Source organism: Oreochromis aureus, linkage group 11 (genome assembly GCF_013358895.1).
Source record: "Oreochromis aureus strain Israel breed Guangdong linkage group 11, ZZ_aureus, whole genome shotgun sequence".
In the NCBI taxonomy this organism is placed as follows: Eukaryota; Metazoa; Chordata; class Actinopteri; order Cichliformes; family Cichlidae; genus Oreochromis; species Oreochromis aureus.
In genome coordinates this window covers 10,642,086-10,703,033 of record NC_052952.1, presented here as the reverse complement: position 1 = coordinate 10,703,033, position 60,948 = coordinate 10,642,086, and the positions used below count along the sequence as shown (strand labels likewise).

Sequence of the window (60,948 nt, the reverse complement as noted above, 5' to 3'; positions counted from 1 at the left end):
CATGTGAACTTCTGACCACAACTGTGTGGGGATTGCTCTTTCATTTTATTTTGTAGCGCCGGTTGTCAGCATATATCATTTTAGGGCACTTGTAGAAAAATATGATTTTACAACTCCGACGCGCTAAATAATAATAATAATAATGATAATAATAATAATCATCATAATAATAATAATAATAATAAAAACTTCAACTGGAACTTCTAGAGCAGAAATGGATCGGATTCTCAGCCTTTGTTTCTACACGGACAGGAAAACTGGCGTATCGTCACCGGAAACGTCCGTCGCCGAGCACTTTCCTTCCTTTTTCCGCGTGGAGCGCAACATAGATGGCATCGCGTAAGGAGTCCACCTCAGTATCCAGCACAGCGATGGCTTCTACTGGCGGCACTTTGGACTCTCCGGTAAAGCAGATCCAGATTGAGGGACTGGTAAGTGTTAGTGTGGGTCTGTGTTGCCAGCTTATAACGAGCGGCAGAGAAACCGGTTGTTAGCAGATGTGTGCGTTACAGTGTGAGCATCATCATGGCGGAGAGATAGTACGAGGCCCTTTCTGGTTCTGTTTAAAGGGATAAAACGTGCATGGAGCCTTGTTATTCAGTTTTTGGTTAAAAAAAAAAGAAAAAAAATCTGTTTAGAGATTCCGAACTTACTAGCAGACTAATAACAGGCTAATAGTAATCGTCTTTTTGTGAGCCGGTGTGTAGGTTTCATTAAGCAACAGGGGTGTTTGTTTTTAGCACCAGGACTTCCTCGAGTATCAGCATCGTGTTATTGCCGGTGCTTTTTTTTTTTTTTTTTTTTTTTTCAGTTTTTACGATGAAAAGTGTTTTAAAGTTTGCATTTGTTAGCTGTGTTTATTGTGGCAGACAACAGTACCTTCACTGGCAAATCTGACCTTTGTTATAGATCCACAGAAGGCCTGAGTGCCTTCCAACAGATCCTATTGTCTTGATTAAATTAGGCCCTTGTTAAATAAGTCTTCTGAAGCTGAATTTGCTTTAGATAATGTTAAATCTCTTGTGGCTAGGTTAACAAAACACAGTAAATAAATTCATTTTCCCACTATTCTGCCTCTGCAGCACAAAAGCTAAGTTACTGTTCTGCCTTTCCTGTTGGGACTTGGTGATACTATTGTTCCTGAGTCTCTCTTTACATACACAGCTAGAGGCCTTTGTTTCAGATTTGTTCAGACCTAGGGTTCTTGGGCACATGTATTGTAACAGTGTGCTGGTTTGTGTGGCTATTGTGTGTACTTTGGACACAAAATTTACTTCCTCGCTGACTTGTTAGTAAGCTCTTACTACTGTTCATTAACAGGTAAATAGTGGAACATGTTCAAACTGGACTTGAAACAATCCATGGCCCCTTTCCTGTCCTGTAGTACCTCTGCAGAAACAGCAGAGGACAAACTTGCTTCGCTTACGTTCTCCCTCCCTCCTGCCCTGAGCTGCACTGGACACAAAGCAGCTTTTTTTTTAAATTCTTTTTTTCCCAGTGTTCCTGAACGCAGTAGCAAGACTTAAACTTGCCAGCTGCTGCCTTCCTTTTATCTTGCTCATTAAAGGTGCCCCAGAGTCCTAGGCTCTAATTTCAAATCTGAATATTTCACCTCCATGTGTATTATTTAGACCCTGAATGAGATTTTCTTAATTCCTTTTCTCGGCCTTATCAGCCAAACATTTTAATCGCAACACTTAAATTAAAAACAGTCAGGAAGAGCTTAGTGTGCAGCCTCATTTGAATGGAGACTGCTGAAGGAAGGGTGTCTATTTCAGGTGGCGTTATGAAATGCGCTTCACCTGAATACATTGATATGCAGCTGTTGCTGCCGTGTTGCGTCATGACCCGTCTGTCAGAGGTTTAGCTGGAGGCTTGCCCGTAGACAGCATCACCGCTGTTGTGTAGTAGAACTGAATTGTTTCCTTGCTTTTGAAGAGGTTTCAGTCACTGATGTTGCCACAGAAGTGGAGAGCAGCACTGCAGTGGGTTCCATTAAACACCTACTGAGATCACACAATTGCCTCTGTTGAGAAGAAGACTCGATGCACGTCAGACACGCGTCTTATTCTTGTACCACGAATTAAGGAAAAGTCAGAGCGCTTTGTGCAGGATATTTTGGCACTGTGATTTGAAAGTCTCACAGACTTAATAGGCAGGGGAAAAACAAAGTAAGTTTAATCTTAACATTTCATGTAACAGTCATTTTCCACTCTCAGCAAGAACAGTCCCCTTCTGCCCCCCTGGGGTTTTTAGATAAGCCTCAGGTTCTTGAGCCTGGGCTTGTCAGGGAGGTGTCATATAATAATGCAGCACAGATCTGCCGCCATGCACACAGGAGATGACTTGCTATCCAATACAGAATGCAGAATCATAGCTTTACATATGTTCTTCTACATAGCACAGAAGCTATACGTCATGTTTACATGCTATTTATTTTAACTTGACATTCAGAGTTACTTGATACACTTGCTGAAGCACTCACTGAGCAGGTACTTGAGCAAAAATAAAGCACGACTGCATCCTGTGCAGCTGCTCAGGTCAAACAAACTTGTATTGTTGAAATGTGAAGTAAAAAAAAGAAGAGTTGGTCAAAAAATAATCAGATTTCAAGCTGCTCACTGTTCCACAGTTGAGTTGGTTACCTTGCTGAGAGGTCGGAGGAGTGCAGCCTTTTGCCGAGCACTATTGGTCACTGTGGCTACTGCTTGTTGTTCAGTCACATCTTTAAAAAACATTAGTCCAGCCATGTTTCACCAACTAGTGCTTTAGATGTGCAAAGGGAGAGAAAAGGATGAGTTTGAAATATGAATAAAACCCTAAACAGGGAGGCTAATATCAATAAAATAGTAATAGATAACAGTGATACTCCCGTTTGTGGCAGTAGGTGGCTGTGCACACATGGGTGTGTGTGAAAAGAGGCACATCTATACCTAAAATAGTAAATATTTTAATATAAACTTTATCCACTGCTAATTAGTAGCAGGATCCCTTTGTGACAAATAACTAACAGACCGGTAATTAGCTGCCTCTCCAATGAGTCTCTTACCCCGCTGTTGGATGCCAACTAAACCATCCTGGGGAGCAGCTGGCTGTGGTGGTCCCTGTTCTGCTCCGCAGCCTTGATGGAGCAGCACATGAACCAGTTCTAAACCGGCTGCAGGTTCTGGTTAGAGTGGCCTTCCAGCTCGCAGCAGATCTTCAGAGCAGAACAAGGACTATTGTTGCCAGCGACAGTCCAAGATGGCAAAGCTGGACTCAGTCCGACCGTGGGATGAGAGACTCTGAGAGCCGTGAGAGCGACTGGTGAGCCTGCCAGGAAGGAAACACAAGATGGGAAGGGGAGTAGCTGTTTAGCAGCCACCGAACTTTCAAAATAAGACTGAGGAAATTGCTCATTAGGAAATTGCTAGTGGATTGCGTCATTCTTTTGGACAGGGAAAAGAAAATGGTGAAATGGGTAGCCAGCCAGATATTATTGGGGCGGGACCTCTGTGGGGAAACCCTGGATAAGCAGTTAATCATATGTTTTGCTGGAAATGCTGTGAATTGCTCAATCATGGCAGATTATTCTCCTAGCAATGAAAATACTACATGTCAAGGGAATTAAGTGTTAGACTTTGATCTTAAATGAGATTTTAAAAAGATTAATTAAAAATGACTAAAATAAGGCATTCTTAAGGTGTATTAAGGTTTCAGATGAGGTGTCTCAAACTTGAAACTGCACTCTGTTTGGTTTAGACCAGGCTGCTGTCTGGATAGATTGTGCAGCAGGCAGGACACATGATATGCATAGATATCCTCACTATAAATTACCTGTATTGCTCTGACCTCTGTCCTTTCCTTTTAGTTAATTTTTTGGATTATTTGTCTCCCCACATTGCTGCAACTGCTCCCATTGGTCGTTGCCAGAGTCAGTGGCTGCTATACATCAGTCTTGGACTACTTCACATTACACGCCAGACTTGGCCTAGCAAAATCAAACATGTTTGAGAAAGATCTCACCACGCCAGCAGGCGAAAGCTGGCAGATGAAGTGGGAATCTGCCGTGGTCTTCATCCGTGGCTTAACCCAACAGACGACTCCTGCCACACAAAAGTGTTTTCTCTGTCAAATATTTTGCAGCCGGCGTTGAGTTTAGAGTTCGTTCACACTTCAGCAACGCAAAAAAGAAAAAAAGGGTAAAAAAAAACCTCATTACGCGATCGTCTCTCTTGCTGTACTTTCTCATAACTTGAGCCCCGTTGTGGCAGGAATATAAGCCCCTTTGTGTGAGCGAGGCAGAAGATTTATGATAAGAATTAAAGGCAGCCAACAGGGGATTTGGACCGCAATTGATTTTGCACAATTCAATTTTAAGCTTGTTGATTTATAATGCACTGTCCACATATCAATCTTGGGCCTCTCCACATGAGGTGAGATCACTGGGCTAGCTGCCGGTGTACTGGATCAATAAAATTATACGTGAGTTTGTGTGTGTGTGTGTGTGTATCTGAGAGAGCGTGAGTAGTAGGGAGGGATGGTACTGGAGGGAGAGTTGGCATGTCTTTGTGGGCATGTAGGTTTGCACAGACGTTAAGCTTTCCAGGCTTTGCTTACAATACCTGATGGCATTTACTGAGCACCAGGAAGCCGGTACTACAAATCCACTGAAACCTCCAGGCTTCCTTCCTTCCCTTTCTTGTAGTGCAGATGCCTCTTTGCTTCCTGTCTTTAAAGCATTTCTGTGGATTCAGGATTTCTTTCCCCCCCCCTTTTTTTTCTCTTTCTTTTTTTTTTAACCCCCCTCGTGTTTAGCCCTATTTGTTTGACCTTATTGGAGTTGTTTTTGGCCGACTGTCCATCTCTCGCCTCCTCCCTTTTCCAGACAGATGCTGTTTAAGTGTGCGATGAGCAGATCGCCAAGAGCTAGATAGCTGAAAGCATTGTGTATCTGTTGCTATCTGCTCTCACTGATGGAGGGAGACTAGAAAAGCTATTTGCTGGCAGAAAAAGGAGCCAAAGCTCAAAGGGGACCGGGAGGGGGCTGTAAAGCAGCCAATGCCACTGTTCCTGGAGACTTCGACTGTAGCCCTCCTCTCCCCTGCCGGATTCCTTCTTATTCTTCCTCGCTGTCTTTGCTACACCTCACCTCCTGCCCCACTGCTTTCTTTTTGTCATCCGTTCCTTCATCCACCTGCTTCTTCGTTTCACATTTGCACTATTGCATTTCCTCGCTACCCAGCTCCGCCACCATGCTCCCCTCCATCGCGCTCCCACTCAGTTATTTTGCTGTTTCTCCCTCCCTTTCCCCCCATGTCTCTCCTCACCGACCTATTGCTCAGACCTTCCTGCCCTCTCAGTCAAAAATGCCAAGGCAGGCAGGCAGGGAATGAGATTTGTTTTTCTCTCCACTCCAACCCATTTGGTTTTTCTTCTCCCGCCTCTAGCTCTTTTTACTTGTTGCATGACAGAGCCAGCGCTCTATTGAAATAAATCATCTCCCCGGACAAGCACGCATGTGTGTGTATGTTTACGCGCGTACGAGCAGCTGCCCGAGACCAGTGAGGGCTCCCTTATGGTGGTGTTGGCTCTTTTGTTGTGAGCATGGCTTTAGGACTGCCACCCTGCTCCTGTGTGTGAATGTGTATGTGTGTATTATTAATGCCTCTGGCTGTGACCTGCCCACACTGTTATCAGCGTGATTTATGCTCTCCCCCTCCACACAGCGCTTTTCAGCTTTTTGTCCTGTTCCTGTTCATTTAGACGCTTTGCCTTATTCTCTGCTCTCTGCCATTGCTTTTCAGGTTTTTTTTTTTTCTTTTTTTGCTTGTCAGTATGCCTGCCACATGTTTGTATTGTGCATGTGCGATAGTTTTTCCTCCGCCGTCCTTGGTGTCAGTATCACAGCATTAGAGCTTAAACCCACTCCTGAATCATTCGGAGGCTTTGTCCTATCGGCCCATTTTTATCTGGCATTAAAAATTAAATGCATACGATGATGCATGGACACTCTGTCCAGATGAAGCACGATTATGTGGGATATCGGAGTACGAGTCCAAATATACCCTCCCACTGTACAAGGATGGCATTTTTCTTGAAAATTTTATGTGTGCCGCCTCTTCGCTCTCCAGTGTAAATTGCTAAGCTGCACTGAATACTAACTGCCCTTTTGTACACACTCAAGATCAGTGATGCACCAGTGTTAGAGCCTGCAGGTGGTGCTTACCACAGCGGGCTCCAGCACTCAGCCACAGTCAGTGATTGCCTTAGTAACTTGTCCCAGTATTTCTCCTAACATAACAATGGTTATTTTTTGACAATTTTGTGGTTTTTATGTAAGAGCTTAGTGGCCAGTGAAGAGTGCAGAATGCTTCATTATGCAATCTGTTACCAAAGTAAGTGGTGTTTTTGTTGTGATGTGGGGGTCCCTAGACTGGTTGCAAGTTGATCATTGGGTTACATTTGATTTAGAATCATTAATTAACTTACATGCACATCTGTGGAGTGTGGGAGGAGACTAAAGCACCAGAGGAAACCCACACAGGCACAGGGACAATAAGAAAACTGCTCTGAGGCAACAGACCTAACCTCGGCTGTCTATTGGGAGAGCTCTTATAAATTTACCAGAATTTGTTTAAAAATGTTCTAGTTTTAGTATTAGAAGAGTTATCTTTTTTTTTTTTTTTACACAATTTCACATAGTGCTGGGAATCACCAGAAAGCCTGTTGATATCAAAATACGTCACCTATTACTGTTATCTCAGTATAGTGGTGCATGAGATAAGCCCTCTTTTTCATAGTACTCTCAGAGTATTTTAAGTTTTTAAACAAAATATCAATATTTAGTGTCCCTGTGTCAGTATCATTCAGCATTGTCACACACAATATCCTGATACTTTGCTGTATTGTCTTTTTTTGTTTGTTTGTTTGTTTGTTTGTTTGTTTGTTTTTAACTCCTAGTTTCGCAATATTGTAGCTGCATTAGGGGATTAGTATGGATTGTTGATATGATCAAGGTTTTAGGCCCCTCCTACCAGAGTAATGAGCCAATGTCATGCAGATTCACCCCTCACCCCACCCCTAAAAAAGTAGACTTCTCTGTGTCTTTATCAGGAGAACTACAGACCTTATTCTATGCTACAGATGGGGCTGATAACGAGGAGCTGTGCCCGTCACCACCCAGTTAAACTGTATTGAACCTGAGCTGTGCACCTGTCAGTGCAACAACATGATTTTTCAACTTGTAATAGTTTTTCCAGAGGGAAGGTGGGTAATAGCTACGGGGGGCTTAACCATATCAAGCATCAGCACCTCGAACGTTACACAAGCAGACGACAACCGCTTGTTTCTACCAAAAAAATGGAACTGTTTCCAGAGCAGTGTGACATTATTTATGTCACATCTACACATCCATTTCATCCTTGTGATCCATCACAACTGAATACAGGCCCTAGATCATTATTCTTTGAGCTGCAGGGTGCACACAGCTGTCTGGATGTATGTGTGACACTCATTATAGAACAGGATTTATCTTTGGTGTTATCATTTAGTGTCTGTTTGGAGTCCCCACAGCAAAATGTGCATAATAAAAATCACAAAGAGAAAAAATAATTGCTTTTATACTGAAGTGTTTCCTGCTCACTCTTAATGTATTGAAGTTTGAAAACGATAAGGATTAGCGTGGTTTAGCCAGGTGCAGCAGTTTCACATGGAGAACTATGGAGAATTGTAACATGAGCATATGACTAATTTGGAGATTAGCACAGAATATTATAATGCTTCATGCTAAACACTGCTGCACCTGTTTTTAATCTTTTCCAAGTTAAAAAAAAAGACCATGGACGTTTACACCACAAATTTGGTGTCTGTTTCAGAGCTGTTAAACCTCTGGTTACTATTTATATTTACGTTGTTGTAATTCTTTTGTGTAATGAGTAATGCTTACACTTTAGTTTGTGTATACAAGCAGAGAAAACTCTAGTGATGCATGAAATCTCATTGTTTTTGGGTGGTCTTTGTTTGTTTTTTCTCTTGATGTCACTTTGGGTGTTGGTGAAATCAGAAGCCTTGTGTTGGTTGTTTTTGGTGGGGAACTGATGAGAAACGTGTCATATGTGCTCTGCTGGAACAATATTCTCAGCCACAAAGTGACTAGAGTTGTACAATCAACCTAAAGTATATTAACTACACGTTACAATCATAACAGCATAAATTCTTTAACTGGAAGTTCCTTTTTTCACATCTCCTATTTAGGTGTAAATCACAGGCCTTTATCATGTCGTTATTTGCATTCTTTTACTAAATCAAACCACTTTTGATAATAAGAAAATTGTTCAGTGTGTTTGTACTGTGATTAAAAAATAATGTGCCAAAGACTGAATTTGGTACCATAAATCAAACAATAACAAGAAATTACATAAATGCCATAAAAGACAAGATGGATAAAATATTATCAATTCAGAAAATGAAATCAATTTTCAGTAACTGCCACTGAAAGCAGGATAAAGAATCATCAACCTCCCTTTCTGCCTGCTTTTCTACTGCAGCACTAATGTTGCTCTTTTTTTTTTTTTCCTTTTCACAGGTGGTGCTGAAGATTATCAAGCACTACCAAGAAGAGGGCCAGGGCAGTGAGGTGGTTCAGGGCGTCCTGCTGGGCCTGGTAGTCGACGACCGACTTGAGATCACCAACTGCTTCCCTTTCCCCCAGCACACAGAGGATGATGCCGACTTTGATGAAGGTAACTAAAAGCAGTGTGCCTGCTTTCTGTTTGTTCCATCGATCTTCTCCTACAGCTGTAAAAACGCGCGCACACTTATCACATCACGACAGAGTGTGAAATAAATACCCGTTAAGCACCGAGTGCAAGTAAAACCGTAAAATGATGGTGTCTCCGGTGACTGCGGCCGCTCAATTTATGACATGATGATATTAAGAAATCTTCAGCAACATGGGAGCTGTGGTATATGCTTATTGTGAAATTTTGAAACTCCACTGCAGATAAGAGCTGCTTTGTCATTTAAATTCTGCTGCGTGACATTATGAATTGCAAATTTGGATGATTAAGTTTTTAATTAACACAGTGTTCTTGAGTTGATATACCAGATGGCTGTGAAAACATTGACTTGAAACATTTCCGTGGAAAACGTATATTGTTTTTGGCAGGACAAAAGGTGGTGTTGTTTCTCATTACTTTATTTTGGCATGACTGACATGTGAGCCAAATGTTATATCAGATATTGCATCAAACTAATTTGTTTTAAAAAATTTACAAGGGTGGACAAAGTTTTTGAATTTTTTGGGGAGCTACTTTTTAGATTTCTTTCGATGTCTCATTAAAATTGACCCTGTGTGTTAGCTTATCTAACAGCATGGAGGTGGGGTGGGGGGAAGAGAATGTGACCAGACAGAATTTTACTTGGTGGTGCGCATCTCCCTCAGAGGTGATGGGGTTACACAGGTCCCGTGTTGCTGGCTGATTTAGCTTTAACTCATCTGCAGAGTTGCGACCGTTCTAGGAAGGACCGGCTTCGCCCGTGATGTGGAGTCAGTCGGTGCATGCCGTGTTTGGTTTTAGAAGAATTACCGCTTGCTGGGACGCCTTTGTTTGCATGCTAACAGGCTGTCATCAACTCAAGTAACGCTGTCGTCTTTTTCTCCCCGTCTCTCTTCTGTTGCCGCGCTCGCTGCCTTGTTCCGCCCCTCCGCCCCTTCACACGCACACGGTGACAGCCGCAGACTGAAGTGACAGCAGAGGGTACAAATTATGAGAGAATCTAACATGCCAATAAGTTCACAATAGAATCACTGTGTGCTGAAATGAAAAGAGGGCACCAAATTTGACTAAATAAAGTAAATTCAAGGTTATTATTATAATTATTAGTCATATTTATATTTTTCGTTTTTTGGCTTCTTGTAACTGATTTTCTGAGATGATGCCACAGTAAACTTGTATCAAGAGCGAACTGAATGTCTGTTTTCTTGAAAGTTTGCGTAAGATATCCTCCGGCATCATGTTAAGGTCAATGCTGACTTCTAACTAAGCTAACTAGGTGCTGGGTGTCCTACCCTGTCAGTGCCAAGGGTTGATGCGCAGTCCAAGGATGGAGCGCTCTAGCTTCTGGCGTTACAGGTGGGCGGTGCGAACGTGCACGGGTTTTGATTTGGTCTTTATCCGCACATGTTTTCCTTTCCCCTGCTGCTTTCTGTCAGCATTGTTATCAAAGAGTGTCATGCCCTCTGACTTCTGCCCTTCCCCTATCACACCTTATTGTTACTCTCTCCTTGTTAGCACAAAAAAATCCACTGCATCAGACTGAGGGGTGGGAGGAACGTGAGGTGCTCCCGAGAACAGAGGAAAGGGAGAAATCCTGGTCTGTGAGGCTTCAGCTGCTAACGAGCAATAGTCAAAAATTCAGCGGCATATGCAAGCGCCAATGGTGGCTTAAGGTTGTTAGTGTCAGGAGCAGCTCACTGTGTGTGTGTGTGTGTGTGTGTGTGTGTGTGTGTGTGTGTGTGTGTGTGTGTGTGTGTGTGTGTGTGTGTGTGTGTGTCGGTGATGGCTTGTTGTGTTGTAAACACTGGAAGCGCTGGATTTTCCATCTGTCATTCCCTTTAACTTAACAAGGGCTTCAGCGAGTAGCGTCTTGCCGTGAACTCTGGGAAATTTACAGAGCTACAATAGAACTCTGCTCAGTGGGGATTTTGATCCAGCTGTAAAAGGTGACAGGCTTCAGGTTTTCTGTCAGTATGGAACAAAATTCAAAAATGGAGATGGAAATGGGATTCATTCATGTTCTCCGTGCTTGCGACCTCTTAAACGGCAACAGCACATCATAAAGCAGACAGTTCTGTAGCTACAGAGCGCTCCCATCTCCGCTCTCCAAGCTGACAGAAAGTTTATGCTACGCACTTATGCTACTACACTTAGAAATAAAATTGAAAAGCGGATTAAATGCCTGTACATTTGATCATTTTGGTCTCATACTCAAGCTTGAAATGTCTACACACTCAGGCCACCCTTTTCTCTCTGTCTCGTCGCCCCTGTAGCAATTGTTAGTGTTTCATCTGTGCTGATGCTGGGGCGGGTTACCTCGACCAACTGTAGAAGCAGCAGAGCAACAGAGTTTTATTGAAGATTGAATCAGACTTTTAACCATGCTGAATGTTTCTGCAAATAGAGTAACTTTGCTGCAGAGCAGTAGCTTGGATAATGACTCAGAGGTAGTTGCTCACACTTGAGTTGGTGATGCTTTAATTGTGTATGAACTAATCGGATAGTGATTTTAATAAGCTTGGAAATTTTCTTATGATGTGGATGTAGTTGCCCAGATTGAGCAATTTTTTTTTTTTTTCCACATATAGCTCTGCAAGCTAATGTCAAAAACATTTCAGAGCTGCAGTGTATGTGTGAAAACAGCTATGGAATAAAGGAAATTAACTGAATGGATTGGCCTCATGCATCAGCCAGCTGTCACAGATGCACGATACAGCCACTTGAGTCCGTGTCAGACCGATATGCGATATGAGTATCGCATTGCTCCATCGCTACTTTCAATCAGTGCTCCATTAATCTGTACCTTGCTCTTTTTTTCTTTTTCTTTTTTCTGTAAGTGGGCAGAAGCAACACGCACTCATTCAGACACACACTGTTATGCTGTAGGCTCATGTACTCTAGAGGCACATGGGTAACGCTGTCCAAAATCTGAACATTTTTATCAATTTTTGATGACTTTTACAGCGTTTGCTTCAGACCCATACCTTTTATTTCAATGCAGCCTTATCTCTGACCATTATAATGAGACTCTGATACATATCAGTTAACCAATACTCTCTGAGATAAAGCTGGAGATTTGGGCCTTCACAGACTGAGCTGAGAAGCGTGTACTCTCTTCACCTCCAATCAGCCACCCTCAATACATTTTGCCTCCAAGGTCTGCATATGTGGATAGATTGGTGTGTGTGCCTTGTGTTTTAGTGATCTGTGTCTGTGTACACCTAAATCATCTTACAGTGACCCATTGCCTGCTGGAGGCCCCTCAGATTAGAATTACTCCTCCAATCTATCTCTAAATGAACAATGGCCAGGATTGGCAGCTACGTGACTCTTTTTTTTTTTCTTTTTTTCCCCTCCCTTCCCGTGTTTCTGTGTGTGTGTGTGTGTGTGTGTGTGTGTGTGTGTGTGTGCGCACGTGTATATGCTATGCTATGCTATGCTTTCATCAACAGGTGCCAGTATAGAGCTGTAGTTACAGGACAGTCAGTGGCAGCAAATGTGACCAAAATGAGTGAGGAATGAGATAAAGAGTAATTGAGCACGCACAGCAGAATCGGCCTCAGATTAAAAGAAGAAGAAGAAGAAAAAATGGGAAAAGCAAAAAGAAATGACCTTGGCTGAACCCCAGCCCTCCTATCTTCCAGTGTCCTTGCACACACGCTTTCCTTGCATCATTGACAAAATGTATTGAGAGAAATGTGTGGAACTGCAGGCACTTATTCTCTTGGCATTTTGTGCAGTAGAGGCACTCAAATAGCATGTTAATGATGTGCATTGGTAGGACTCTTTTGTTGTGATATCAGCAATATTACAAAGCAGAGGTATTTTAGTACAGAGGGACTATCACAGGGTTTTCACTGGTGTATTGGAAATCCACCAGCTAACTGGACTGAACTCATCATCTGGGGGTTGACTTGATAGTGAGCGGGATCGAATCACGCACTGTAAAGGCAGTGAATCTGTGCATTTCTAGATATTTTAGACCAGGCAAACAAAACTGTTTATTCTGCTTCAGTAAATTACTGAAACTGGTGGAAAAACAATCTTTAGCAGGTGGTATTTTTCCCTTAGTGCTGGCTAAAATTTCGCTTTGGGTGCCAAATATTCCTAAAACCAGAAAAAACGTTGAATGTGTCATATTAGCATACTGTCCCTATTGAAAAACAGCTTGAAAGAGTTATTAGTAGTAGAAAAAGAGTAAAAGAATCAAGTAAATGTTATCATTTGATACTCTTGAGGGCTTGAAATGAAAGCAACTGGACTTCTTCTTTTTGGTAAAAAATGTTTCATCTTGTAGCAAGCTCTTCTTCGGGAGAGCTAGCTCCTATGTTACATAAAAGAGGCAGCTCAGCAGGACGACACTGCTGTACATTTGCACTTAAAGGAGAAAGGACATTCTTTTGATGATGCTCATTTTCACATTTTGGACTGAGAAGCCTGACGCTTTGAAAGAGGACTAAAGGAGGCCATCTACATCGACTTTGAACGGCCATTGTACAAAAGAAGTAGCGGCCTACGATACCACCTACAGTGCGGCCTTGAGAGCTCCTCCCAGGCGATTCAGCCCCCCACTCACACCTAGACTCATGTGACCTGAAGAGCTCATTTGATGGCAATTTCCAAGGCAATTTCTCACAAGCATTTCAGACCACGGCCCCTGTGATGATAATCACCAGTGCCTTGTTTCACACCTTCGGTCATGTAATGACTCGCATAATTAACATTGGTTTATACGACCTTCAGGACCACCTCCCAGGTTTTAGAACTGAAGAAGCATCTTGGATGGGAGGTGAGGGCCGTCACAAACCAACAAAGAAATCTAGTTGGCTTCTTTACAAGCCCTCAATACTACTATGACCTAAATGATTGAGAGGCTACATTCATATAATCTGAAACCCTTTAGTTGTTTAGCTAACAGTATTACACCTATGTTCACTAGTTAAGCCTCGATTATATCCCATTAGGCTGGAGACCTGACGACCAAGTACTAATTCCTGTTATACTCCTTTGAAGTCCGCCTGCAGCCTACTGCCTGGGGTGCATATGAGCATATGTAATGTTAATGCTCCACAGACAAGTCCGCACGGGGTGGAGGAAAAAAAAGGCAGGACCCTTGCGTTCACCATCTGATGCCGAAATTTAAATTGCCCACACCCAGTGGGACAAAGCGGACTCAATAGATGCAAACCAGTGTAATCAAAGCTTTACAGTAAGCCAATTCATTGTTGGATCACAGTACACTGAAGATCTCCCACTGGTATTGCCTTCATTACTTACCCTTCATGCTGGAAGTGGTTAATAACCTCTCCTCTCAGTAGTAGCAATGTGTTTGCACAGAAGAAGTAATGAGAGGTGCACTTCATGCAGTTTCACTGTTCAGTCTGTGCCGCGCAATATGGCGGGTGGATAAAGCTCCGTTGACACTGCAACTTTCAGCTCTTTGTGTCAGTGTGCCATGTTTCTCATTATGGTTCTGTATAACCTCTGCACTCTCGCGTATTGTAGTCTTTATTGAGATCTCACTGCATTTTGAAGTGTGTGTGTGTGTGTGTGTGTGTGTTTTGTTTTGTTTTTTTTTTCTTTTGCCCTTTTTTCTTCCATCTTTGCATATTCTGCCGTGCAGTTGTCTATTTGCATACAGGTTCACGAAGATCTTTCTCATTTTTTAAAAATTTTAAACAATCATTGAGCAAAAACTTTGCGCAGCTACTCCTTTTCGAAATCTTATTGAATAATCACAACTACATCACGATACCAGGAACTGATTTGCGTTTTGCTGAATAAAATCACTTCTTTTAATCACAAAGTATGATTAGTGATGTATATATTTGTTTGAATATATGAATCTGTTTAGATCTGAAATCTATAGATGTGGCAGCCAATCCTGTGGGATATCTGAGATGATGAAGACATGCTTTATTGGATTGCTGTGGGCTATAATGAAGCTGCTCTAAATCCAGTTCTCTTTTTTTTTTTTTCTTCTTTTTTTTTTTTTTTTTTTTAACCTGTCCCGTTTGGTTCTTTTGCCATCAGAATTATTGTCTAAAGGCGAAGAAAGATGCCCAACGGATTTACTTTACCAAATTGACCATCTAAATCCAGTTCTTTGTTTGTTGTTTTTTACTCGCCTATGCTCTGTGTTTTGTCCACCTCTGCTTGGTAGTCTTGTTGCCCTTTTTCCCTTAATAACAGTCGAGCTCTACACTGTAAGCATTTCCCTGCGTGTGATAGTGAAAATTACAGCACGGGAGTGTGAAAAATTATTTGGACACACTGGTGATTGACTTCTTCTGACCCTTGGATTGGCAAAATTTGCTAAACCACTTAGCTCACCAAAACAGTTATTTCTCCTCTATCACATTAGATAAATATACGGCAGGGAGGGGTGTTTGGAAGCAGTTTCTCTTAGCTTGCACACAGCACCGAATGTTGTTTTAACTGTTTAAAATGATGCCATATCGTAGAAGCTGGGTTGGTATTGCATTCTGATCTGGACTGCTTCAGTATTTCAAAAGATGGTGAGAAATACCTCCTCACCTCCATGCAATTGATGTTATAAAAAGTGGCCTTTATTGCATGAGTTTCAATCTTTTAATGAACCTTTTTTTTTCTTACTCGTTAAATAGTTTAAGCTGATCAGCTCAGTAGATTTGAACCCGGGCCTTTGGTATTTTGATTAAGTAGCTTTTGTCAAATTTAATAGGCTACAGCTGTTATTTCCATGTGGCAGATACATGTTTAATTCTCATGGGGTAAATATTTATTGGATCAGGCTCAGATACACAAAATGAAAAGATTTGGATCAGTATCGGGCCCCCCCCCCAAAAAAAAATGGGGTTGGGGTGGGGGGAATCTCGACTGAGAGACCCCTTGTGAACACAAGCACTAAAACCTTCAGCAAACTGTTAATATTTGTTGGGAACTGTGGCTTAATGAATTTCACAGGATTACAAAGCATAATTGGGTAGCGGATTTTTTTTTTTTGGCTTGTAAGAAGGGACTGTATCAAACAAACCGTTGCTCAGTACCACTTTCGGTGTTTGATATTCAACCCACGCCGCTAGACTTCGGCAGCAGGAGGAGGTATCCTGAAGGTAGAACAAAATTAGTCACTTTCCTTCCACTCTCCACTACTTCTCCTTCTTTTCCCCTCCCTTTTTTTTCCCAGACTCACCACAGGTAAGCACTACCTTTAGCCTTTCTTTCCACCATTTTCTTCTTTCCTGCAATCATTGATTGTTTCCTTCCTTTTAGTATTTCATTCTTCATTCCTTCTTTTATCATCAAATTTCTTTTCCTCCCCCCCCTCCCTCCTGTTTGTCCCCACCTGCACCCAGTAGCCCCAAGTCTTCCTTCCATTCCCGCTACAACAATGGGAAGATTACTAAATATGCTATTTTAAAAAGAGAGGATGAAAGCGCCCAACAAATGTCCTGTTGGGGTAATTATTTCCCACAAATGGAGCATTTTTTTTTCTGAACAACTGTACTAAGCCAGCAATGGGTTTTGGTTTTTTCTTCTCTTAGAAAAGAAGCTGCATTGATGCCAGCGCCAAGAAAATTGAATAACTGGAGTAATTATTGTGCTCCTGATTTGCAGTACAGTGCCTGCCGTCATAGGCGCATTAACATCAGCAAATGCAGATATAACAGTGGAAGTTGATTGATGTTATGCAAACTAGAGACATTATTATGATTTCCAAGTTCATGATGATAGTTAATGGTCACCTCATTTGTGGTTGTGCTGTGACATCATTGCAGCACTGCAGTCTTCTCCTGAACCACAGGTGTTGCCACTCCGAGAAAAATCTCTCTATCAGGGCTGATAGAGGGGAAAAAAGTGATCAGTGTCTCGTTTTTTTGGTAGTGTATTGTATGGTAATAGACATATATCACAATGCATTTATGTGTTGCTTGTATGTATCTGTGGAGTCTTTCTCCATTGAATGCATTCCCGCAGCCTTTCCTTCTGACTAGCTTGCTGCCCCAAGCTGCTAGCGCTCTGCCCGACGCAGGTTGCATTGGCTGCAAGGCCTCTGGCCTCATGTCATGTTTCCCATTGGCCCTGAGGATGGGAGCTGTTGTCAGCCTTGTGAAACAAACAAGTTTTAAGGGGGCTTGTTTTGCAGTTTGAGTTCCCTGATTCGGTAATTAGATGTGTTTTTGTGGATAGCCCCCTTAGACAAAACATGATGGCCACTTCTCAGCCAAGGAGCATTTCACTTGTACATTTGACATGTCAGCATATAACAGGCTGTTGCTACTTAAGTCTTAACAAGACACTTAATTAAAAGGCACATTGAAAGCTGCCCTTGATGTATAAACAACCTGTAATCATTAATGAGGTTGATTTTTGCTGATTGGCACCCTCTTTTCAGTTTATTTGTTGTTTATGTCACTCCTGCTGCCTTTGTTTGAATTACTCAGCAAACTAATTAGCCACATAGCTTTAGATTGTAGTGAATATGATTGGGCTGCAGGGTAAAGAAATACCTCCTTACAAGGGAAATCTGGCTGCTTAGACTACAGATTTAAAACTCAGTGGTCAATTGTAACTTTATTCTACCCAATGGAAATTGATGTGGAGCATGTCCACACATAAAACAACACATACATGCACACAAAAAAAGAAAGGGGGAAAAAACAGCCCAAGTTTTATCAGTAGCATTAACAAAGTACACTGTGCATCCTGTGTTTCCTGAACTCAGTGACCATTTCTTTAGTTTTCAAAGTGTTTATCTTTAAAAATGACTAATCACACCAAGAAACAAACACAACAGGCCCATGGGAATACTCTTCACCATGAAGGAGGCTTAAAATGACTGTATCATCCGCATATTTAATAAAATGCCTGTTATAAAGGAGAGAGGGACAACATCCCTGTGGTGAACCAGTAGAAGAATTCGGCTGATTGGAAAAACAGCCATTTACTCTCACGCACTGAGATCTGTTAGTTAAAAAGTCTAAAATCCAACCAAACTGGTTAAGAAGCTTATCAGCTACAAGATGTGGCTGGATGGTATTAAAAGCTGAAGAAAAGTCAATAAATAGGAGCCGAGCATGGGCTTTGGCCCCATCCAGTTGGCGATATAGAAATTTAATAAAGTGACCCCAGCACTGTAAACGCTCCTACAAGGCCTGTATGCAAATTGCAGTGGATCAATAAGCTTTTCTACCTGCAGCAGAACCTCCTTGCTGATGAGCTTTTCCAAGGATTTCATCACTAGAGATGTTAAAGCAAAAGGCCTAAAATCATTCAGTGATGTAGGTTTTATAGTTTTTGCAACTGGAGCAATAATTGACTTTTTCCATACCTTTGGAAGCTTCTGTTGCTGGAATGATAAGAGAAAGATGTAAGAAAGATGCTGCATAATTGCTCAGCACAAATTATCCAAGAGAAAAGAGAAAGTCCTTCCAAAATGTCCCTGTTCTTCTTCTTCATGGACATTTTAATAAGTGTTCTGGCTTCAGACACGAATCCTCTTTGTGGTTGCATCAGGAAGGGCATCGAGAGCGAAACGCTGCCAAGTCAGGGACATGGAGCTACCTGCTGCGGCGACCCCTTGTGGCGAGGGAGTAGCCGAAAGTATTTTCTTCACTGGCACTCACAGATGCAGTCAAAGTCATCTGTTAAATACTGTGTGCGTGTTCTTGAAGAATCACAAGGGCACCAAAATGTGTCGGTGTAAATTCGCTGCACACCTCTGTTACATCCCCGCTGGTGTTTGGACTTACTTGCTTAATTAGACCTGTTGTCTGGACTGTGTGTGGGTTTGTGTAAATGCTGCTCGATCATCCTCTCCCAGACTCTCAGGTTCGTTTTTTTTGCATCTTTTAGGGTGTTGCAAGACTAATTGCATTTTAGGCATTTAAATTACCATACGTGTCAAAGTGACCTCATGTCGTGACCTCACGCATATGCGATTGTGATTGACTTCTTAAACATGGTATTTGAAAGACCGCTGTATTGCAAACACAACTCGGTGCATTACAATTGGATGTCCAATATTAATCACAGACTGCAAAGATTTGTAAACTTCTTTAAACACAATATTTAATTGATGACATATTTAATGTGGTAACTGCTTTTAAGCTTCTAACCTTTGTTTTATAAAGATTGCAGTGAACTCTCTGAAGTCAGAAATCTAATCTCTGTGGAGATTAGATTTCTGTGTGTCGCTGTTATCCTTGAAATCTTTTTTTCACCTCTTTCAGTAAGGCACATTGTGTTCTTGATTTTCCTTTTTGTTGTAGACAATGTGTCTTACTGTGGATTGATTACCACCAAGGTCTTTAGAAATGTTTTTGAAGCCGTGTCCGGCTTTGTACCTCTAGAAAACCTCTTCCTAGGTTCTTTGAGAGTTGTTGTGATCTGGGAATTGTTTACACAATAGGATAGGAACATAGTTTTTCAGCAACCAGAGTGTATGTAATTTCTTTATAAGGAGGAACAGCTCTACAACCCACACTTCCAATTTCATTTCTGCAGTAGGAACCCTGACTCCAGTTTTGGAGGCATTGTTAGCGTTTCGTGAGTAATCCTGGTGATTCCAATGTTTTTGTTGCAACTGTAACAACGTCTTCTGCTCTGCTTTGACTGACGGGCAGGGAAGCTGCAGAGTCTGACTCACATTTTGTTGGCTCTTCTCCATCCATCATTGTCCATCCAATGGTCCCTGGCACCTCGGCAGCGTGAATATTCTCCTTCACTTGAAATGTTAGATAATTAGACTCTCCTTGCCTTTTCTCTACACTCCATTCCCTTCATTTTCTTATAGCCCCTTTGGTCTGCCGCAGATGTGTCTATTATTTATAAGCTAGCTACCTTGCTCTTTGTAATATTAAAGAAACCAGATTTGAAATGGACCCAAAGCCAGACTGAACTTTTCTCTGCTGACTCCTGCCCAAACATTCGGTATCAGCTGCATGGATAGTTCACAGCTGCTCGCTGGTTTTACATAGGCAGATTTTCTTTTAAGCAATGGTTCATCTTCATCATGAGGGGTGATTTAATAAACACCTTGGAGGGAAGCTTCTCTGATTGAAATTTTGTCTTAAGGGGAATTGTAAAGACACCATGAAATCAAATTAAAGTGAATACTGTGTTGTTTATACACCAACGATAGGGGAAAATCATTTTGTGGGTACTTTTATTTATTTATTCATTCATTTATTTATTTATAATAGGTTGCTGTTTCGTAGAAAATGCCAAGGAAATGTTAATGAATCATCTTTCCCCTGGAGGCGTATACTGATGATGTGGTAGGTGGTGCCTGCTCAGCCCTTGGGAGCAGACCAGTAAGAGCGGACGAGGCTTTTAGAAGGAGAGCATCCTCTCTGGCTCCTCATATTTATAGGAAACACAGTGATAATGCTGAAGCACATACCACTGTGCTAGCAATTTTATTGGAACTCAAAACCTTGCAGAATACAAAAAAAACAGCTAATTGGGACATGTTAGATCAGCTTTTTCTTCCTGCAGGGTTTGTAAGTTTTCTAAACTTTGTCATTCGTGGCAGTCACGATGATGTGGGTTAATTGAAGTCACCAGGATTAAAAATGCCTTTGTCATGATTTCTGCTCTTTGCTTATGTACATATATATAATATTCAGCCTGTGTGTATTGGGTAAAAAATGGTCCACTTCTATTCTGATAAGGTCTACCTTGGAGTTAGCCCTTCAATAGATCAGTCTACCTGCCCCAAATGGGAAATTGATTTCCTCCATTTTTCCTTACTCTCCCTCAGCAAGGCTAATTAGAAATCACTTGGCAGCCCACCTTTAAGGGAAATACATAAACATAAAAGCTAATATGTGGACTGTTATGTATTAGGAGTTTTCAAGGGCACATTGGCCTTTTACTGAAGCTTTAATAATAAAAAAAAGAAAAAGAAATCACTCATTCCCTTTCCCATTGTCTCCATACTAATATTTCTTCTTTCTTCATCTTCATCCCTCTACCTGAGTTTTGTGTCTCTCTCACTTTAGTGTAGATCTAAGACTGGCTGTTAGCAGCGAGCTGGGTCTGTATCTGTGTTTGAATGCTCACCTGGCGTTATAAATCAAGAATGTGAGTCCCCCGGGTGCCGTCACCATTGCCATCAGTTCCACTGTTTTATTCATCCGCTCCTTTGTCTCTTCACGATTCTGCCCCACATTAAATTTTGTGCATCTGTGTGTGTGGAGGGGGGTCAGAATGCATTACTGCAGACTGCAGGATAATCCAGGTGTGCTGTAGGGACTAGTGGGAGGGTGAAAGGTAAGCAGGAGAGAGGGATGTGACAAGGATTTGAGAAATGAGGTGGGGATGCTGAACATGACACGGGAAGGACATTTGCCTTTTGGTTTAAAGCATTAAAGGCATTAATTTTTAAAGATACTGATTTTGTAAGCGCAGCATCGTACCGGCAAAATCACCACGCACACAAGATAAAGACAACAGCTGCGCTGGCATTTCGGCTATATTTGTGTGTAAAATTATCATTTGACAAGAATGTTAGAAGCAACAGAATGTCTCTCTTATTTTTTCCTGTCACACAGTGCACAGCCGCTGTGAGGGTGACAAATCACAAGGAAAACACTGTGCATGTGCTAACGATTCATTCCGCTCCGCTCGGCTTCTCTGACCACAGGATTTTAAAAAAACAAAACAACAACAAAAAAGAAACGTAGAGGAATATTAAAAAGTCACTAAATCTAAGTATAAAAGTTGAGGTGAACTAAGTATCTGCAGTGACTGCTAACACGTAGACCATGAATTTGACGTGGTTGACATTTCCACATTGAGACAGCATTTTTTTTTTTCCAGAGTCACCTTACGTTTTATAAGCAGAAGCCAATGAAGACTCTTACTTCCAGACACCTGAATATCCAAACTTTCTCGTCTTCCTTTGCAGCTCTGCTGGGCTGTTTTAGTCACAGATGGGCAAGCACTTACTCATGCGAGTCTGATAGTTGTGAATTTTTTATTATTAGTTTTTTTTTAAACACAGGTGAAGCCACTTGGGGTTTAGTTTGAAACAAATGATGTGGGTGGTGCTGAAATTAATTCTCTCTGCAAAGATACTTAGTTCATGTAGTCACAGGTGTAGATACTCCAGCTTCTCTTACACAGGACTGAGTGCACTTTCAAAGCCTGTTTGCAGCCATTAGCAACACGAGGGGTACCTCGTATTGTTTATGTGAGGCTTAAAACATAATATAAAAAAATAGGTATTTAAAATGTTTTTACATTTAATGTTTGCTCGAGTGCAAATATGTTTTTTTGTCATGAGAATTATTCATTTATAGGAAGAAGCATGTGCATGACTGAAAAATGGGTATGTGGACGCCTGTGTTGAACTGTGTATCCCCTTCATCGCTTGGACCTCACAAACACTCAAATGTGAAATGAATACAAGTTGAATGTGGTTTTCTGCAAACTGAAAATATGAGATTTTTGCTTTGTCAAAGGATTATGTTGGTATGTTATGTTTGGTCAGCTGTTAGCAAGCTATTGTAGCTTGTTAAGGTAGTTGCTCAGCATTCTGTGGGAAGGACCCATCAGCTCTTTTGCTAGGACTCATCATTCAAGGGAAACAGCATGTAACATTACCTATTCTAATACTCTTGTGGGCTTTTGTGACCTCACAAATGATATCTTACTCCCCTGTGCCTTCATGATGTCACCAAATCGGCCACCATAGTTAATAAATAAACCTCCACTAGCTATGACATTTACCTTTGTTGATGCTAACACCTGTATGACAGTGAGCGCCCAATTTTCTTCCTTTTTGTCACATTTGAGAAGATAAACGAGTGTGCGAATAGATGTGAGCAAACGAGCGCGCACACCCGATTTCCCCTTCCCCATTCCCACTGTAAAAACAAAGCCCTGACAAGCAGCGTTGTCAAATGTGCATACGGTGAACTCGTCAGTGTGTTATGCACACAAAGCAGCTGCTTCAGTATGCTCGCCCTCCCTCTTGTGCATCACTGCATCACTGAGGGGGTTTGTGTGCCTGATTGTGGCACAGTGTGCGCGTTTGTATGTACATGTGCGTGTAACGGAGGCAGCTCTCCGCAGGGCTTGCTTAACTAAGATTAATTGCACCTAATCCACTGTGCCAGGTGGAACATAGACCGTGGTGGGTGCACTCACACAAACACGCAGAGACACTCACAAATAGGCACACACATCCCATTATAGCCTTGCTGCTGAAAATTAGCCCCGCGCCTCTCCTGACACCCCGGACCAGACCACAACTCGATACCACCATTTACTTCCCGACAAGTTGCACATTTATCACTGCTCCCGTCTTCCGACAGATGAATGCACGGACGGACAGAATGCCATGACGGAGCTATCTGCTCTCTCACATCCACACCAGCTGACCTTGACAATGCATAGAAAGAATGCGTTTGTCATCTTTCCTCTTTAGAGAAGAGGACGACACGCTGCCTGGACTTAATGTCTTTGAAAGTCGTTTTTAACGTATAACAGTAGGAACAAGTGCACCGTGGAGTTTCACTGAAATAATGGGAAAGAGAGTGTCCCAAGGTCAGCGATATATTTACTGTACTGTCTAGCAGGGCGAAGTTGATGATTGGCTACAGAAATTAATGACGACAATGATTAATATATTGTTAATAAACTCATCTGTAGAGTGAATTGCTTGTAAATGAAAGCCTGCACATTACCATGCTGTTGAGAAATGCTGATTGGTCTGTCAGGTTACACCTGTCCTGGTTGGCAGTGTCATTAAAATGTGTTCACGGTCAGTGTGCTGGAAATGGTGGTTTGAAAATGAAATCCAGTCTAGAGAGAACTCGGGCGTCATACTTCAACAGTAAAGTTGATTTTAATTTTTTGCTTTTTTCAGGTGAACTTTGAGTAAAATGAGGTTATTACTTCATTTATTATTTTAGGTTCAAATTCATGATTTAATTTCTCAGGTGCGCACACACACCCAGGAGATGCATCAAACTATCTTTTTCCAGTTGTGATTGAATACCACTATAGAGGATTTATTGAAACCAGTGTTAAATTAATAGGTTAATTCCTGGTTTCTTTTTTAGAGTAAGGAACACCGTTAGGGAATTGGTATTCATTAGTAAAATAATACATGGCAACAGGCGCAACAGGTTACTGTGTACTCCTGTAATTTACAGTCACAATAGTTTCCTCTATTCCCTTACAAAATAAAGCTATTTACGAAGCAGGTGTGAAATGACTCCAAACTACATGGACTTTGCTTTTAGCTTCCTCCTTGGCTATGTTAGCTCTTATCACCCCATAATCATGTGGCATTCCACAAGGATCTGGGTTCAGTCTCGTGTTATTTTTGTGGTATATTATCCCATTATGTCATATTATTAGTAGTAGTTTGAAAACCGTATTTTTTTTTTTTTATCATCTGTATGCTGACAACATTGAACTTACCTCTCCTTTATATCTCAGTACATATAAATTAACCATTTTATTTTGTCTTACTGCAATTGGTGGCTGGATCCCTTCATCTCCTCCGGCTTGATCTTTTGTAATGCACTAAAACTCATCTATTCAGAACGTTTGTATGTTCTGTGTTGTTTTACCTGGTTTGCTTTTACCTTGTATTAGCTGTTAAAAAAGAAAAACAAAATTAAATACCCCTGTAACACTTTGTGACTGGTTTCTTGTCTTGAAGTGTGTTATATAAATAAATTTTAGCTAGTTGCTTTTCCACCAGCAACCAGGTCACTAACATAGAACTGAATTGAGTGGATTGCCACATAGCTCTGCTTGTTGTTATCAATCACCGACCAAGCTTTCTGAGTCCAGATTGGACCTATATGCAGGTAAAATATTAAACTGGTGCATCCCCAACAGACACGTGCAGATTGACTTTTTTTTTTTTTTTTGATGAAAGACAGGCAGTCACCTTCTTTCTCTTCCCTCTGCCTATCACACTTTCTCCTTTCCTACCCTTTGTCTCCTCCCTTCACTTTTCCCCTCTGCACCTCTCGGTTACTGTCATCATGTATGTCATAATGATGGGGAGCAGTGGCCTTCATTTATCTTGTGCCCGTGTTGTGCTGCAGATAATGTATCTACGCCTCTGCTTCCCAGCCTTTTTTCCGCACCCTCTCAGCCCTGTCAGATGAAGTAGACTACTCTTTCATCCACACCACCCCTGATTTTTCAACCCATTATTTATCTCTTCATACTTGTACTTCATACACCATTTATCCAAAATGTTTTTGTTTTGGGTTTTTTTTTTTGTAATTATTTGTTAATCTTGTCATTTGTAGATTTCATGTTCTTTTTGCTAAATGTGCATTATTTTGATGTCACAGCAAATATAGGTCGGGGAACTCACAGAAAGGAAAGAGAAAAGGAAAGTTTAGTATACATGGTTACGTTACTGACCTCTTACCTTCAGTTGTTCTTACACCTGCATTAAGCAGTGGTTGTGAAGGACCATCATGCACGCTTAAGGACGTCTGCTATGTCAACCCTGGCTAAAGGCATCTCCTGTACCTGCATGCGTCTGTGTAGTGTGCATGTGCGTGCACACGTCTGGGTGTACTTGTGTTTGGATATCGCTGCCTGGAAGTGTAGATTGTTTGCCTAAGACAGACAGGAGTGGAGATTGATTTATTCCATTTGTTTTCAATCTAAGGCTTATGTAGGTAGCACATGTGTTTGCTTAGGGCAGCGCTTGTTAGCTCAAAGCCTAATTGGCATATTGTGTTGTGCCAGTGGGAGAAAAGGAGTGTGGCCCTAATGAATTAGACTTTAGACAAAACCTAGCTATTGTCTTTAGTGGCTGTTAATTAAAGAAACTATATTTGCAGGAACTTGTGCTTTTGCATTTGTCATGTTAAAGGTCCCATGTTGTTAAATTTGACTGGGCTTTACAGAATCAGAGGTGTGAAAAGTATTAACTGCTTACATTCCTCCATCCTTATATTGCTTCCACTTTTGCAGGAATAATTTTTTAGCCAGTACTCCAGCAGAATTGAAATCAACCAATAGTTGTTGAACTATAACAAATCACAGACTGACAACTAAATGGGGTTTCTGTCATTGTAGAGATGTGAACTGGGGCAAATTAATGTTATGTGGACTATGAAGGAGGAATTGACAGTTTTGTAGAGAAACCCTGAGTTTGTTGAAGAAAGGATGTCTAAGTTGGGTGTCTTCTGGAAGAAGAAAACTCAAACTTTCCACTCAGAGTTCTCACTAAATCTGCCTTTTAGAACGTGACCCCAATGTTAAACTATATGTATTACTGTGTGACTGTTGTTGTTTGGTTAATCTGGTAGTAAAGGGTCAGCTGTAAAGCTGTAAGCACAGGTGTGTAGAAGCAGTGTTGAAGGAACAAGCTGATTGGTATTGTGAGCTTAAAATGCTAAAGAAAGCCTGCGAACCTGGGAGATGGTGAATAACTCAGAAAAAAGGGCTACAGCCTTTAAATTTGAGTTACACATGGGCTTTGTGGGCTGGGAATGAATGGATAGCACTATGGATTTTGTCTCAGTTGCATCTCATGGGTACAGTATATAGACATGCACTGCATTTGATGATGGCTAATCTTATTTGTCCTTGAGAGTATCAGCTTGTCCATCGTTTCTTTGTTTTATTGTGGCGACATTATGGTCATTTTTCATTGTTTTCCCAAATCTGGACAGGGTATGAGTGAAGAGTTTTTGGACTCTGCAGATCACCTGGAATTTTTAACAGATTTGGAGAAGAAGAAAAGTACAAACATTACTGAGTCTGTAGCAAGGTTAGATGAGGGGTTTGGCAAACAGGACAGCAGCATTGCAACAACAAAGGAGAGATGGAAGTCAGTCTCAAAGCCTAAAAACATTCAGATTATCTTTGTTCTCTGAAGTAGACGTAGTAGTAGATGCAGCGTTGTTTAGTTGCATATGGGGTAAAGTCAAGCCTGGAGTATTTATAGAATGCTTAGTGCTTGTCAGAGAGGCTTTTAAAGAGAACTGCAAAATAAATGTGTAAACACAGAGATGGTAAGAACCACTCTGTTTTTACCTTCCAAAACAGCTTGGCATCCTTGTCGCAAAGTAAATGACTGTCAGAATGGAGTGCAGAGTAAAAGTGGGTTGTCAGCTGTGTTGAATGAATGGGTCAAGAGTGTGGACTTGTTCAATTAGGGTTTGTGCTCCGGGGCCCTGAGGGTAAGATGAGGGGGGGTGGAGGAGGAGAGAAAAAAAAAAAAAAATGAAGCTGCTGTGGAACAACAGCCTTCTTCACTCAGCAGAATGCTGGTAGAATACGATGTCTTTAAATTGTAATGCAGCTAAACATTTGTTTTGTTTTCCTCGTGGCTCTAAAGTATTTATGAAATGCCAAAAAGAGTGTGGTTTGCTGTCACTGTGGAGAACATATGTGGAAATAGTGGTTTTCAGTCTGTTCAGTACAATCAAAAGTGTTACATTTCATGCATGAACCGAATCTTTTTTGTGTGTGTTTTTCAAATTTCAGCTTGAGAAGGTGTTAATACAAATTGAAAATGCATTATATATGCATAGCTTGAATAAGGTAGGAAACCAGCCGGCGTCTCTCAAGATATTTCTTAAACTATTCTTTCCTTCTCTTTAACTTTCCTTGATAAATGCACCATCTGAAAGTCATAATTTTAATTTCATTGCAGCTTCCAAATGGATTTTTTTCCCCCTATAACGAAAATGTATTTTTGATGGAGGTCTGATTGGCCCATTTATCCTTATTTTAAACTATTAAAATGTTCTATTCGCCAAATTCGGTAAGTAGTGGGAGGAAACTGAGGGTAAAGAAATGTCGCTCTCCCAAGCTTCAAACACTTGGCACCATTGTCTGCTACTCACCTGCTTAACTTGTCGCTGGTGGATGTAAACTTTGCGTGTGTGTGTGTGTGTGTGTGTGTGTGTTAAACCGCAACAGACTTTCCAGGCAAGGCCCTGTCAGCCTGTCAAGGTGGTGATTAGAATGTGTTGTGACACGCAGATACGTGCAGCCTCACATTCAGAGACCCACACACACTCACACACATCTTGCTGCCCGCACAGAGATGTTGTGGCCTGCAGCAGCATGCAAGGTCCAACGCAGTTCACCTCTTGTGTCATTGAGTATTAGAGTATGGACTATCTGTCTGGTTCATGGCAGAGCGACACGCACACCCACACGTATAAACACACACATGGTAGTGCGTTGTTGATTATGACTCTGAATGTTGCTCCCCAAGGTAAGAAGTTTTGCTCCCTACTGATAAACACTTCCAGTCTATCATACATACATACGGCATGTCCATCCTCAAGCTTCACATGTCTCACGCTTTCCTTTTCCAGACACACACACACACACACACCTGCTCACACACAAAAACTTTCCTTTCCAGATCTCACACTTTTACTCTCTGCATCACATCCTATTTCCTTCTCAATTTTCTGTTGAACTCACAGTTCCTCACATACTCCTTTAAACACACTTTCACTTTGTCTCTTGTCTAAATACACACATACACACAATCAAGCAGCACTAAGGGAATGGACAGACTCATTCCCCGTCTGGCCTCACACCCAGATTGATTGATAGGAGAGGCGGCAGGGCAGCAGAAATGAGTGAGGAATAGCAAATGGTGGGGCACGCTCCCACCTCCACGCCTTGATGATATTGTTAAATTGGCTGTTCTTGGGCTAATGCTGCTGTTATGTCCACAGAATATTACTAGCTTCCCTAGTAAAGCAACAGGGGGGAGCAAGAAGTCCTCTTTCTGTCTCTCTTTCAAAAAGTCCATATTAACTGGAGTAGCTCTCCAGCTCCATTCCAGTGAAGTAGAATTTTTGTTGTTCCTTAGCACGACTAAATGTAGTCTCACCCATGGTGGATAAAGAAAGGAAGGAGAAGAAAGAGCACGATCATCTATTATGTGTGTGCACCCTCAAGATAATTAATCCACGTGATACTTGTGAGCCTGTAGATGATGCACGCTGCCTCTTTCATTTTGCGGGGCATCTATAGTAAGCACTATATTGAAGGTAAAAGTAAAGTAGGCGCAGTGGTAGTTGAAAGAACAGAGAACATTATTCATGTCAGATTACTCTAGCCTTTTTTTTTCTTCCTGTTTTGACATTCGGGAAGTACAAAAGCTTCTCTTTGTTGCGTGTGAACCTCGAGTCGCTTGATGTGTTTGTAGCTTTGACTTCTTATCACTTTATGGCTCATTTTTAGGTATAAAACAATATGTCAATCAGTGCGTTGATCAAAAATAGGCACCGGATAATCAATTGGCCACTCAGAGTAAAATGTTCTTTCATTATTTATTTTTTTGGGGGGAGGGTGTGTCAGTGTTTTCCAAGCATGTACCAATCTGTCTTGCTTGTTGACTGATATTGACTATTGGCAAATAAGATGGCATTTACAGGTGTCAGCAAATGATATTTATCTGTGCTGTCACGTCAATTTTGCCCTTAGTAAAGGTTCAGAGAAAGTGTGATGAAGAATACTTGTGTCATAATAGAGAAAAATACAAAAATAGGGAAGATAAATGGGTATCAGCGGATATAGATAGATAAATAAATATAGATGGATGTAGAGAGAGATTTGTTTTGGTATCGGTATCAGTCGATACAAACGAACACAGAATTTCACTGTAAGTGCATACACACTATTTTTTTCTCATCAATAAGTGTTAATTTGTTACTGGTGATTATATAACTATAAAAATAATTGTTTTTAGCACCTACCTTACCAGGCAGATTGAAAGATCTCCAGAGGTTTATGACTTCCAATCAGTGTTGAGTCGACACAGCTGAGATGCCACGCAGTTTGTTTTGCTGTTTGTTGTTCTTTTTTTTTTTTTCCCACAGTTGTAATTTAGGGTTTATGAACAAACAAGGTAGTGATCCTGTGGCATTACAAGACTCTTGTATTTTCTATTAGATGTTTGTAGTGGATGCCTCTGCAGGCCTGCCACTGGCTGGCTGTCTCTCTCGCCCCCGAATCTCACTTTAGCTCTCAGACTAAGAGACAGTTGATTTTCTTCATGTGTCTTCTGTCCTTGTTTCTTCGTTTTTTCCTTTCTGACCTGAGTACAGCCGGTAGGAGTTTGTTTGCAAGGCGGCCTGTCTGCTTGAGTTTCGTGTGGAAGCTGAGTGTCATCCAGTTGAGTGGAGTACACGTCAGTCAGTGTGAAGTTGGTGTAAACTTCGATTAGTTTGAATGCACGGCAGTCTTATTCACATTCACATGGTGTCATTTTAATATTAAGAGTATTCAAACACACAGACTTAATGACATGCCGGCATAATCTGCTGGAATAAATATATTTTTATTTTTCCTCACTATCACTTGCAGTGGTGCATGTTTTATTTAAGTATGTATTTTCAAATTATGGAAATGTAACAAACACAAAGGAAACTCATTCAAATTGTACAAAATAGAAGAAAAAAACATCCCCAAAAAGTTCAAATTAAAATTAAAGAAGGCCAATAAAAAAATATCCGCTGAATACTAATGTCAGTCAGATTCAGTAACGCTATATCACGTTTTATTTCTGCAGCATTTTTATTATTTGACTTTCACCTTTTGTGATTTGGGTTTTTTGGTTGGTTTTTTTTTTTTTGCCCATGCCTCACATTGTTGAAGTTTTAGTGGGAATAATTCATATTGTTCCAGAACTTTTAAAAATGACAATATTCTTGAAGGAAGTCAGTATATCAATCCAAATATGAATAATAATTCTGAGGAATCAGAACCACAAACCCAGTGGGTTAAAGCATTTTTACAGAGTCTCATATATGGTTGTCCCTTTGTTTCTCTGTGCCCCATTGCCTCTTTGCTGCTCAGTTTGTCCTACAAGCTACGGGGGGAAAGACACTATTGAGACGGCGATTCTTTCTTTATGGAGGCTGCTCCACTCTTTTGAAATTCTGAGTACTTCAGATATGATTTCTTAACCTTCTAAAGATCAGTGACTTTTCACTTGAGTCTTAGATTTCTGCTCCTCTGTTAAAAAGAACCTCCCTGTAAATGCTTTTCAAGGATACTTAGACTTTTGACCAACCTTTTCATTTTAAAGAAAACGCTGACATCCACCCTTGAATCTAAACTGTAATATCGACTGCAGAAAGACCCACGGACTTTGAAGTTGTCCTGAATGCCTTATAGATCAACTCGTTTGACAGAAATCCAAGACGAGTGATTGATAGTGACACGTTTTAACATTCAGCAAGGCACAATGGTGTAAAGTCACGCTTTGAACAACGGGGCGTTTTAAGTGGTGTTGCGCCAACACGTTCAGCTCTCGCTTGCAGCTTTTGATCTTCTTAAACCATCACTTAAGGAGATCATCACCACTTGTTGTTTAAATCTGCAAAACGGTCAGAATGAACGGAAATATGTGCTGAAAGCAAAGTCCGATTGAGCTGGACACCAACGAAGATTAGAGTTCCGAACTAGGAATGAAGGTGCGGTTGAGTTAGGGAGGAGGGATGGCCAATTGGTTTTCCTGCCTCTGTTGTCAATCACCCAGCCTTTACCTTTTGCATCAGAGACAGATCGCTTTGTGCACAATTTCCCTGCTAATGATAGGGTGGCGGGCTGGTGCATGCCTCAGTGGCGCCTAAAAGGTAAGTACCCACACTGATGGGTATAGAAGTGCACAGACAGATACTGTATTTAGGTGGCAGGCTGCCTTGAGCTCTGTGTGTCTTGGAGTCTGCTACTAGCCAGCCCCCGAGCAGAGCCACTCTCCAACAGACTTATTATCCGTCCATCACCATCACTCCCTCCTTTCCTCACGCTCTCTTTTTTTTTTGCTTCTCCTGTTACCCTTTTCTCCCACTCTGTTTTAATTCTCACCTACTTCTTATTTGTCACCATTGAGTCAGAATTAAAAACTTGAATGTAAAAGACACACATTTTAGAAACACACAAACACACTTGCAGATGCTACCTGAAACCCCCACCACCTCCTATGATGTGTACCAGAATTGCTACAGTCTCCCAATTTCTCTCTCAATCTTCATATACTGCATCTTCCTCTATTTCTCTCCTGCTTTCTCATCCTCCTCCCCCTGTTTTACTCTGCTTCCTTCTGTCTCACTGACCATGTCAATCACTAAATAAAAGGGAAGACTTGAAGGATAGACTGTTACATCCAGTTCATCCTTGCTGTATGGGGCCATGAAAAGGGTCTGTTCCCATCCACTGCTCCAATCCAAATGTTAAAATCCAGTTCAAGGAGAATATTTGATTGATTATTTTCTTTGTTTTGCAAGAATCGGGTTTGTGGGAGGTTTGCTTCAAGAAAACTTGAGATTAATGCAAATCAGATGGGGTCCCTTGCATTGCTTTGGATTTTAGTGATTCTGAAACCTCAGTGTTTTTAACACTCCATGAACTCTTGGAGGTCAGCTAATTACAACCAAATGAAATGTTAATATATTTTGATTTTGGCTGATCTCTGCTTTACATAACCTCACCTGCCAGGGGTCAAATTCTGACCATAAGGCAGAAGAAAAAAAAAAGAACTTCACCCATTTAAAGAAAAAAGAAGAGGTTTTTTTCCCTCTCTTCCCTGCCTTTTTTTTCTTCGTGTGTTCCCTCTCATCCCACTTCCCCTCTTTAACACGTTCCCTCCATTTCAAGTGTCCTTCATTTTTCCCAGCTTTGCTCTATTTTTTTCCCTCTCTGCTTTTCACCCATGCCTCTTTTCAAACCTCTCCAGTTTGTTCTTGTTAACAGCCCCAGTAGGAGAAGGATGTGCTCTACAGACTGGGGTCTAGGGGGCCACAGCTGCCCAATCACAAACTGATTTATCAACCTCCTCCAGCCAGCCTGCATAGAGATACTGTTTTGCTTGCTTGCTTTGGTTGTTACTTACAGCCGGCGAGGCAGGTTGTTTGTATTTGTGGCTGTGCGTCCTTAGGATGTGCCTGCCATAATGAAATGGCTCTCCCCGAAATGCATCTAGCCTTCTCTCTGGTAGCTTAAGCCTGTCTGTGTCTCTGTCCTGCCGTTCTCTCCCTAGTAGAATGTATTAACTGACATAAGTAATGAAAGGCTGACTGGTGAACCCAGCTGATGTTTGTTTTAAAAATCTCCACCACAGCCACTTGATAACAGAAGATGAAGCTTTGGTTTTTCCTCAGTTTCATTGCATTTGTCCTTCACATCCTGGTTGCTCTTTTGCTTCACCATATTTATCATTTTTCTCACATCTCCTCTCTCCCATTGCTCCCTCCCCTTGTTCATACGCCATGTAGAGTTCCAGATGGAGAACAGATATTCACAGTTTCAAAAAAAAAAGCTGATTTCAGTGAACTGATTTTTTTTTTCCTTCTTCTTTGTCCCATTTCCCTGACTTTCCCCTCCCTTCCTCTCTATTTCTTCCTCTTTCTCTGCCTCTAGTCCAGTACCAGATGGAGATGATGCGTTCTCTGCGTCACGTCAACATTGACCATCTGCATGTGGGCTGGTACCAGTCCACCTACTATGGCTCCTTTGTCAGCCGAGCGCTGCTCGACTCTCAGTTCAGCTACCAGCACGCCATTGAGGAGTCAGTAGTACTCATATATGGTGAGTAGTCCCGTACAGAACACTGCGTAAAGACTGTTTTTTTAAAATCATTTTGTTTACTTTTGTTTGCAAGTTAAGACCAGAAATTGGCAAAACATCAAATATATTTTACTATAGATGAACAGACAGAACATTACAAAGAATTTGAATATAAATAAAAAAGATTCATGGTATAGATGTTAAATTAGGAATTCATCAATTTAAGTATAATTTACTTATTATACTTTTTCTTATATTCTTTCATACTTACACTTTTACAACGGTGGATGATCATATTAAATTTGCATAAACATTTAAAGAATAAGGGCAGCTGAGCCTAAAGCTCAGACTGTTCAAAACACTTGATATCTGATGTTTTGTTTCCTTTTGCTCCGTATGATGTCAGTGAGAGTGGGTATCTCTAATATGTCAGGTCCACAGCTGTGACTGAGTGTAAAAGCCCCCATGAGAAGAAATCTGCCTTAAAGTAGGGGAATGAAAGCTGAAATGGCTTATTTCGCACAGTGGATAAGCCAAATTATTTTGAACCTTTAATAATGTAAAGCTGCCCTAGTGGGGTTCAAGAATGAATATAATTGGAAATTTGCATAATAGGTCCCCTTCAAGTTTATGTTGTGTGTGTTTTTAAGAGCCAGAATGGGTTCATCGGGGTAAAGGTCTGATGGGTTCATATAAATCTTGGGCTGTCTGTTGCTGTCACTTCAAAAAAAAAAAAAAAAAAAAAAAAAAAGTTGTATTGATAATCTGATATCAAGCCAAAATGAGAGAAGGGATCCACTGCTGTATTTGTCACATGTCCTAAAGCCATTCAAGCCTTTCACAGGCCACCAGTAATGAAAGAGACTCATGCTGGTGGAAAGTCATTCTAGTAAAGTTAGCTCCACAAAGTACTGCTGAGTCCTCATGAAATAAAGTAAACACAGCAACATCAAAACACTCACCCTAGGCCTGAAAGCAGAAACGCTTGCTTAGTTTCAGTAAACATGGTCATTATCCGTTTTCTTTCTCTTGGACCAAAATGGTGCCTCTACAAGAGAGTTGATTACAGTCATTTATGCTTCATTGTCACTCAGGTTTCTGCCATGATTAAACAACCACATGTCAAATTTAGTCTCTTTAATCAATAGGTATCCAAGAATAGGACTGCCACTGAGAAGTCTTAAGATATTTTGCTGCGGTTCACTTTTAGAAACTCAGCAATAAATCAGTCTGACAGATGTAGGAACAGATTAGTGGAGGTAAGCACAGATGTTTAAAAAACAATCTAATTCTAAGCGTCATGTGCCTGGAATTAGATTTTTGTTTCAAGATGGATTTCTGCAAGTTCTGCATTGTCATCAAGTCTATATCATCAAGGAGACTGACGATTATTTATAGAGAGTTTTTATTTTTGTGCACATCTGCAATAGTGCCATCTTACAGATTTAGATGGAAATGACTTTTGGCTTTTGACCTTACAATAAATTCTGCTGATGCCGTGGTCTGGAACTCTTGTGAGGGAAGGGTGGGCTCGCAGAAGACTGGATTAACTATGTAGCCTGTAGCTGCTAACATGACACCAACAGCCATTATGTGGGTTCACCTGCTTCACAGTAAAAGCCTCTAAATGCTCCCCGGAAATGCTGTACCACCCCAGATGGTGTAAGGATTTAAATGACAGCAAAACATGACAGAAAATGAAAACCTGTCACTACTTAGTGAAGTGTTAACTTCTTAGTGTCTAAATAAATGGAAATTTATTGCCACACCAAGTTCAGAGGGAGCATATTAATACATTACATGGATAAGTGGACAATGAAATGGATGATAATGGCGATCGTTTCGTCGTTCCTGTCAGAGTGCTGCTGTTTTCTTTTATCCATCCATCCATTATCTTTCACTTATCTGAAGTCAGGCTGTGAATGCAGCAGGTTACGCAGCGTATTCAAGAAATCTTTCTCCCCAGCCATGTTCCCCAGTTCTCATGGGGGATCCCAAGGCATTCCCAGGCTAGATAAGAAATCCAGTCACTTGAGCAGGTTCTGGGTTTACACTGGGGTGTGCGCACAGTCAGGCGTGCCCAGTCGTCATCCAAACTAGATGTCTGAACCACCTCAGCTGGCTCCTTTCGACATGCCCTTGACAAATTGCCAGGGCGTGTCATTTGTGCGTCCATGTGATCCAGGTAAGTGTGTTGTCCAGGGCAGTAACCCGTGATAGGCTCCCCTAAGGCCTTTGTCACAGGGGTGGGACCGGACAGTGAGCAATTTAGAACACTCTAAAGAAACCGATTGTTTAGAGGTGATTAACCTCACCAGCGAGCATCTGATGGCCAGGCCTGCCTCCATGAAGCTTGAAAACTAACATGGATCTGCTACCCTGTGGGGCTACCTTTTGCAGAGGCAGGCATTGGTGCGAGCTGCAGATTGAGCTGGCCGGTAGGCAAAGGCAGGGGTGTAGATGTGTGGACCCTAGGCATTACAGACTAGTTTTTAGGACATGGACCTCACTCTCGCTTTTGTATTCTTTTTTTTTTTTTTTTAATATGTTTTTAAGCCTTAAAAACACTTTAAACTTTTCTAAGCTGAAGAATCAAATATAGACACTGTCAATATGCCACACTGTGTCAAGATAGTATTTTCTGTCTGTATTGCTCACTCTGTAATATACAGAGTTTTTCTCCCTCAGGTTTATGAACCGAAAAATAAAAGTAAAGCCAGGGTGACACAAAAAGACTCACAAGCTCACTGAACTTAATGCAGTCTTTCATTAAAACTGTTCACAGTTTATCCAGTTACTTCAAGTCTAGAGTCGGACAATAAAGATGAGATGAGATGAGATGAGATGAGATGGCCTTGATTTGTCAGTTATTCTTTCATCGATAATTCTTTCTTCTGTATATCGTATATATCACGAGTATTCTTGCCCACAACCGAGATGACAGACCTTGCCGACCGTATGAACATACAATACAAACATCACATTGGGGAGACAGGTCAGGCCAGGTAGCGAGAGTAAAAAACATCCCTTCAGGTCCCAAATATGTAACACTGAGAGTTAAAAAGGATAATACAGGAATGCACAGATATCAACACACCATAACACAATAAACACAGACAAGCAACATGGGAAAGTGTTCCAGATTTTTGTGTACATCTGATCTGGGACCGCTGCAATCAAGTTTCGATATGCGCCTCCAACTGACCCGATGTCCACATCAGAGTTGGGATGAACGTGGCGTTGGAGGTGGCGTGGTGGGACAAATGCAATTGGAGGGTGATGCGTCAGTGAGTGCTTATCAGTATCAGTATATCATATGTGTGTGCGTGTCCATAGTTCAGCTGGAGACAGTGTCCTTCAGTATCACCCCTGCCAGGCTAAGTAAACAGTCTTCCAGCCAACCCAGGTGGCCTTGTATGGAATGGGAAGGAACAGTCTCAACACAGTCGTTATCAGGGAGTTTTGTTCAGCTCCAGCCTTGAGCCCACAGCTGGCGCGCGGAGGGGGTAGCCGCATTATGATGGTGATGATTTTTCATAGTTTTGCAAACAACTCATGAGAATTTCAAGCTGCTTTTAACACTCCGACACTGGTCTCTCAGTCTCCTGTTGGATAGCTGCGAGTTTCTCCATGATGTTATTTGCAAACGTGGAGGACTGTAGTTTTAACAAACTGGTCTCTCAATCTTTTTTGCAGATTTAGGAAAATAAATGTATTCTGTGCAGGGAAATTGCTAATGAAAACAACTTGAATTTCAAGGTTTAAGTAATGCTGACTGTCGAGGAGCGCTCCCTGCCCTGTTCTGTCTCTTTAGCATTACTCCTGGGTTGTATTGTTTTTAGACTGTAGAGACCCAGTATTGACAAAGATTAAATTTGACCATTTTAAACATGTAACCCTCTGATCCAGTCATCCCAGAAAGCCATTTAGCCAAGTGGTGAGCGTCCTCTCATTCCAAAGGAGTGCGCTGTTAATGTCAGTCAATAATGCAGCGCTTAACAGATCACAGTGCCTCAAAGGAATTGACATTATCTCTGTTTAAAGTCAAAGGGAAAGAAAATTGATTTTTTTTTTTTGTTCTGTTTTTCATTAGCTCACCGGTCATTTTACGTCGATGAAGGAATCAATCCAGTGGCCAACTGGCGGGGTTAATAGCTTCTGTCCAGTGACAGCACAGAGTTAAAGCTGGTTGTTAAACCAGTTGTTTGAATGTGTTCAGTGCAGTGACGGTCTTACATGAGGTGAAAAATTGAAGAGGTTAAGATGGACCAACGCAGAGCTAAGCAGCAGCAGCTCTGTGCAGTTTCCTTCTCTGCATTTGCAGAAATAAAGACAAAAGTCTAACAGTTTACTGCATATTGACCAACAGAACTGATGTATAATGTCATGTGTGTACCACTTGGTACAGAAAAGATAAAGGTTCTGTGTCCAAATTCACGAGGCTCCTGGGGCTTCAGGCTTGATCATGCAAAATGTTAATTAAGCCAACAGGCTTCCTGTGAGTATAGGATGGTTATCTTTAGTGAACTGTTGCTATTAACAACCACTCTCAGTGGAGATGACCACATGAACTGTCAGTCTTTTATAAAACTGGCTAAGCTGTAGGCAAAAAGGTGGATGTAGTTAAGACCCATTTTCTGCAGGTAGTATGAACAGGAAGTGAACTTTGTTTTTGTTTTGTTTTTTCTTATTTGCTACTTTTACTTGATTTTAGTGTGTTGAATTGATTTTTATAACAGAAGCAATTTTGTAAGTGCTCCTCTTTTTCCTACTTAGTATGCCAGTACAAGAATAAAGTTTTCCATCCCCAAAATTGGGGAGAGGACATACTGACAGAATCTGAAAATTCCCTGAGTCATTGTTATAATGGCTTATCTGCAGATGAGACGCTTTTAACAGGACCTTTTTGTTCCTCATATTTTCACTTTGGGGACATAAACTGAGCCAAAAAAAAAAGTGTAACTGTATTAATCTGTAAACTGTGGCTTTTCTTTGTAGAGCTGTAAAAAGGAGTCTGCTGGAAACCACATTTCATAGTTATTAAGGAGAATATTGTGCATTATGATTAAGCTACTGTGGCCTATGATGATGGCGGTCACAGTGCAGAGACACACCACTCTTTTCCATGCATGGAAAGGAAGCTAATTATTATTGTTGACATGTCATGCTAAGTTGCTTTTGCAAATATAGTGCTTAACTTTGGCTTTGGCTTAATAGCAAGGCAAGCCTGTCAGTTCTCTGAAAATTAATCATTAGGCTTTTTCATTTATGAAAATTGTAAAATTTAGGGGTTTTATGCTTCTCAGTGCTGAAAAATTGGATATCATCCTAGATTATTGTCCATGTTGTACATTTTGAAACATCACTGTTTTATCACTGTATTCAGGGTGAACACTTCACGTCTTTAAGGGGGGAAAAAATCAAAAAGAAAATAAAAACAATCCCTCTCTCAGGATTCCACATATAAAAATATGAGTCGTGAAAGGAATCTATGTTTGCTAATGACTATGCTGCTTACGCGGTACAGATTTTTCTGGGATCAACTATCCAGACGTCAAAACTGTGTCCAATAAATAGATCATGAAACTACAAAAATGAGTCCAAAATTGCAATGTTTTATTTATTGATTTACTTATTTGAAATGGGCAAAGTGAAAACCATGAGTTTGTTTTCTGCAACCCATATGATTTAAGATGGTTAGTGCAGTTTTTTTTTCTTCTTTTTTTAAATCAAGCTCTCACCTCTGTCTCATTCTAGATCCCATAAAGACGGCTCAAGGCTCCCTGTCTCTCAAAGCCTACAGGCTTACCCCAAAACTCATGGAGATCTGCAAAGAGAAAGATTTCACACCTGAGGGGTGAGTAATTCAGGACCAGAACACACAGCAGGATACTACTGCTTTTACTTTGTTGACCATATGCACACAGAAATGCAGATATTCACAGATAACTATATGTATACACATGAGCTGCTATTGCTTATAGGAATTGAGAATTATTATTATTATTATTGTTTTTCACAGTTCTAATTCTGTTTATTCAATGGATGCAAATATGGCCTTTGCATCCACAGGGGAGGCATTTAGTAGCAGTTGGAGATGGATGCTGATGATGATGATTTATCATCTCGCCCTTGCCCGTCAAACAAATGTACCATGTTTACACTTTTTCTGACCCCAAGGCTTTTCGTAATTGCTTTTAAATTGCTGCTAAAAACGTCCGTAATGAGGGGGACTATTTTTCTGGCAGTTCAGGGTTGTCCTGGTGCACCAGCTCCCGCATGCATAAACGCACGCACGAGGGCGCAAACGCTCGGACAAATGCGAGCGTAACGGCCCAGTGGAGAAACACCGCAGGCTGTCTGTTAAAAATCTTTAGATATACACTTTGAAATCCACTAAAAGCAAGCGTATTTGCAGGCAGTACGGCAATTTAACTGCATCATTTCATTTCCCCCTCTCCCAATTTCCTCTGTATTTCGCCACCTGTGAGTGTCTGCCAGCCACTCTGTTATTGACCCACTGTGTTTGGCCCAGAGTCAGGATCCTTCTCATTTCTGCAGCTTTTCATTAGTTCCTATGATTTATTATAGCCCCAATCTGTAGCTATCAGTGTTCCCAATAAGTCCGTGATTGAAAGAGGGCAGCTCAGGGCAGGAAAGGACAATATCGCCACATTACAACAATCTTGTCTCTATCCTATTATTTCCAAAATAGACTAGAAATCTGAATATCAATAACATTTTTTACCCCCCTCCAAAGATGCAAAACTTCAAAAGTGTTTCATTTTTCCCCCTCTGCTACAATGTGCAGTAAAAAATCAGCCTCTTTCATGTTGCTGTATTTGATGTTACATAAGCTTGCATATATTGTGCACCTTTTTTTGAAATGAAAGGCAAGGATAGATGACTGTTGAATAGGCTCATCCCTTTGAACTGCCCTCCAAGTCTGTCGGGCTATGAAGGCAGTGGTCAATAGCGTCCACTTCAACGCGAAATCTGAAGCTTCAAATTAGTCTGCCTGTGGAGTCAACCTTTTGGCTTTGTCCAGCGGGGCCCGACTTGGAAAGAGCGTGGCATTAAGTGTGCCAGAGTCTAGTATGGTTGAACAATTTGTCCTGCCTAGAATGTGCTGTCCTTCTGTTTCCTCATAGCCACCTTTTTATATCACTCTGGCGGCATTTGAAAAGGTCATCGAATGCAGGAAATGTTTTAAAGCACTCTAGATTGATAATTGTGCCAAATCTTTAGCAAACAGTGTTTATATCATTATGGATTTCCTTATAGACTGCTGTTACCCATACTGATTCGGAGCCCGAGGCAGCATTGTCCTCTTGCTTTTGCCTCCGAGTCCCCTCTTAAAGTTTGCCTGAGGCGCTGCTCTACTTAGAATATAAAACAATGTCTTTCAAAATAACTTAAAATCAGTGATGCTCCACATCCCTATTTATCACACAGACACGAATTATACAGCCCAAACATCTCTGTTTCTGGTACATTGCACACGGCAGATTAATGCAGTGAGTGTATTGATCTCATAACAAGCACAATGCATCTAACAAGGCAACATTAGACACATACAGACATTAGTTTTTAGCCAGTCCACTGTGTGCGAGTGACAGGCTGAGCCGAGGCAGTCAGTCAGGGTTATTAGATTTATGTGAGACATTAAGCAAAGATTGAAGTTCCATTTTGTGTTAACAGACCCCTGTTAGAAAGAGGGAGAGAGAGGTGCGGCTTTCAGCTCCCGAGGAGTTGATCAGGAATTAGTCGGTGCCTTGTGTGCTTGGCATAATAGCCCTCCCGCAAAGTTCATACTGGTTACTGTGGCTAACATTGCTATTGGGAGGCAATATGAACTGTTGAATCAATGACAGCATTTTCACATGTCAACATGTAACATGCATTACAATATTTTTCAATATTGTACAATACTGAAATGCAGCTTTTGTTTTAATAAGGGGAAACACATGCTAACGAACACTACAATTTGGAAAGAAGCCAGAAGCAGTAGCAGAGGAACAGACTAGAAAAACTGATTTCAACACTTGAATGCAAATGAGTCCCAGCAGAACAACTATTAACCCCAAACCACCGTCTGTTCACTTAAAAATGTATTCGCAATTGCTATAGATCAGCTAAGGCCAGGTTTGTTTTTTCTTTCTTTCAGGGTCTAACAGTTGTTTATTTTCCACTCTGATTCACTCTCTTTTGTGTCAAGGTAGCCGTCCCTTTAAAACAACTTAATGTTTCTAATAGAAAAAAAATTCCTCTAGTTAGTATAAACCTGTGACTGTGATTCAGCACAACAAAAAGAACAGTGGTTGTCACACAGGGCCAGGCACTGAAGTCCATGAGGATTCCCTTAGAAATCATATCAGATGTTTAAACCCCCACCACTTTTTTTGGCATCAGGGGTATTATCATTAATTTTCAGCCACATCATTGGGTCCATCACACTTCGAGTGAGTTTAAAGTAGAAAGATGGTCGAAATCCACACGAGAAATGTGAAGTGTTTATGAGAAATGTGATTTCACCTTTACCTCCTGTCTCCCCCCCCCCTCTTTTCTTCTCTTTCTCTTTCTCTCTTTAGTTTGAAGAAGGCCAACATTGGCTTTGAACAAATGTTTGAGGAGGTGCCCATCGTCATCAAAAACTCCCATCTTATCAATGTACTAATGTGGGAGCTGGAGGACAAGTCCACGGTCGCCGACAAGCACGAACTGCTAAACCTCTCAAGCAGGTCAGACATGAGCTCATGCAGCCATTTACCACAAGGGCCCAAGGCCAGACACCTCGGTTGTAAAAAGGCAAATAAGATATTGGTGGACTACACGTTTTTCTCAAGAGGGGAAGTTTTTCTGCATGTTTTTTTGAAGGGTTATCAACATATGTTTCCTAACCTTTAGTACGGCTTTACTTTTATTATCTATTCTCATGCCTGCATTGCAGTGTGAGTGCTTTGGTTTTCTTCCTGATGTTGTATATAGACATTTTTTTTTTTTAATTCCCCAGATTTAAAACCCTGTGTTATGGTTTCTTTTCAAGTTTCAAGGCTCCTGTTTGCAAAGCCGACAAATAGCTAATCTTACAATGCAAATGAAAAGATCTGTAGGACATCATAACTGCAGGACGTTTTTCAATATTTCACCTTAATGGCTCAATAAGGTCATCTGCAATTCGTACCATCTCTTTTCAAGCTTTGTGTAAAATCTACAGTCAAACAGAGGAAAAGTGGTTATTGATGGAAATTCTTTCAGCCCATACAATCCAGCTCTGAGCAAAGTGTCACCTTAGTTTGATTTCTTTGTACATAGTCACCATAGTACACTGAGTACTTATCTACTAAAGAATGCAGGCAGTTCTTAAAATCATCTTACAAGCTTTGAAGCCATATTGAGGGTATCTCTTTAAGCTTGCAGGCTGCTTCTACAGACATGACTTAAGGCTACTTCTAAATTAAAATTGATTTGACATTAGCGAACTCTTGGGCATTAATCTGTGTCTTCTCAACTGTTCCAAAAGCTGCTAGATTGAAAGAAAGAATAAGCAGTTTATTGATGCATTCTGCCTTTTGCGTACCCTCCCCAGGGCCACCATACTGGATCTCCCTACATCCACTTCCATCTCCTATACTTGGGTTTAGTACTAGTTGAGAAACTTTACTTGGTGTAATAATATAGATTTATGTGTTATTGATATTATACATATCAATATTATTACATTTTTATTATTGCATTGCAGTGTTTAGGTCAGATGGCTCTGACATGGTTGAACATGCAGATGATTCATTCGTGAGGAAAGGGTCAGATACATTGAGGTGGATGCGCAGTGTCTACAGTCCCTATTCCAAATGTTGGGAAAAATGTAAATAAAAGCATAAAGGAATGAATTGCTAATTTTAGGTAGTAACACCATTTCAGGTAACACGAATGGACATAAACAAAAGAGCTTGTTAGAGTTTCACAGAAGTAAAGATGTACACCAAACTCTAAAAAACTGCATCTATAAAGATGTGGAACAAATTCACAATAATGTTCCTCAATGTAAAAGTGTGAAAACTTTGAATAGTTCATCTTCTTCAATATGTAATCTCACCAAATGATTTAAAGAATCTGGAGAAGTTTGTGTGCAAGGGACAGGGATGGAAATGCTGGATGCTCATGAGCTTCAGGTCTTTGGGCAACACTGCATTTAAAAACAGGTGGGATTTTGTCATGGAAGTCATCACATTGGTTCAGAAACACTTCCAGAAATCACTCAAGTTCAATCTCAATGATCCAAAGATGAAGCCATATATGAGCATAATCCAGAAACACTGCCTTCTTCTGTGACCCTAAACCATTTAAAATGGACCTGGACAAATCCAAATTTCAAATTAATTTTGTAAACATGCCTCGCCCTCTGCACTGAAGAGCAGAGGGAGCGTCCAGCTTTTTATCAGCACTCAGTTCATCGTGCCTGTGAAATTGGCAGCTCGGCACCATCCGTGCTTAAAGGTGTATACAGGTTTTAGAGTAACATATGCTCCCATCAAGTTTGTAGGGAAGGTCCTGCATATTTCACCAAGAACATGCTTGACTGCACACTAAAGCTATGATAACAGCATGGCTTCATAGTAGAAGAGTCCAGATGCTAATATGGCCTGGCTGCGATCCAGACCTTTCACCATCTGAAAACATTTGGCACATTATGAAATGAGCAACATGGCAAATAAGGCCAAGGACTGTTGAGCTGCTAGAGCAAGAATAATCAGACAGACAAGAATGGGACAATATTCCTCTGCTAAAAGTCCAGCAGCTGGTGTCCTCAGTTCCCAGACTGTTGTTGAAAGAAAAGTGGGTGTTACACACTGGTAAACATGGCCCTGTCCCAGCTTTTTTGGGATGTGTTGCTGCTGTTAAATCCAAAATGGCCTTATTTATTTATTTATTTTTCTGAAAATAGTATATTTTCTCAGTTTAAACATTGCATTTGTGTTTTATTTACATTTCAAAACTTTTTTTTGAAATTGGGGTTGTAAGCTGGAAGACAAACTACACCAGCAGCCTTAATAGCATAAACAACTGTGTCCCTTTCCACCCTTAATAGCCTTTTGGAAATAATGGGGTTTTATGTTGTGCTGGCAAAAGTTACGAGAGATGACTTTTAAATAGGATTATTTTCTTCTTTTTATTTTATTTGGTGTGAAGAATATATATTTAAAAAAAAGAAGGAACAAGAAATCAAACCAATTCCTTTAAACTTTATTTTAAAATAACTGGATCGTACCAGATAGTAGGTGCTACTTTTTTGGGGGAGGTTTTGTAAATTGTTCCAGTCATTGCCCACAAATGCATTCCAGGGCACGTTTGACCACTTATCCGATTTCCCAATCCTGTACCTTTTAGGATGGAATCGGATGTTTGATAGAGAGATCCACTCTAAAACCTGGTCCGGTAAATGCCACATTTTAAATGTCACAGCCTATTTATTCCAAAATGTCTTCAAAAGCAGGACCTGCCATCAAACTTTGCCTACCATCACTAATGAGCACAATATGAACAAATATCACCCCACCATATCAACTCACAGCCTGGCTCTTTAAGTCTCGCATTTATATCTCAGAGGCACTCAGCATCAGTCTCAGGAGAATTTATCAGCAATCATTTATGGAGATAAATCGCTGCAAGTGGAGCAACAGCTGTGAAGCTGCTAATCAAAAAGCTTCCCAGGGGCAGGTGTGAGAAATTAGCACAATAACGACTCAAAGTGCTGATTTACACACTGGCAGCGCGCGAAACACTGTGCTCACTTGCACACTGCGGCGAGGCACATCGGGAGTTGTTGTTATTCTCCTCAACTGTGTCCTTAAACGCAAGTATGCCATGACTTAAATGAGGCCTCATGTAGGCAGACATGGAGGTTCCATGAGCATGGCCAACAGAGGCAGGCAGAAACCCCAGCAATTTTCTTCCAAATTACTAAATAGAGTGAAGGAGAATGGCTCACTATTCTTGCATATTGTTCCATTTTCCAAGTGATTACTCTGAAGTTGAAGCATAGCTTTTGATATCGCCCGAAACGGAGCAGAAGCAGAAGGGCCCTCCCCCGTAGGTTTTTCGACACAACCGCCGATGGGATGTCTGGCAAGATGAAATTGTTTCCCCGAAGTTGTCAGATTGCTGCACAGCTCTGCCCTCGTATTGGATTGTAGCGCCCCATCTCTCTACATCTTCTGCTGACAGCCCCACCCTCTTCTCCTCATTTCCACCCCTTCAAAAAAAAAAAGGGGGAAAAAAAGAAGAAAAAGTAAACGATAATGGGTTTTATTTAATGTTTTTCCTTTTGTCTCATTTTCCAATCTGCGGTCCCATTTGTCAATGTCATCTATGTCTAACGCTGAGAGAGTGCAGTTTCACTCCAGCAAACAGGGTTCTTCTTACCACAGATGATGATGTTGATCGTGGTGATGGATTGCATGAATGTAAATTCATCTATGTAGCCTTTCAACCGCCAGAACCCTCTTGAAATACCCATGTTTGCAGTGTTATTAACACTAAACTACATTTTGGGCTTTTTACAAGGTCTTCACTCATGTGTAAATTTCCCATTTAGTTCATTACCCCCAGTATCTGTCTGATTAGTGTATTTGGCCTCCTGCCTGGACTCTTTTACTGTTGGACAGGTGAAAAATATGTAAACATATTTTCTCTGATATTAAATTACCCTGATAAGTTTTCAGTGAGTGGGGGGAGAACTTTTAAGGCTCTGTGTGCTATAGCTGCTGATGCAGGTGAAGAGAAATAACTGGAAATAGGGTCATGAGGCAGGTGTTGACAGAAGTGTCTGTGTGAATGAAATGATCTGCAGAAAAATATGACCCTTGACACACAAACTTGATCCATCGAGATGGACTTTAAGAAGAGGTATTTTTGAACAAAAGCCAATAATAGATCCTTCTCTCGAAAGGAGACGGAACTGAAATAATGATAATGGTCAGGAAGCAGTGAGGGATGGAGAAGGGTATTCAGTCACATAAGGTTTTAAAATTTGTGCCAAAGCTAACATTCATCTTTTTCTTTCTTTTTTTTTTTTTATATAACTGAGACAATGCTGTACACGTACGTTGGGAAAAACCTTTTTAGATTTATTTCGAGTCCTCTTTAAAACAAATTATTCCGCTGGCGGCGCAAGGCAGCAATCCACATTGTACTAGAGTCCATCAGTTAAAAAGACTCCATCAGAATAAAACGCTCATTCTAAGAGTGTAAGTCATTTCCTTGGCAGCTTTGTTAAACAACTCCCCTCTGAACTTTCAATTTTAGTGAATGTCAGCCAACTTTTGCTCACACAACAATGCAGGTTTGTCCTCTTTTGTCCTGGGCGAATATAACCTTGTAGACACAGGCACTCCTACTGTACACTGTACAGGCTTCCATTGAACTTGACAGAATCGGCGATGGTGTGAAATCCCTAGATGGACTTTGATTTCTAATTCAGGATTGATTGCAAAGCTTGCTGATGCCTCTGAATAATTTAACCCTGTGGAGTTTATGGCCAGACGCCGTGGAGTGTGGGATACATTATTCAGCGTGCAGTTGTAGCAACTCTCTGTAACTGGTAACATTCAGTTTTCGAGTGTTTGGAGAAGACACGGAGCAGTTATGCGTTTTTTTCTTGTATGGTCAGGGTTTTGAAAACAGAATAACAAACTGAACATGCTCCAGTGCACTAAACTAGTTATCAGACACATGAGACACTGATGCAGTTGGAAGCTCAAAGCTCAGTAAAGGAAGTCTGTGGACTGGGAGTGAAGTTTTTTTAGTCTTTGATAAAATAGTCCTTTTAATTTTTACTTGTCAGTTTCTCATTTTTTTTATTTGTTACATAAGCTCTCCAAAAATCTTACAAATGCACAATCAGGGACAAAAGACATACAAACTGATAAGAAATCCCAGTAAATTGCAAGTCACTCTTACTCACCACAGGCACACAGTAAAGCTCACAAACACACACTCAGTCCAGCTCAGGCGTTTGACACTTACATAAACGGCAGATGTTTTGAAGGATCCTAGATGGATTCTTTCGCATATATTATTCATGCGCACCACACAAATTAGCCACCATATTGCTTGATGAAATAGTTTTAAATGGGCTCTCGTCAGCGAGAATCAATTCTGACACAGTCAGAGGGACGCAGTAGGGAAGTGTTATGCTGAGAGTTGGTCCTGGGCCATCAGTTTGCATGTTTACAATGGAGGGTTGACAAACTGATCACGCAACAGTCCTCACAGGCAAACACTACTGTACTGGAAATGGTTCAGGCAGTCCAGATTATGGAAATGACTTTGAAGTTAGTGGAAATTGTACATGTTTTGCATGATGGCTTTAAGTAGTTTAATCTTTCTGAAACTTGTTCAGCCTTTTCTGACTAAAAGTCTGAAATAAAGGGCAGTATTCAAGTATTTAAGTAGATTATTTTATCACTTATATTAACGCATGCCTCATGCAGATGCAACAGTGTAATACGGATAGTGTCACAGATAGTTAAGGCATGTGAGAACAGCACTATAAATCATCGTCAGCACTGTTCATATAATTATCGGCATGCCTGTGGTTAGTTGCATTAATTTTCTCTCAGTGTGTGCATATTTTCATGTAAATGTAATTAAGGTGTTTGCAGTTAATGGAAGGTGATGTTAAACCAAGATGATCACGATGAGTCTTTAGAATGTGCATAAATTTCCAAAATGTATTACTGCTTAACTTTATGCAAATGCTTATTGTCCTGTAGTTTCTGTTCTGGTGTGCACTGTAGCTGCAGACCTGATATATTGTTCTGTATATTGCTCATGCTTTAATATAAAACCTAAAAACGGAGCTTGCATGCAGCAGTAAAACTGTAAATGTTCAAACATGAGAACTACAGTATTTTTAGTGTTGGACTGTAATTTTATGTCATCTGTTGCTTGCAGAGTTTCTAGGCAAAGCAGCGCCGTGACAGGAGAAACTTTTCCTCAGTATGCAATTACTCCAAAATTCAAAACCACTTTATGCACATTTATTGCTTTATGTAAGCCATATAGCCCCTCTTTAAAAACAGAGTTTACAAAGTGCTTTGGCAAACAAGCCAAATAATACTCAGAAGGTAAAATCAGACGGCCAAACATTAGAGCCAGAGGAAATGGATATAATTAAGTTAAAGCTTTGCTAAAATTAAAATTGCAAGAATAAAGATGCAAAATGCATAACAGATGATGAGAATGAATGATAAATACAAGTGGAAGATTAAAGTCAAAGGAAACACAAATGACTAAATAAAACAAGGTGGTAGCCAGTAATGGACTGTGAAAGACATCACCTAACGACATCACATAAATGCAAGTTTATAAATATGTTTTTAAGAAGTGAGGAGATTATTATGGATTTTGCAAACCATGTGTCCTCAGGCAGGTCGCGACCGAGAGGGCCTGCCGCAATCACGGTAACCTTTAGAATTACGTGTTGACTTTTGGAACAACGAAAGGTATCTAGGACTGCAAATTCAGGTCAAATGTACTTTGAGGCCAGAACCAGACTTGCTTTAAGAGCAGTCAATAAAATAAAAACAATCTATTATGAAAATGTACCGGAATCCATTGGAGCGAAGCCTCGATTGGGGAGATGTTATGTGATGATCCCTCTACTAAAGCCATCAAGAGGCTTTAGCTTCTGCAAATGGTTCGAGGGGTTTTTATGTGCTCACCAAAAATGGCGGAGTTGTATTGCAGACGAGGGGCTGCCATAAAAACATCTCTGTAATAAGAGAGTCACAATTCACAGTACGTGTCACGACAAGCCATTAAGTCTAACTCTCTGCAGATGCCCAACCAGACACGGATCAAGGCAACAGTATAAAACCATTTATAAATTTTTAAGTGTTGCTTAGAGCACGGTGACCTCTGTAATTGTGAACCTAGCAGTACTCCTAATATCACCTGGTGGTTTCCAAACTGAGTTACCGAGTCAGTCAGTCCTTGGTCAAAGGGGTGACCAAAACCCAGCAGCCACAACAGCTAGTTTAGAAATCCTTTGGCGAAATGGGAAAGCCTGCTAAAAGGACAGCCCATTCAGCAACCCTCAATGTAGACCTCTGTGCTAGAGTAGGTAGATGGAGACCAACTGAGTAAAAGGCACAAGACAGCCTTGTTGGAGTTGGTCAAACTGCATTTAAAGAACTCTGAGAAGTCGAGGAAAAAGATTCTCTGACCTGAAAAGTCAAAATCTGAAATAACTGGGCAGAACTCCAAACAAGTCTAAAAGAAAACACCGGGTATTTTATAAACTGCACAAGTAAAGGGATCAGAATACTCCGACATGACTGAGTGGGTTTCATTTGAAGTACAGAAAGCTGAAGAATTGAATATGAAATAAATATGCATAAATTGTTATGGGAAATGTATGTGGCTCAGGTCAATTATGGTTACAGTGGAGATTGTTTCTGTGGTGTCAGTGCGGATATAGCGAGTTTAAGTGGGTTTAGGCTCAAATTTAAGTTGAGTCAGTAATCTCTTTTTCGTAGCTTTCAACAAAATAAAGAGATTGTGACGGGCTGAGAGACAAATATTGATTCCTTTAGAAATTGTTAATAAAACTCAGAGCAGAGAGGAATGTAACTAAAACCATACAAAACACTCCCCAGTCTTCCCACACACTAACATATTTATACAAACACACAACAGTTACATCAGCACAAGTATGCACACTGCCAAAACATACACGGCTTTGGCAGTTCTTACGGGTATAGCTGTCATTTAAATAAACACCAAGAATCTGTTTTCCCACAGTACATACTGCATTATGTAGCACCCAAACATTCATAAATGAAACAATACAACTCCACAGAGGGAAGTACAAGAGGGATACAACTTGAAGTAGAGCGCTGCAGTTTTGTGAAGGTTGAACTTAAGGCGGTAGTGAGAAATCCTGTTCAAAATGGAGCTCATGGGACGAGAGGGAAGTGGAATGCTGGTGGCGCTCTGTTTTGACTCTTGTCAGCATGGCAGCATTGGAAAAACATGAAGGATGTGACGACATCACAGAAATGTGTAGGAGAGGGGCATGAAGTAAGGTCCTGAGGACCTGTACTAAGTACTGTCCAAACCTGGGATCACAGGTGACTTTCAGGTCATGGGTCTCAAGAGCAACAAATTTGGTAGGAGGTGAATTCAAAGATTAAGTTGGGATGGATTCAAAGACTTTGACTTCTCAAAGCTTGGAAAGTTTTAGATTCATAGTGGTCAATTCTTGATGGGAACAGTTGTCTTCTGATTTAGTGTCAAGAAGGAAGTATGTATCTAAGGTTTTTCTTATTTATTTATTTATTTTTTTATACCATTTTAGTTGATTTGGAAGAGTTGAGAATCAACCAAATAAATACCTTGTGTCAACATGTGATCTGTAGAAGACCCTCTATTGGCAAAGCTTTAGGCATAAAAAAGGGGAAAAAAAAAAAAAAAGCTTATATAATTGGTGCTGGATCAGGTAACCCTGAATTCTCCCGTAGTTATGTAGTCGACATGGTACTTTTTTCGACCAATAGGAAAGGGTGGGGGTTTATAAATTTTGCATTTAATTTGCTCACAGGTGGAGAGTGCTTTTGTCCCGCCTTTTCCTTACCTCCAGCCAAACGCCGCCTCTTTTACCTGGTTCTTCTTCTTCCGCAGTAAATATAAATAACGATAGTATTCAGGAAGAAAACCAAACATTGCATATATTTTTATCATAACTCTGGTTTTACGTGGCCTATCAACACAATTTAAAACTGGTATAAAGTCCACACTTTTTCCGCCAATTGTTCCGTCTGTCCTGCTCACATCTCCAATGGTTGTCACACGTTGTCATTAATGTGGCTTCACTGCACATCAGCCACGCCGCTTTGCTAGCTAAAACACCGGTGTCGGCTCATAACAAGGACGCTGTCATAGCCTGTCAACGACGTTGAGCAGCAACAAGGGCTGCGTGCAACAATATACGAATGTGAATCGCATTATTGGCTGGACTATGGGATAAGGTGGCATCGTTCTAATCCCATACAGGAGCAGCCAGTCACTTTTACTGACTAACACTGCAAAACAGAATTGTTAAAGTTTTAATTTTAATTTCAATTCAGGTTAGATTTTTTTGTGCGCAACGCGTGAGATTTCCTGCTGCGCAATTGCGCACGTGAGTCAGCTTAGAGGAACATTGGTTTCCACACCACTGAAGTCGTTTTACCTCTCTTTTCAACCAACGGCATTCTTTCTTCAGCAGCCATTATCCTCTCCTTCTCTCCAAATAACTGCATCTGCTTAGCTTTCCGAGCTTCTCCTCAGGGTCCTCTTAATTGTTGTGACGCATGTTCGAAACGCAGAGAGGTGCGCTCGATTTGCCACACGGAGCAGCGAGCGAGAGTAAAAGCACGAGGGAGGTGCTAATAATCGGCTCAGTCATTTTTAATGATCGTTGAAAACCCAGATCGTAATCGAGATTAAAATTCGATTAATTGAGCAGCCCTACTATGTGTTTATAAATCACTTTGCATTTAATCATTAGTTAAGCTCTGCCTCTCTTCCACAGTGTGTCTTTTGTCCCGTCTTCCTCTCCTCACCTCCAGCCAATCACAGCAGATGCCTGCCTCTCTCTTAACCTGGTTCTGTCAAAGGTTTCTTCCTGTTAAAAGGGAGTTTTTCCTTCCCACTGCTGCTAAAAATGCCTGCTCATAGGTCTTTACTTTACAATATAAAGCTCCTCGAGGTAACTGCTGTTGTGATTTGGCACTTTATAAATTGAATTGAATTGCATTGGATCTCAGCTCAGAAGGCTACTCAGGTCATCCGCAGGGGAACATTTCCTTGGCTCCACCTGTCAAAGTGTACCGGAGCAAGACACTGGAACAGCAAATTGCTCCTAAGGCCAAATGAAGCAACAAGTGTTTCACCCAGTCAGTCATAACTTAGTCCAACTTGATAGTTTTGTCAGTGGCACTGTCTTATTTGAAGTGTTCTTCTTGCAATGAGCAGGTGTCAAACACAAAGCTAGTAGGGAGCAGGAGCTAAATTCTCTATCATATCTGTACAGCTCATAACAATAAAGGCGATGTTGCATATCACATTACATTTAGAAGGAGCAGCAACAATGAGGAGCCTATTATGTGTGAGATATGTGTAAACTTACTGAAGAGCCGTCTCCTCGTACTTGCAGTTTGTCAGACGTGTGATTCTCCACACCAACCAAGCCAGTTAAACATGCCACTGCTGTATACTTATGCTTTCTGAGGTCTTTCCCTTTGTTTTGTTTTGATCCTTCATACTTATCGCATGTTACAACTAAAAGTCCATTCTAAATACTGGTGCTTACAAAGACCAACTAAGCCGCTGGTTGGGTTTAATAAAGACTAGTTTGTCTTCACCTTCCTCTGGTTAAAGGCATTATTTTCCAGGGATTTGGATGCTGTGTCATTGACTGTGTGAGTAAGAGCCAGATACTTAGGCAGTCTGTTGCATGTTCAAGAGAACAACTGGAAAGACATATTGAAATTAAATATGGATTAGTGTGAGCTGTTAACTTAAAGAGAGTTTTTTTGTAAAACGGTAAAAACATTTCACTGAGGTTCACAAGTGCTGTTGACAGTACAAAAACTTGTTTGAGTGACACGCTGTCAATTTTGTTCCAGCAACCACTTGGAGAAGAGCCTTCAGCTCCTGATGGACAGAGTGGATGACATGAGCCAAGACATTGTCAAATATAACACCTACAGCCGCAACCTGAGCAAGCAGCAGCAGCAGAAGCACCAGGTAACTCTTGAATGCACCGTGACACACACACACACACACACACACACACAGAAACAGATGCACCTACAGCCACAGTCTCAGCAGGAAAACAGCAGGTAGATTTCTGTCAGACATGGGCACAACCAATTGCAGCTATAATCACAGCAGGCAAGCAGCAGAAGCACCAGGTATCAAACACACACCCACACACGCACATGTAGGAATATGGTCCTGCAGGCTTATACATGTACATACTGAGGAGTCAAAGCAGGAACTACAATGTAAAAATCTTAAATAGGTGTCCTAGATTCTGAGGAGGGATCAAGCAAGAAACGCTACCATATTCATGTTAAGTCGACTCAAAATAATTTTGATTGAAAGTGCAGGATCTGTTACCTTCCGGTTGGATCTGGTAAGGTTCAGTTGTGTTGCTGAGTGTGATTTTGAGTCATGTTCACGCTGACTTTCGTCCCTGTGTGAAAAAACACAGCAGATTCGCGTGCACGTGACGCAGTTGTCATTGTAGGGGTTCAGACACAGAAAGCAGGGGGACAAAAAGATGAAGAATAAAAGATGAAACTTGTGTCACAAGTAAATTCAAGCAAAGGCACCGAGATCAGTTTAAAAGTGATTTCTCTTGTCTTGAGTTTGCACCAATTAGAGAATGACTAATGTTAATTTTGCAATATCTGTCATAGTGTTATCATCAGTCACCTCAGTTCAGTTACCCACTGTAGATCAGCAGATTTTCAATTTCAGGCACCATCATCCTCATCCTCCTCCTGTCAAGGAAGAGGTAATGTCCTTACTCACTGTAATACAGTCACAGCAATATTTCTCTTTAGGTACTTAAGAAAAGCAGGTTCAGAGGTTATGGAAAGCTGATACATATAAACCGAAAGCTGGCATTAGTAAACTGAGCCTTTCATCTGAAGTGAAAATCCTCTGTTTATATTTGTTGTCTGTAACAGCGAGACACATCACAAACTCAGACTTCATTTAAAAGCGTTTTGCAAAACACAAGCGCACTGTGACAAATGTACTGTGTGTGTAAAGGCTCACAGATGCACACACCACCTCCAAGCACAAACTGGAGGCACCAAGCAGACCAGAACTAAACGCACTTGCACACAGACACACACAGAGTGAGCCTCATACCATCTGCAGCTACAACCTCGGCCAGATGCATCATAAACATCCGGCAAAACATGCTATTGCTAACAGTCAGCGACTCTCACGGGCGCCTGCTTGGGAAAGTGGAAGAGCGGAGGCACAGGTGACTCACTAATGTGCGCACAAACGTACACCCACAGTAAAACCGCCGCGCTATTTTGTCATTATTTTCAGCAAGTGGAAATGAGAAAATGTCTGAGGTATTAATGGCGATCGGGGCTGACTCATCAGCATCTTGGCCGACAGAAGAAAAAGCCAGAGCCAAGTTCACAGTCATTAGGCAGACCTCACAACAATCGTGCATCGGTGACCACAGCTCGTCCTCAGTATGCACACAACGAAAACGCACTCCTAGATTTATCCCCACGTATCCCCGGGCTATTCACCCACACTCCAGCCATTATGATCCATCATCCTCCCCACACTGACCTCCCCATCATCTCCAGCTCCCCGAAGCCCTGTACAACCCTATACCCAGACTCTTGTCATACACAATATCACACAGATGGGGCCTTTAATGGTGTCACCTTTTTTCATGTTTCACACGAATCTCGACAATGAACAAATAACGCACAGAGAAGAAGAAAGCGCGCCTCTGTTAAAACCTTTCAGACATCTGCAGTATTTGCTCCATGTAATCTCGTGCTATTGACCCTGCTGCTTCCCGGACAAATGGAACCTTATTAATCATCATAGAAAGTTGCAAAAAGGCGTTCTGCTGAGAGGGCTCCATTTTTCATTTATAGCCCTCTGAATTTAGTAAATATCAGGTTCCCAGGAACAGTCTGCAGCCAAGTTAGTCTTTGTAACAGGAAATGTATGTCTCACTTCTTTCAATTCATTCATTTTCTCTTTTTTCCCCACATCTGTTGAAAGCGAGGCAGACTTTTAAAGGAGGTTAGGTATAGTGCAGTGTGGTAATCTCATGAACTGAGGAATTGTCATTTATATTTAACAATAGAATTTAAATGGCTCCAATTAAAAGGTTTAACGTTATGTTATAGCCATGTAATGATTTTGTAAAAATGTAACAAAAAGTAAACACATTCAGCCAACTTTAAGAGAGACTGCATTTGGAAGCAAAATATGCTCCAAACTAAAATGAAGCCCATTGGGGCTTGGGGGGGCGTCTTCAGTAAAAATGACCTCTGACCTCTCAGTTAGGTTGGCGAAAGTCAGATGAGACCAGATAAAGTGCACGGTGAAGCATCAGTAATGAGACGTGGAGGTTGATGGAGCCCACTGGAAATGCAGAGCATGTAAAAGCATGCCGGAATTATTTATTTATTTTTATATATATTTTTAAAAAAACAAAAAACCAAAGATGGACCTTAGCTGACGGGGACAAGAAGATAATTAGGCCTAAGCTGAAGAGAACGAGAGCACTGACACAAGCAGAAAGATGATTCTCAGCTAACAAGTGGCTCCAAATACCACAATATTCTCCGGAGAACAACTGTAAATTCATTGAAGGTCAATCCAAAATTCATTTACATGCTTCAAAGATTAATTTGTGGACATAATTAAGAGTCCCATTTCACCTCATGGACCAACAGTAAAATATTCTGTACCCTGCCAGACTCTTTATAGATGCTCAAATATTAAATTATTATATTCTATCTCTGTGGGTAAATAAAAACCAATTCCTTAATTGTGTTTTAGGGCATATATTTTGCACACACAAACGGTGTGCTCTGGAAATGAGTTCACCTCATGACATATTTTCTGACAAACTCGGCACTCATGGCAGGAAAAGAAGCCATCTGATCTACTGAGAGCATAATGTGGTTTATAATAAGTATAATTTGAACCCTGTCTGTGTCTGTGCAGACCTCTACTTTGATTATACCAAAAATTAAAATATTGGGCTGTCGTAATGAAGCTCTACTCAGGAAAGCAGCAGAATGCCAGAAAGGCATGTTCCCCAGCTGGGAGCACAGTGGTTCCAGCAGTTTTGCTGTAGTGGTGCTTTGGAAAGCTTGTGAAGGTTGAGGGTAAAATGAATATAGGAAGAAGAAAATTCAGAGAAATCTGTCTGCAGGCTGTAAAAGAACTGCTGGGATAGGATTATTTTCTACTAAGACATCAAGCTCAAACATGAAGTCAAAGATACACAGTAGTCTAGACCCCATTTCAGTTCAGGCTTTGTAGTAGGACGGCTGTTCCCACACACATCACATACAACTTGACAGAGATTGAGCAGTTTGTACAGAAAAACTGGGTGGTTGGGGGCATGGCAGTCAAAGGTGCTTCTATTTTGCTGACTTAGCGATGGTTGCTTGTTTTTGTGGCACACTTTCTTTTCTTTGTAGGAAAAATTATTTTTTTAAGGCATTGTATATCTATATTGAATATTGAGTAAGTTGGAGCACAAGAAAAAAAGAGTTGTTTCTTGAATTTGCATACAATTATGCATTAGCATTTTGATTACACACAGTCATGCTGCGGTGCAGTGGCAGAGAAGTTTTATTTAAACAAATAGTTATATATTTTTATTTTCATATTGTTTATCTTAGCAATTTTTTCAGCTTCAGTCAACCGTACAGGTGCGTTGTGGGATGTGTGGTTGAAAGCACTGCTCCCACTCACTTTTTTTTTTCTTTTCCTTGACACAACCACTTCTTCCACCTCTGTGTGTGTCTGTATGTCTGTCTCTCCTCCATCTTGCCAAATTAACAAGGCTTTTAGGATCTCCAGAGACCCAGCACCTCACTGATTTACCGACTGTCAGCCCCCGACAAATCACTCCATCCCTGTCAGCACTTATAACTCTTCTGTTACTCTGTCTCTTACATCTCATCTCTCATCACTATGTTTCTCTACATCTCACTCCCCTCTTACTGTTCGCATTGTCTCTCTTACTTTGTGCTCTACTCTTTTATTTCTGTCATGTTACTTTGCATTTTCCTTGTTCTCACTTCACTCGTTTTTTCTTTAACTTTTGCTACTCCAACTCCTCCTCTTTCTCTCAGTTTCCCCTCTCTTTATGTTCTCATCCTGTCCTCGTCATCTCCGGCCCTTCCCATTCTCCCTTTCTGTCCACTTTTTTGGTTTCTTCCCCCAATTCCCGACCCACATTTTCCATTCTCTCTCCAATCTGTCTTTTATTTTCATCCTCTCCTCTCCTGTGTCTGCCGTCACTAATGCCACGCCTCTCTGTCTCTGCATCGCTCCCTCCACAGTACCTCCAGAGGCGGCAGCAAGAGAACGCCCAGCGCCAGAGCAGAGGGGAGCCCCCGCTGCCCGAGGAGGACATCAGCAAACTATTCAAGCCCCCCCAGCCGCCACCACGCATGGACACGCTGCTCATTGCAGGTATGCACGCAAACACACACTCACACATCCTCCGAGTATAGTCATGACTCTCCATGACCACTATAGAGCTCCCTCTCCACCCCCCTCGCCCCTCCCTCCAAACTCCATCAGCCGCCTCTGCTCCCCTCACAGGAGCTCAGGTTCTGTTTTGTAATTATCTCCGCCATTATCTCGAAATTACATTAATTTAAAGTTTATTGACTCAATCTCCATCTCGCCCGCCCCTTTTCCCCGCCGCCGTCTCACGCTGTTCAGCTCTCCTCCGCCTCCCGACAACATTCTGATCCTTCCGTTTACTCCGACTCCACACTAATTCACTGTTTTGCTGTGCTGCTGTTTTCTCTCCCACCCCCGCCTGGTTGCGTGCACCGTCTGTGTACATGTGTGTGCGTGCGTGTTTGTCTGTACGTTTCTGTGGGCGCGTGTTTGTGTCTTTTGTATGGGGGCGTGTGGACGCATGTGGTTACACTCCAACAGGGCAAATTAACAACTACTGCCAGAATGTGAAGGAATTCACCTCGCAGAACCTCGGGAAGCTGTTCATGGCAGAGGCTCTCCAAGGCCACAACTAGAGGAGAGACAGAAGGAGCAACAGAGATGCAAACCCACCTTAATGATGCCCACAGGAGCAGCCTTCATTTTCATTTTTTCTTTTTTTTTCTGAATTTATTTGTTGTTGTTTTTATGTCTAGAACCACCCCAGACACAGAATTAACTTTGAACACTTGGTTTTGATTTAAATAAAAACTCTTGCATCTCAACATCTTCTCCGTCTCCTTCGTTTGTTATCGCAGTCGAGCTGTCTTTTGTTTTTGATGGAAATTGCAATTTCAGTTTCACTGTACAAAGATGATTGGTTTTGTACAGAATGTTTTTGTGCAGAATATTAATATGTAAGAACGGAGCTCTGCTTGAAAGTACAAACTAATTCCACAGCACTTTGAGTTGTTTTTGCCACATGCTTTTCATCCGCAGTTCAAACATCAAGCAGGTGGAACCAATTATCAGTGGGTTCGCCTCATGTTGGTGCACGTGGTGGGAAAACGACATTTTTTCATGTAAACAGAACTGCGACAGAAATATCAGTGAAAGCTGAGCGTTAAATGAAATGCCAGTTACATGACTTGCCCCCCCCCCCTTTCTCACGGCACTCACAAAAAGTAGACATTTGTTTTCCTAAAGTGAAATTACACAACGCGCCACGCTCTGCCTTTCTTCTACAATGACTGCAATTAGCATGAGTTTATTTTTAGAAGTCCCACAAGTGAAATCGGGCTTGTAGCAAAGATTATTTTGCTTGTTGAGTTTTCAGGGCAGCACTGCAGGTGTGCCAAATGACAAGACTGAGAATCTGTCATATGTGCTGGGTGACATTTTTTATTTGATGATGTGTGTTGCCAAAGAAAAAAAAAAAGATTTGATTAGAGAAATTACCAACAAGGGAAAAAGTTCAGTGGTTTTGAATTTTATTCAGGAAAAAATAAAAGTTGATAAATCAGTTATGTTTCTGATTGTTGGGTCTTAAAAGGACTTATTTTATAATCCCACAGTGTTAAAGAAGAGTTTTCTTATTTCTTGTCATGCACACTGATATTAACATTTATTTATTCAATCAGCCAGCACATATTACACACACTGCAAAACATTAGAACTTCCACATCTACATAACAAATGGTGAAGTAACAGGTTCAGGCTGAAACTTATAAATATACATATCGATATGTATGTCTGGTGCATATTATGGTTAAACCCTTCCAAGTAGAAATAGAAATAATATCAACAAACCTAAGCAACGGTCACATGTAACCCTCAAGGATGAATTTGTAGCCCATTCATTTGATATGTTGTTGCAATGGTGACTGCTCATATTACCCTGAGCTAAACAATATGTTTCAGTTTTTTATTTCTACCCCTGGCTCTGTGTGATGTCATTGAGAGCAGACGGCCCTAATTTGGTCATCTCAGGCATGCAGCTCTACCTGTAAGCACAAAGCCCCACCCACCTGCTGTCCTGACCTTCTGTTTAGGAGGGGTGTCCAGTCAGAAGAAAGGAAGTGTAAGCGTCACGTAAGGAATGCACAAAGGCACAGGATAAGATACTGAAAGATCATTTTGAACTGTGAATCGTGCAGCGCTACACTGGAAATGTGTAATCAGTTCCCTTTAAGATGACTATCACATTTAAAAAATAAAAAAAAATAAAAAATCCAACCCCTATACTTTTTTTTTTCCCCCATTTTTTTAAGCTTTATCCATCCATTGACCTTTTATTTACCATCTTTACCATCTTATCATGGAAACAGAGCAACATTTTCCTGAGCAGCATTTTCAAGACCTGGTCAATAATTACTGAACTCGGGCAGAGGGATTGGAGATCTTCGTGTGACCACTGAGGCAAAAGGAAATCGATGATCTTATTGAACCTACCTGACCACATCATACAAAGCACATACTCGTTGCTGCCCTCAGGGCATCACTTCGCTGTACCTGATTATTAACTCGATTCCTAGTTACTTGTTTCAACAGGATAAACCACTTAGTATCAATACTGCTTTCCATCGAGTCCTTGGTTGGGGGGAGAAAAGTTAATTAAAATGGAGTCTTACAACCAGGCTGGCAGCTTGGTGAGGCAATATCTATTGAGATTAATGGTAAGGTCACTAAGGTGACATTTCAGCCATGCAGATTCTTACCTGCTGATCCTAAACAGGTATATTGTTTAGCTTGTTTGCCATCAAAGTGTCAATGATGACGAATGAATGAATATATTGTGCACACAGTACAGTGAAGGCGACAGTTATGGTGACTTTTGCAGCTTTTAATACATTAGACATCTGGGCTAATACTAAATTGCAGTTGGTTTTAGTTTGGTGATCGAGGTGTGCTTGTTGCCACTCGAGGCATCCTCCTCCACCTGCTTCAAAAGACACCACGCTTACCTACGTGGTGCATTCACGACAGCACTGTAAATCCGGCCTCCCAAAAACTATGAACAAACTCGCCTCAGTTTTCACGAGACAGGAACATATTTGGGGAGGGGGGAAAAAACAGGCTTTCCTCTACCCTTCAGCCATTAAGAAGGTTTCATCCTTAGCCAAAACCTCACTTATAGGTTGACGGCGCATCCAGCATGTCTATCGTCATCTAAAGTCCCGTGAAGTGTCCTCGAGCTACACTCAGAAACCTTAACATCTGCTAATTCCCTCTGCGTGAGAGCGTCAGCTAAACGCCTCGAATGTAACTGTAAGCTGTTTCTGGTGTTGATCCTCTGCAGAGGTGTCACATTATCTCGGTACTTACTTGTGAAGTCATAAAAAGCGCAGCTCATTTGTGGAGCTTGTCGCCGGTGTCCACTCCACCCCAGCAACAGGGACGCTGAATGATTGGCTCTTCTTGCTTCATTTAA

At 41.1% G+C, this 60,948-nt stretch overlaps 1 protein-coding gene across 1 annotated transcript; it reads left to right on the top strand.

The window, feature by feature from the left end:
- The first annotated feature begins 275 nt into the window (after positions 1-275).
- Positions 276-58,303, top strand: LOC116322590 (eukaryotic translation initiation factor 3 subunit H). Its single transcript, XM_031742692.2, has 8 exons — positions 276-431; positions 8,567-8,723; positions 33,135-33,302; positions 39,039-39,138; positions 41,873-42,022; positions 52,955-53,075; positions 57,410-57,542; positions 58,020-58,303. The coding sequence occupies exons 1-8, from the start codon at positions 330-332 to the stop codon at positions 58,112-58,114; spliced, it is 1,026 nt and encodes a 341-aa protein (XP_031598552.1). The 5' UTR covers positions 276-329; the 3' UTR covers positions 58,115-58,303.
- Positions 58,304-60,948: the final 2,645 nt, after the last annotated feature.

Coding starts and splice junctions, on each gene's coding strand:
- LOC116322590 (XM_031742692.2), top strand. CDS start 330: ATGGCATCGCGTAAGGAGTCCACCTCAGTATCCAGCACAGCGATGGCT. Junction 432..8,566: donor AGATCCAGATTGAGGGACTG/GTAAGTGTTAGT, acceptor TCCTTTTCACAG/GTGGTGCTGAAGATTATCAA. Junction 57,543..58,019: donor GGACACGCTGCTCATTGCAG/GTATGCACGCAA, acceptor ACACTCCAACAG/GGCAAATTAACAACTACTGC.